Consider the following 72089-nt stretch of genomic DNA (forward strand, 5'->3'; position numbering starts at 1 on the left):
TCTGGACTGCAGATAGTGCCCTCCTTCAGAGCTACACAAGCCCACATGACCCCAGCTTCTATGTACATGTGTCTGTGTGTCTGTACTTTCATCATTCCCTCATCATCCCTGTCAGGTCAATCTCTGAAGTTATGAAAAGTTTGGCATATTACTGGCATCACCAGGGCTTTTGGAAGGCTCCAGAGTCCCAGCACCCCTAATGTCATTGCACTATGACCTTACTTTCATGTTCATCCCAGTATTTTTGATGTTTGCTGTTGCATGATGTAACATAGACATGTTTAGAGTTGTCAATCTCCCTATTCTTGAATGTACATTCCTTGAATATCAGGATTAGCGTAAAATTTTGATTTATCTCAGTCTTCCCTTCCATTGGAGAGACACAAGCTGAAACAGATTTCATGGTTTATAGGTCCAAGGGCATACAGAAGGCCACACATGGCAGTTACAGAGTACATGAAAAGAGAAAATGACCCACGAGCCAAAGTTACACACATATTCCTGTGGCCTCCTCTGTTTATATGGACTCATAATTCTTCACACTGTCAAGGTTGTAATGGGCTGTACTTTTCCAGAAATGAAAACTGAGGCTCAAAGATGGGATAGCACTTTCCAAAAGTGCCACAACTCCTGAGTGGCATAAGGACCAGAGAGTTATAGATCAGTCCAATCCTAGAGCAAGCCATTTACTATTCAGCTGTCTTCCATGAAGGTTCTCAGAGCAGAAATGAACACCTGCACTTTGATGACAATCTGAGCCCTGGAGTTCTTAGTTCCAAGACACATTCTTGACAGATATAATCACTATTCTATTTCCCAGGGGTCATAGCTCTATATCGGCTCATCTCTGTAGACTATTCCTTACACTAAGGGCACAAAATCCCCCATCACAGACTCTAGTACTGTGCTTGTATGAGAAATACATATGTGAGGATAAAAAGGGTATGTAAGGGGCAAGGGAGGAAATGAAAAGATGATATTATCACAGAGCCCATGATTATAATCACCTTTCCAACTTGGTATGGGAGTAATATGGAAACTGAGAAAGTCTAGCCTTGGTCTTCAACTTGTATAGCTCCCCTTTGTTCTATGATTTCATGTGTGAATAGACAGGACAAGATTTTCTATAAAGCTCCAAATAGGGATGGCAGCATCCATCCCACAGAATTAAACATCTCAGCCTAGCCAGGTAATATCATTGGCATGAAAATGGAGTTCCATGAAAACCAACTCCAGGAAGCCAACACACATAGGACTCAGGTCAACAGCTAATTTTGGCTACAAAGAGGGCATGTGATAGTCTCAAGACTGTCACTAAGATTCATATGTCTAGAAGCCAATTACAGATCTTCAATGGACTTCAGCTTATTTATCTATAAAAAAGGATATGCCAGAATCTTGTTCAAGGATTTGTGTAGATTAAATCAGGTCATGAATAAAATGACCTGGATGGTATCTGACTGATAAGAAGTAGTCCTTCCTGGATAAGTTCTTTTCTTTCTTCTTTTTTCTTTTATTCTTCTCTCATACATTATATCCTGAGTACAGTTTGCTCTCCCCTCACTCTTCCCAATCACTCTTCCATCTCCCTTCCCCCTAAAGATCTACTCCTCAGTTTCCATTAAGAAAATAAAAAGAGTGCATCTCCCAGGGATATCCACCACACATGGCCTAACAAGATACAATAAGACTAGTCACAAACCCTCATACCAAGGTTGGATGAGGCAAACCAGTAGGAGGAAAAGGGTCTCAAACACAGGCATAAGAGTCAGAGACACCCTCTCATTTCTATTGTTGGTAGTCCCACAAGAATATAAGGTATATACAGAGGGTCTAGTTCAGACCCATAAGGGTCTGTGTTTGTCATTCTATGCTCATAGATCAGTGTCTAACACAATTGTCATCAGAGGGGCATCAATGCAGTAACTAATGGGAGCAGATGAAGAGATCGATAGCCAAACACTGGATAGAGCAAGGGGAACCCCAAAGAAGAGAGTGAGGAAGGATTGAAGGAGCCAGAGGGGTCTAGGATACCACAAGACCACAGCCCATAGAATCAAGTAAGTTTCTTCTTTTTAAAGATTTATTTTATTATTTAGTGTGTGTGTGTGTGTGTGTGTGTGTGTGTGTGTGTGTGTGTGTGTTGTCATAGATGCCTTCAGGGTGACAGATCCCCTGAATCTGGAGTTACAGGCAGGTGTGAGCCACTTGATATGCGCACTAAAATCCAAAATCTAGTTCCCTGGAAGACCAACAAGTGCATTTAACCACTAAGCCATCTGTCCAGCAAGTAAAATCTTTAATCACGTCATCAAAGTGCCTTTGTCATAGAATATAATAGATGTCCAGTTGTGGTGATTAGAGCGTGGACGTTGGTAAGGGTGAGTCATTATTTGTCCCACCACACCCACACAAGCTAAAAGCCAATATCACCATTTAGTTTTAAAGGTAGAATAATAATAATAATAATAATAATAATAATAATAATAATAATAATAATAATAATAATAATAATAATAATAATAATAATAATAATAATAATAATAATAATAATAATAATAATAATAATAATAATAATAATAATAATAATAATAATAATAATAATAATAATGTCATGAAAAAATAAGAAACTGCCTGAAGGTCACATACATGGATGTGTAAGATCAAAGATGAAAGCAAAAGCTGACTGAATCATGTTTTCTGAGACTACAAACTGAGATATTCAGTATGTGTTGCATATAAATCCAAAAGCTTAGCCTAAAGGAACTTCAGAATTCATATTCCCTCTGATGTCATGTGCGTCTCTGCTCAGGGACCAGAGTCAAGGCATAGTTCTAGCTATGGTAAGCCTTTTTTCTCTGGTTGTTAGGTGAAGAGTAAAGAAGTCACAGAGCCCTGAAAGGATGCAAGACAACGTAAGAAGTGAGTATTTTGTAAACAAGATTTTTTTAAAAAAAAGAACAGAACAAGCTCTGCTTCTTTATCTACAACCTCAGAATAATAAATACAAACCCTGCTTCAGATCCAGAAATAGTCCCTATTGGGCTCTTCCCTGGCAGCCCAACCATCAAAATCAATGACAATCATGTTGGCGTTTTGCTAATTGAACCAAACAGGAGGTAACTGGTCTTGAAAAATTCTATAATGAAGTAATTAGTTACTCCATCAGTAAACGGAAATAATAATCACAGATTGTAAAAGCTGAAAATAAACTTCCTGATTATAAATGAGGGACCTGCAGCCCAACAGTGTCTGAACCAATTGGCACAGCTATTGCAGCCAGAGTGGGGTGCCCAGCAGGTCTCCCAGATGCTGGTTTGGGATTCCATCCAGGACCACCAACCCCTGGAAGTTTGAGTATCAAATGCTAGTCCTTTTTCCTAAAACCTGGAGCAAAAAGGATGAAATGGAGAGCAGGAGGGCATGCCTGACTGTCTTGGCTCCAGCTGAAGACTATGAAGAATGAAGTAGCTAGACTTCTGATCTGAGTCTGCATCTGCACACCATTTGTTGGGATCACCATGTTACCTACCTTCTGAGAGCCAGTCTTACTGGATAATGGCTAAATAGCATTTGTAAACTTTGTGAGATGACAAAAATAAATTATATACAATGAAATTAACTAATTACTATTATTGACAACATCTGAATGACTCTTTTCTTTTTTGTTTTTCTTTCTCTCCATTTTTATTTAAATTAAAAACAAGATTATTTTATATGTCAATCCCAGTTCCCTCTGCCACCGCTCCTCCCCTGCCCAGCCCCCAACTAACACCCTACCTATCCCATACCCTTTCTGCTCCCCAACGAGGGTGAGACCTTCCAGAGGAAGTCTTCATAGTCTGTCATATCCTTTGGTGTGGGGCCTAGGTCCATTCTATGTGTCTATGTTCAGGGAGTATCCCTCTATGTGGAATGAGCTCCCAAAGTCTATTCCTATGCTAGGGATAAGTACTGATCTACTACAAAAGGCCCCATAGATTTCCAAGGTCTCCTCACTGACACCCATGTTAATGGGGTCTGGATCAGTCCCATGCTGGTTTCCCAGCTATCAGTCTGGGAACCAAGAGCTCCCCTTGTTCAGGTAAGCTGTTTCTGTGGGTTGCACCATCCTGGTCTTGACCCTTTTGTTCATCACTCCTCCTTCTCTGCAACTGGATTTTAGTTCAATTCAGTGTTTAGTTGTGTGTGTCTTCTTCCACTTCCACCAGCTGCTGGGTGAAGGCTCTAGAATGGCATATAAGGCAGTCATCAATCTCATTATCAGGGGAGGGCATTTAAGTTAGCCTCTCCTCTTTTGCTTAGATTGTTAGTTGGTGTCTTCTTTGTAGATCTACAGACATTTCCCTAGCACCTGTTTTCTCTGTAAACCTATAATGGCTCCCTATTATAGAATCTCTTATCTTGCTCTCCTCTATTCTTCCCCCAAACTTGAACTTCCTGCTCCCTCATGTCCTTCTCGCCCCTCCTCTTCTCCCCTTTTCATTGTCTTAGCTCCCTCTCCCCTCCACAAAAGGAGATCAAGGGGATACAAATTGGAAAGGAAGAAGTCAAGCTTTCATTGTTTGCAGATGATATGATAGTCTACATAAGTAACCCTAAAAACTCTACCAGGGAAATCCTACAGCTGATAAACACCTTCAGCAAAGTGGCAGGATACTTAACTCAAGAAAATCAGTAGCCCTACTATATACAGATAATAAATGGACTGAGAAAGAAATCAGAGAAACAACACCCTTTACAATTGCCACAAACAACATAAAAATACCTTGGAATAACACTAACCAAAAAAGTGAAAGACCTGTATCATAAGAATTTTGAGTCTTTAAAGAAAGAAATAAAAGAAGATACCAGAAAATGGAAGGATCTCCCATGACTCTTTTTCACTTGCTCAACTTTTGTAAGAAAATAATATCCCCTATTATATAACAATAACAAAACTATAATATGGTCTAAATTTAGGTCTCAATTGCTTCCCTCACCTGTTGCAGGTATCCAACTGTTCCATTTCTTTCCTCAGCCATGGAAATTCATTTATGAATACACATATGAGCCAACCTCAGCCAACAAGCAGACCTATCTGACACCTTTGCAAGAACTACTGAGAAGTACACCCCTTTGAAACACAGAATCTCTACACCACATTGGCCTTGACTCTTGGTTTCATGGGAGGAAAGGTAAATTTGAAAGCAAATCTATTCCAAGGCAACCAAAGTTTGGTTAAGCCAAGACAAAAAAATAGACAGAGTTGGGAACAAAAGAAGAAAGAAAACAGGTGGGGCAGTGGTAGCACATGCCTTTAATCCCAGCACTCGGGAGGCAGAGGCAGGTGGATCTTTGTGAGATGGACACCAGCTTGATCTACATGAGCTAGTTCCAGGACAACCTCCAAAGCCACAGAGAAACCATATCTCAATAAAGAAAGAAAGAAAGGAAGGAAGGAAGAAGAGGGAGAGATGGAGAAAGAAAGGGAGAAGGTTGAAAGGGCAAGAGAGAGAGAGAAAGAAACTAGATGGTAGAGAATCCTTACAGCACCAATCATTTGGATGGTTCTACCTGAATTTGCTCCAACTCAACTGATCCAATAGGTTCTCAAGTTTTGGAGACAATTTGTATATAGTCACTCACAGCTTCAACTGATAACAAAATTGGTACCCATCTTGGTAAGCTTCATGTGGCAACTGCTAAAACGTGAACCTTCACTATCCTGAGGTGAGAGATGAAGCAGTGAGTTGGGGAGCACAATTCAGACCCCATGAAAAGTTTGAAAATCCTTGTATCAATGTGAATTCTATCTCATTCCATCACTACATGTTAAACATATGATGAGGTGTTCACAGTTTCCCACTTGGCCCAGTGAAGACACTTTGCACTAGCTCAGTTTCAGGCTGTAGATGTTGTGTGTTATTCATGAATTTTCTTAATTTTTCACCCCATCCCTTTCTTATGTAAAGGATGTTATAATCAACATCAATAAGCTGGGAACAGTGAATAAACATACTAAAATTCAAACAGCCAAAAATGACTAAATCCTTACTATATTTTGATCAAGAAAAACTGAACTTCAGTATCACTTTTATAACTATTTCTACAGGTTATATATTTTGTGCACATTTTCCGTAACAGCATCCCATCCTACTGAAAGTATGCAATTCATGTGTCTCTTTGGGAATGGACACAAATGATGAAGAGATCATTGAAAGTGGACCAGAGCTTCTAAGCTTATTATTGGATTTTGGTGAGAAACATGTTTATTCCCAAGTGAAGGCACATTAGTTAAAAATCTTCTTAGGGGCCAGGGAGTGCTGGCACATACCTTTAATCCCAACATTCAGGAGGCAAAGGCAGGTGGATCTATGACTTTGAGGCCTAGTCTACAAAGTGAGTTCCAGGACATCCAAGGCTACAAAGAGAAACACTATCTTGGAAAACAAAACAAAACAAAACAAAAGTCAGCAACAAAAAAATCCTCATAAGGTATTTGCTCCCATCATTTACTCATTAGACCCTGGAAATTTATTTCTATCCCTCCATCCCCACCCTGTTGACCCAGCACCGATAGCAAGTAACATTATAAAAGCAGAAATTCTCTGTTTAGATGGGAATAAGAGACAGATGGAGACACTTTAAAAAAAATAAATTAGTGCAGCCTGTGTGTGAGGGATCTACTCATGTACTAAACAACCAGTTCTTTTCCCTGGAAAGCTGACATTCTGTATGGGGGAGCTTACATATCAACCCATCCATCAGTCAGGAATCTATCATAAATGAGGTTAGTAAGTTGTTAAGAAAAAGCATGAAGTGTGTAACCGCATGAGAGAGATGGTAAAGATAACTAGAATGTTCAGGGACACCCATCTTTCTGGAGGTGATATCAAAGCAGAACCACAGGCAATATAAGACAAACCATGTAGTGTACATGGGAAGGCCTTTTCATATATGTTCAGTCAAATGTGGAGGATCTGAGTCAAGAGAAGGACTCTTTGAGTGAGTAAGCGACAGGAACCAACGGGACAGAAGAAAATAAAAAGGAGATAAAGGACAGGTTCAAGAGTAGGCCCTGTTGTAACAATAAGTCTTTCCTCTAAGCCACCTGAGTCCTGCTGCCACATGGGCACTTTCTACCAGGCCACCCAAGTTCTGCCCACCACCATGTTAAAGTTCCAAGTAACACACAAAGATTTATATTAGGTACAATGCTAATTGGCCAATGACTAGGATTTCTCATCTGCTAGTTCAGTCTTAATTATCATAAATGTATATATTTTATAAGACTTATCGGATGCCAGCGGCAAGCGTCCTGTCTTCCTGGGCTCACATGGTGACTTTCTCCTACCTTTCCCAGAATCCTCCTTGACTCCTAGTCCCACCTATCTTGTTTTCCCATTGGCCAACAGTACTTTATTTATCAACCAATAAGACAATCATATGCACAGAAGGACCTCCCTCATCATCTCCTCTTTTTCTGTCTAAATAAAAAGAAGGGTAACTTATCTTTTATAATAACTGAAGAAAAGTATAACAATAACTGTCTGTCTTCAACTCTATCAAAGACCACAGAAGGATAATATATAAATTCTAGAATTGACACTACCTGGATATTCACCTAAAGTTCCTCTGGTCACCCAAAGATGTTGGGATATCCATCTTCAGCCTATAGGCCACAGTGTGTCTGGCACACTTCTCCATTTCAGCAGGAACCCTTCAGTACTGTCTTGTTTTGTAAGTAGAGGACACTGTCGCCACACCTGCTAGAGGCTGGTTCCTGAGGTAGGAAAGGTTTAAGAGTGAGGGGCAGTATGTGGGCTTCCCTTCTTCCATTTCATCTTTGGCTTTCTGTACTTACTGCTGCCCCATCAACTGGCTAGGTCGCTCTGTAAGTAAGGTTTTTCCCTAATGAATTCCCTTGTATTGTTACCTGGCTCCTTATTGGTAATTCCCACAATAGTACAGCAGTCACTTTCTAGTGGGTCCTGTATGTCCAGTTTATATAGCAACAAATAATCCAGGCAAGAGCAGTTTCTTGCCCAAATGGCTAATCTTGCTATGTTGAAGGCAAACTCCATAACGAGTTTCTTCCATGCCGATCCTCCTTTTTGACTTAATTTGTGTGCCTGGAGCAGTTGTTTCTCACTGTCAAGAAAAACGCTGGCTTCTTGATATAATATATAATAAGAGAAAATATGGAGACTGTCTTTTGTATTTTCTTGGCTCTTTCTCTCAAGGTGTACACCCTCTCATAATTGTTTATTTCCCCATGGTTGCCTTTCCCGGTATGCATACATATACAAGCAAACATTTCTCTGCTAACACTTATGTTTGAGTCCCACACAGCCAATGAAAACCCACCTGACAGTGAGCCCTGGACACTCCGGAAAAAAATGGACCACACCTCCTCAGCTACTCCATATCCAACTTGCTCCATTTCAACTGATGCTCCAGCCAGAGCTTCGGGTGCAGGTACTGATTCCAATCAACACAAGAACTTCAATCAAGTTGAGGACTTCAACCTATATCTTCAATCAAGTAAATCCCACCTAACATGGACTGGAGACAATCCATTCCAGACTTTCACTATACTAACATTTTCTTCCTACAGGACTTCCTGCTGAAATGTGACAACTTGGAGAATGCTACACTCCCTTTCCCCCATTGTTGTCACTAAGGATAATGTACACCTAGTTAAGGATAGTTTCCTATTGTTTATGGTTGGGATTGGAAGGAGGTGTTCAGGCTTAGACACCTCTTTCATACAACTTTTGGCTTTAGTTATATAGACATAGTTAGGATGTGACATAGCAGATTATTGTATCTTCTTGTGTTTCACCTTTATGACTGTGAATTTTGGATACTTTACGCTGTTAAGTTTTAATCCTCTTTTAGACTAAAAAGGGAATTGTAGGGGTCACCCTGACACACCTCCTGACATATTGCAATCTCTTCTAGGTGAGAGCAAAGATGATTTAAGTAGAGTGGATTATCTGATTTAGAATTTAAAAGGATTACTCTTAGTTAACATGAAGAATAAACTATAATAGGCAAGGACTGAAGACAGGACCAACTTAGAGTGATGGCAAGGAATTGAAGTGGAATAAACATGGCTGTGCTAAGAAGCAGCCATTTCTAAGTGTGGTGAACACAAAGCAGGGAAGAGTTGTTGAACCACCAAAGACACAAAGGCAGCCTTGGATCACAAATGAAAATACATTTGTTAACAACATCTGCATGATTGGAAAGGACCATGGACCCAACCTCCATCTTCCCTGAAAGTTGGTCCATAACTTCTGCTAAAGTCATTTTAGAGCTAGCACAATGGCTCATTGAATAAAGCCTTACTACACAAAACTAAAGACCGGGATTCAGATCCTCAGAATCATGTAATCTCAGAGCCCATAATCCAACACTCAGGAGGCAGACAGGGAATCCCTTGGGCCTGCTGACTACTTAGAATAGCTGTAATTTTTGTACCATGGGTGCAGTGACAGACTATGTTCCATTTAAATAAAAATGGTGCAAGATCCAGACATCAACTTTGGACCTACATATATACCCACACACATGTGCAACCACAAACATGCAAATAGGCATGCAAGAATGTACACACACACACACACACACACACACACACACACACACACACCATGAGTTACTTGGTAAATTAAAATAAAGTTGATTCTTTTAAATATCTACACTGGGGCTGGAAAGATGGTTCAGAGGTTGATAGCACTTGCCGCAATTGTAATGGGACCCTGATCATTTCCCAGGACCTGCATGACCAGTTCCATGAAATCTGACTCCTCTTCTGTCCTCTAAAAGCAGCAGGCATGTACATGCTGCACATTAATACATGCAAACAAAAACTCATATACAATAGATAGATGAAAGACAGATAAATAGATACAAGGATAGATGATAGATAGACAGATAGATAGATAGATAGATAGATAGATAGATAGATAGATAGATAGACAGGTAGATGACAGACAAATAAGCAAATAAGTTAATCTGAAACATCCACAGTGGATGGCTTTTCTGAAATAGAATTGGTGAATAAGAAATCTCACAATGAGTGGTCTTTCAAAATGTGCCTCTCTCAACATTTCAGATGAGCTGTGCATTTCTTGCTATCTGTTTCTGAATTCTTATCAACCAGTTCTTTCTGCCCTGCCTAGTTTATATTAAGGAAGGTTGAAATAACTTAAATAACACAATAATCTGCTAGGTGAGAATATAAATTGTGGAATATGAAAATAATATTAATATTAAACTCCGTAAAGCTCTCTGAGAAAATCTTAGGTGCAAGCAATAGTTTCAATAGGTTATGAAGTAGATTATGACTGCTCTTTTCAATTTTTCTTTAGTGAATTTTTGTTGCCTGTTAATAAGAAAAATAAAAGAAATGTAATACAATGCAATATATTTGTTTCCTCCACTATTATTATTAATGAATACAGACTCAAATCATTCCCTGGAATTCATTTTTTGTTTGTTTGTTTGTTAGGTTTTTTTTCCCCCTCTGTATTATTTTGGAGCCTGTCCTGGTACTCACTCTGTAGACAAGGCTGGCCTTGAACTCACAGAGATCTGCTTGCCTCTGCCTCTTGAGTGCTGGGATTAAAGGTATGCACCACCAACGCCTGGTGAAACTCATTTTTTTAAAAGTGCTACTATTTCTGAAGGAAAAAATGCTAAAATGTATTAATATTTACCAAATTTCATAGAAAATGTGGAGATGGAGAACTAATAGTAATTTATCTTCATCGTGAGCAAATTTATTATTGGCTGTTTTTGATCAAGTTTTCATCCATACACTAGTAATGGAGCAAACCATTCTGTAAATGAGAGCACAGGTAGTTGTTATGTTTTTATTTTAAAAAAAAGGAAAAGAGAAAGCTTTAAGATGAGACATGTTAACTAGTTTATTATACGGACCCGGCAGAGTAGGGAGACTAAGAGAGAAGAGGAACAGGGGTAATGGCTGACCGCCATGGCTGGTCACCATAGAGGCAGAGAGAGTGCATAGGTGAGAGAGCCAAGAAGAAACAGAGTAGGAGAGTAGAGAAAAAGCAGAGAGAGAAGTTGGAGTTTTTAAAAGGGAAGACTGTGCATGAGCACTGAGGTTCCACGAATGTCCAGAGTCATCATGGGTGACATGGAGATGACGTAGCACATTTTCTTGTGCATGCCCTGAGTATTGTCAGGGGGAAGGGTCTGTCTCTTAAAGAGGTAGAGCCGATCAGCATCAAAGCCTGAACCTTTCAGTAGTCAGTCCCAAGTTTTTATAAAACACTATTTGTCATCTTCCTTTTGACTGAGGGAAATGCATGTGAAATGCATACATCATTTTCTCCCTCAAGTGGTATGATCATGAGAGTTCTTTCCACATGGATTCATTGCTTGCAGAAACAAAAAACTGTGTCACCTAATCACAGTGTTGTCAGGGGTAGCTGGAAGCAAGTGCTAATTGCCATCATTCTTTCAAATTGTTCTTGAACAACTTCAAATTCCCATTGGCATCTTCCAGCTTCCAGTCTGGGTGCCTACTACTTCTCACTGAGCTCCTGGTTCCTGTGGGGACATCTTATGTGTGATTCAGGAACCTCATGAGCTCAGTGTGTTCTAAGAAGTGATTCAGATAGTTAATGCCTGCTCACCACTACTCCATACCCAGGGAAATATTCAGCAATCCCCTCAGGGATGTGATGCAGCCCTTTGGTCCAAACAGCACTCCTATCACTGATCTTTTGTTTTTATTATTTTCTATTTTTTTATTATTTTTTATTTTATTAGTTCAAATTAGGAACAAGCTTGCTTCAGATGTCAATCCCTTCTCCCTCTCCTTCCCTTCCCCCCAACATCCCACCTGCCCCTAGCCATCCCCCCTCCACTCCCCAGGCAGGGTAAGGCCCTCAAAAGGGGCTCCCCAAAGTCTACCACATCATCCTGAGCCAGGCGTAGGCCCTTGCCCATGTGTCCAGGTCAAGACAGCATCCATTCATATGGGATGAGCTCTCAAAATCCCTTCTTTATTTTTAAGACCTTACATATTTAATACAATCACCACACTTTTAAATGAGTCTTTCTCAGAGTATTTGAAGTAAGTGCTTGGTCACCAGTGAGATATACAGCATGCATGGCTCACGCTTTCTTCATTTAACACATTCCAGTGCAACCAAAAACACTCTAAAAAAATCTATGAATTGTATATATTCCTCTCCATATGCCTGTGATAAAACCTCTTGCAGAGTGCTGCTTAGGGAACAATGGTGGATGTGGAAACTGCTACCTCAACCAGCAGTATATGTACAATCAGTCTGACTCAAGGATATACACATATTCTGATTTGTTTTAATGTAGAAAGAAAAGTAAATTGCAGCAATAGAATAAAATATTCATGTTTTCACATAGTCCTGTAAATGGAGCAGGCTGAGCTACATCTGGGTGGTGGTGATAAGGCTTTGGTTGTCACAATACATGAAGTTCATATTATTCTATGTTATATTAAAGGGGGACAGAAACTATAAAATCCAAAAGTCTACTCAACTTTTGTTATTCAACTGTTGAGAACCCTGATACTAATCATTATTCAATGGGAAGTGTTATGATAAATCTTTCGGCCAAAAGCCGCCTGAGCCCCACTGCCACGTGTGAGCTTTACCCAGTCGCCCACCTGAGTTAGGGCCCAAATGAATACAAAGAAACTTGTATTAGGTTCAAAGCTGCTTAGCCAATGACTAGGACTTTTCATCTGCTAGCTCAGTCTTAACTATCATAAATCTATATATGTTATAGGACTTATCTTATCCGACGCCTTATTGGCATCCCTCCTTGCCAGTGGATCACATTGTGCTGCTGGAGGAACAAGGGGAAAAAAAGGATGCTTCCTGTTTCTCCTTCTTTAAATATGAGTCTCCTTGATATGTACTTCCTGCATGGATCACTACTTCTCTACTACATTTCCCAGAATCCTCTTTGACTCATAGTCCCATCTAATTTGCTGCCTCAGTGGCCAAACAGTATTTTATTCAACAATCAATATGATAAACATACACAGAACATTCCCCATCAGGGAAGCAAAATGAGGGGAAGGCAGGGGGAGAAAAGCTTGGTCAATACTTTGCAAGGGCAAGCCCTTGGCCCAATGGTGCTAATTGACTTAGGTTTACTTTAAAGCCTTATCTTTTTTCTTATGCATATAAATGTAAATTTTGTAAGATTTAACCTAACACATTTTCAGCTAAGCAGCCCGCTAATTTCTTCCCCTCATAAAGTGTATTTACTGTTAGTTCAAGAAACAAAACTTGACCAACAAAAGTATGGTGATTTGAATGAGAAGTATCCCTGTATGTTCATGATTTGAATCCTTGTTCTTCTATTTGTGTTGCTGTTTAGGGAGGCTATGGAACCCTTAGGAGGTACAGTCCTGGTGGAAGAAGAATGTCCCTGAGAATAGGCTTTGGGAGTTTATAGACTTGCCCTACTTCCTTGTCACATTTGCAGATTCAAATTAAATCAGCGAGTTTCCTGTTTCTTCTGCCTCCTGTCATGTCTCTCCCACCATTATGGACTCTAACCCTCTAGAATCATAAGCCAAAAGATATATGTTACCTTTGTTCATAGTTTTATTGTAGCAATAGAAAAGTAACAGATTGAAAAAAAAAAAAGATAGGGAAAAGAACAGAGGAATGTTATCTTCTGGGCATGGCCTAGTGTGTGTTAAAAAGACCTCAAGGCTCCTACAGCTGCCTGAAATGGTCTATGGAAGACTGAGATGGTCAGCAAGGTCTTTCCCTCCTGGCTGAACTATTGACTACTGAGGGATTTTTGGGAGGTGAGGCCATTGTTGCCATAATGTGTGCCAACTGAGGTAGGTACCCTAAGTTCTAGGAGATAGTTATAAATCTATGGTCACACTGATAATCCTAGTCAGACTCAGGACTTCTTAAATAAAACAAAACAAAACACCCACAAAGAGTCATGGGAAGATGAGTTAATTGGTCAGGAGACCGATTCCTGAACATAACACCAGTAGTACAGACACTGATATCAACAATTGATAAATGGGACTTCCTGAAACCGAGAAGCTTCTGTAAAGCAAAGGACACAGTCAACAAGACAAAACGGCAGCCCACAGACTGGGAAAAGATATTCAACAACCCCACATCTGACAGAGAGCTGGTCTCCATCAAATATACAAAGAACTCAAGAAGCTAGTCTCCAAAACACCAAACAATCCAATTAAAAAGTGGGGTACAGAACCAAATAGACAGCTCTCAATAGAGGAATCTAAAATGGCTGAAAGACACATAAGAAAGTGTTCAACATCCTTAGCCATCAGGGAAATGCAAATCAAAACAACTGTGAGATACCATCTTACTCCTGTCAGAATGGCCAAAATCAAAAACACCAATGACAGTTTATGCTGAAGAGGATGTGGAGAATGGGGACACTTCTACACTGCTGGTGAGAGTGCCAACTTGAACAGCCACTTTGGAAATCACTATGGTGACTCCTCAAGAAAATGGGAATTAGTCTATCACAAGATCCAGCAATTCCACTCCTAGGCATATACCCAAAAGAAGCACATTCATACAACAAGTACATCTGTTCAACGATGTTCACAGCAGCACTATTTGTCATAAGCCAGAAACTGGAAGCAGCCTAGCCCTTTACCAAAGAATGAATAGAGAAAATGTGGTACATTTACACAATGGAGTATTACTCAGCGGGGAAAAAAAACAATGGAAACTTGAAATTTGCAGGCAAATGGATGGAACTAGAAGAAACCATTCTGAGCGAGGTAACCCAGTCACAAAAAGACAAACATGATATGTACTAGCTTATATGTGGATTTTAGACATAGAGTAAAGGATTACCAGCCTACAATGCACACTGCCAGAGAAACAAGGAAACAAGGAGGACCCTAAAAGAGACAAACATTGTCCCCTAGAGAAGTGGAAAGGGTCATGATGCCCTGAGCAAATTGAGATCATGGGAAGAGGGGGGAGGGAGCTATGAGAATGAGAAGGGAAGAAGAGGAAGGATGCAGAGGTCATGAGGAAGCAGAAAGGTTGAGTCAGATGAAGAATAGAAGAAAGGGTATGTGATAGGTAGGGTTTTAGTTGGGGGGGTAGTAGGGGAGAACTGGAGGGGGAAGGGAACTGGGATTGTCATGTAAATCAATCTTGTTTCTAATTCAAATAAAAAATGATTAAAAAAGAAAGTAAATGGATAATAGAGTGGGGGGGAGAGTATCAGGGAGGTTTTAACAATCAAAATCCTAAACTGTCAGCAGATCCCCAAAATGACAAGTGTTGGATTTTCCCACAGAGTACTCTCTTATTAATCCTTCATCCTTGTGTGATGATCTCCTACTATGGTCTATGTCTTCTGTCCTGAACCTTCACTGACACTACTTACACCTTCCCAAAGCTGCCAATGCTTACTCAGAAATAATCCTAATAGCAAGTCATTGGAAATTCATATTTAATCATTTGTTTGTGGAGTGAGGCTGTGGGATAAGACTGAAGGCAGTCTTACTTATTTTTATAATCATGCAGTTGATTAGAGATTCCCACTAATTGTGGTTAGGAAAAATATTTATGGAATGAATGGATAAATGGATTTTTCACAAGTTGTTTAAATAGCACAGTATTTTAGGTGATTGGTGAGACTGAATGAAGAGCAGAGGCTCTTGGTCATATTAGTAACTATTGTTGAATTTTTTTTATTTTTTTTTCTTTTTATTATTATTATTGTTGTTAATTCAAGTTAGGGAACAGGCTTGCTTCACATGTAATTCCCCTCTCCCTCTCCCTCTCCCTCCCCTCACCCCCATTCCTTCTCCCCCACCTCCAACCTACCTCCCACCCCATCCACCCACCACTCCCCAGGCAGGGTAGGGCCCCCAACCGGGGCTCCACCAAGTCCACCAAATCTTCATGTGCTAGGCCTAGGCCCCTTCCCATGTGTCCAGAGACAGAGCGCATCCCTTCAAGTGGGATGGGCTCTCGAAGTCCCACACACACACCAGGGCAAAACGCCAGTCCACCTCCGGAGGCTCCCAGGAGTGCTGGGGCCTCCCCATTGGCATCCATGATCAAGGGGCTGGATCAGTCCCATACTGGCCTCCCAAAGAGCATCTGGGATCGATATGCTTTCCCTTTTTCAGGCCAACTGTTTCTGTGGGTTTCTCCAACCTGGTACAGACCCCTTCGTTCTTCATTCCTCCCTCTCTTCAACTAGGTTCCAGATTTCAGCTCAGTGTATTTCTGTGGATGTCTGTCTCTGCTTCCATCAGCCACTGGATGAGGACTCTAGGATAGCATAGAGAGTAGTCATCAATCTCATTCTAGGGGAAGGGCTTCTAGGCCATCCTCTCCTCCACTGCCTGGACTGTCAGATCGTGTCATCCTTGTAGGTCTCTGGAGTCTTCCTAGTTCCAGATCTCTTCTCGGACCTATAGTGGCTCCCTCTGATATGGTATCTCTCATCCTGCTCTCTCTCCTCTATTCTTCCCCCAACTCAATATATCTGCCCCTCCATTTCCTCTCCTCTACTCTTCTTCTTATGCTCTTATTGTGGCAGCACCCACTTCCCTACCCTCATGCTCTCAATTAGCTCGGGAGTTCATGCCACTTCCCATTCCTGGGGTCCATTTATCCCTCAGAGTCATTCATGATTTCTAGTTTATTTGGGGAAGAGGATTATAGGCTGGTAAACCTTTGCTCTATGTCTAAAAATCATATATGAGTGAGTACATACCATGTTTGTCTTTTTGTGATTGGGTTACCTCACTCAGGATGGTTTCTTCTAGTTCCATCCATTTGCCTGCGAATTTCAAGATTCCATTGCATTTTTCTGCTGAGTAGTACTCCATTGTATAAATGCACCACATTTTCTCTTTCCATTCTTCAGTTGAGGGGCATCTAGGTTGGTTCCAGGTTCTGGCTATTACAAACAATGCTGCTATGAACATGGTTGAACATATGTCCTTGTTGTATGGACATGCAGTATTTGGGTATATACCCAAGAGAGGAATGGCTGGATCTTGAGGTAGATTGATTCCCATTTTTCTGAGCAACCGCCATACTGATTTCCAAAGTGGTCTTACAAGTTCACACTCCCACCAGCAATGGAGGAGTGTTCCTTCTTCTCCGCAACCTCTCCAGCATAGGTTGTCATTGGTATTTTTTATTTTAGCCATTCTGACAGGTGTGAGGTGGTATCTCAGAGTTGTTTTGAGTTGCATTTCTCTGATGGCCAAGGATTTTGAGCACTTTCTTAAGTGTCTTTCAGCCATTTCAGATTCCTCTGTTGAAAAATCTCTGTTTAGTTCTGCACCCCACTTTTTAATTTCATTGTATGGTGTTTTGGTGGCTAGCTTCTTGAGCTCCTTGTATATTTTGGAAATCAGTCCTCTGTCAGATGTGGGGCTGGTGAAGATCTTTTCCCATTCTGTGGGTGGTCGTTTTGTCTTACTGACTGTGTCCTTTGCCTTACAGAAGCTTCTCAGTTTCAGGAGGTCCCATTTATTGATTGCAGACCTCAGTGTCTGTGCTTCTGGCATGATGTTCAGGAATCGTTCTCCTGTGCCAATTTGTTCAAGGGTTATTCCCACTTTCTCTTCTAGAAGATTCAGTGTGGCTGGGTTTATGGAGAGATCTTTGATCCATTTGCACTTAAGTTTTGTGCATGGTGACAGGTATGGATCAATCTGCAATTTTCTGCATGTCCGAATCCAATTGTGCCAGCACCATTTGTTGAAGATGCTATCTTTTTTCCATTGTATGGATTTAGCACCTTTGTCAAAAATAAGGTGTTCGTAGGTGTGTGGGTTAATATCTGGGTCTTCAATTCGATTCCATTGGTCTATCTGTCTATTCTTGTGCCAATACCAAGCTGTTTTCAGAACTATGGCTCTATAGTAGAGCTTGAAGTCAGGGATGGTGATGCCTCCAGAAGATCTTTTATTGTAAAGAGTTGTTTTGGCTATCCTGGGTTTTTTATTTTTCCATATAAAGTTGAGTATTGTTCTTTCAATGTCTGTGAAAAACTGTGTTGGGATTTTGATGGGGATTGCCTTGAATCTGTAGATTGCTTTTGGTAGGATTGCCATTTTTACTATGTTAATTCTGCCTATCCAAGAGCATGGGAGATCTTTCCACTTTCTGGTATCTTCTTTAATTTCTTTCTTTAAAGTCTCAAAGTTCTTATTGTACAGGTCTTTCACTTTTTTGGTTAGTGTTACCCCCAGATATTTTATGTTGCTTGTGGATATTGTGAAAGGTGATGTTTCCATGATTTCTTTCTCATTGAGTTTATCATCTGTATACAGTAGGGCTACAGATTTTTTTGAGTTAATTTTGTATCCTGCTACCTTGCTGAAGGTGTTTATCAGCTGTAGGAGTTTCCTGGTAGAGTTTTTCGGGTCACTTATGTAGACTATCATGTCATCTGCAAATAGTGAAAGTTTGACTTCGTCCTTTCCAATTTGTATCCCTTTGATCCCCTGTTCTTGTCTTATTGCTCTAGCTAGAACTTCAAGTACAATATTGAAGAGGTATGGAGAGAGTGGACATCCTTGTCTTGTTCCTGATTTTAGAGGAAAAGCTTCGAGTTTCTCTCCATTTAGTTTGATGTTGGCTATTGGTTTGGTGTATATTGCATTTATCATGTTTAGATATGTTCCTGTTATTCCTGTTCTCTCCAAGATCTTTATCATGAAGGGATGTTGGATTTTGTCAAAGGCTTTTTCAGCATCTAGTGAGATGATCATGTGGTTTTTCTTTTTCAGTTTGTTTATATGGTGGATTACATTGATGGTTTTTCGTATGTTGAACCATCCTTGCATCCCTGGGATGAAGCCTACTTGATCGTGGTGGATGATTTTTCTGATATGTTCTTGGATTCGATTAGCCAATATTTTATTGAGTATTTTAGCATCAATGTTCATGAGGGATATCGGTCTGTAGTTCTCTTTCTTAGTCTTATCTTTGTGTGGCTTGGGTATCAAAGTGATTGTAGCCTCGTAGAAAGAGTTTGGCAATATCCCATCTGCTTCTATTGTGCGGAACAGTTTGAGGAGTACTGGTATCAGCTCTTGTTTGAATTTCTGGTAGAATTCTGCAGTGAAGCCATCTGGTCCTGGGCTTTTTTTGGTTGGGAGGCTTTTGATGACTGCTTCTATTTCATTAGGGGTTATGGGTCGATTTAAACTGTTTATCTGATCTTGATTTAATTTTGGTAAGTGATATTTATCCAGGAAACTGTCCATTTCCATTAGATTTTCGAATTTTGTGGAGTACAGATTTTCAAAGTATGACCTAAAGATTCTCTGGATTTCCACAGTGTCCGTTGTTATATCCCCCTTTCGTTTCTGATTTTGTTAATTAGTGTGCTCTCTCTCTGCCTTTTGGTTAGTTTGGCTAGAGGTTTGTCTATCTTGTTGATCTTCTCAAAGAACCAACTCTTTGTTTCATTGATTCTTTGTAATGTTTTCCTAGTTTCTACTTTATTGATTTCAGCTCTCAGGTTGATTATTTCCTGGCGTCTACTCCTCCTTGGTGAGTTTGCTTCTTTTTGCTCTAGTGCTTTCAGTTGTTCTGTCAGTTCTCTAATGTGACTTTTCTCTAGTTTCTTCATGTGGGCACTTAGTGCTATGAACTTCCCTCTTAGCACTGCTTTCAGAGTGTCCCATAAGTTTGGGTATGTTGTGTCTGCATTCTCATTAGATTCTAGGAAGTCTTTAATTTGTTTTTTTTTATTTCTTCCTCAACCCAGGAATGGTGCAATTGGGTGTTATTCATTTTCCAAAAGTTTGCAGGTTTTCTGCCATTTGTATTGTTGCTGAATTCTAGCTTTAATGCATGGTGGTCTGATAAGATACAGGGGGTTATTTCAATTCTTTTGTAACTATGGAGGTTTGCTTTGTTGCCTACTATGTGGTCAATTTTAGAGAAGGTGCCATGTGGTGCTGAGAAGAAGGTATATTCTTTTGAGTTTGGATGGAATGCTCTATAGATATCCGTTAACCCCAGTTGGGTCATAACTTCTTTCAGGTCCTTTGTTTCTTTGTTAAGTTTCTGTCTGGTGGTCCTGTCTAGTGACGTAAGGGGGGTGTTGAAGTCTCCTACTATAAGTGTGTGTGGTTTTATGTGTGGTTTGAGCTTTAGTAATGTTTATTTCACAAATGTGGGTGCCTTCGTATTTGGAGCATAGATGTTCAGGATTGAGATTTCATCTTGATTGACTTTTCCTGTGATGAGTATGAAATGCCCTTCTTCATCTCTTTGGATTGATTTTAGTTTAAAGTTCAATTTGTTAGATATTAGGATTGCTACACCGGCTTGTTTCTTGAGGCCATTTGATTGGAAAATCTTTTCCCATCCTTTTACTCTGAGGTATCGCCTGTCTTTGAAGTTGAGGTGTGTTTCTTGTAAACAGCAGAAGGATGGATTCTGTCTTTGTATCCATTCTGTTAGCCTATATCTTTTTATGGGTAAGTTAAGACCATTGACATTTAGGGATATTAATGTCCATTGTTCGTTGGTTCTTGTTTGTTTTGGATTTATTGTTGGTGGTGTCATTGTGTGTGGATTTTGCCCTCCTGCTTCTTTTTGTGTTTGGCAAAATTAGATTATCTATTGCCTGTGTTTTTGTGCATGTAGTTATGTTCCTTGGGTTGGAGTTTTCCTTCCAGAACCTTCTGTAGTGCTGGATTTGTGGATATGTATTGTTTAAATCTGTTTTTGTCATGGAATATCTTGTTTTCTCCATCTATAATGATTGAAAGTTTTGCTGGGTACAGTAGTCTGGGTTGACATCCATGCTCCCTTAGTGCTTGTAGGGTATCTATCCAAGACCTTCTGGCTTTCAGAGTTTCCATTGAGAAGTCAGGTGTGATTCTAATTGGTTTGCCTTTATATGTTACTTGGCCTTTTTCCTTTGCAGCTCTTAATATTTTCTCTTTATTCTGTAGATTTGGAGTTTTGATTATTATGTGTCAGGGGGACTTCTTTTTGTGGTCCAGTCTGTTTGGTGTCCTATAAGCTTCTTGTACTTTCATAGGCATATCTTTCTGTAGGTTGGGGAAGTTTTCTTCTATGATTTTGTTGAATATGTTTTCTGTACCTTTGAGCAGTGTTTCTTCACCTTCTTCTACACCTATTATTCTTAGGTTTGGTCTTTTTGTGGTGTCCCATATTTCCTGGATATTTTGTGTTAAGGATTTGTTGTACTTGAGGTTTTCTTTGGTTGATGAATGTATATCCTCTAGCGAGTCTTCAATAGCTGAGAGTCTCTCTTCTGTCTCTTGGATTCTATTAGTTATACTCATGTCTTTAGATCCTGATCGTTTATCCAGTCTTTCCATTTCCAGCATCGCCTCATTCTGTGTTTTCTAATTCAGCTTTCATGCTTTGAACTGTTTCAAGAGCTTCCTTCACTTGTTTGGTTGTTTTATCTTGGGTTTCTTTAGCTTCTTTAAGAGATTTGTTTATTTCTTGAATTTTTTGGTTTGTCTTTTCCTCCATTTCGTGTAATTTTTTGCTTGCTTTTTCTTCTATTTCTTTAAGGGATTTTCTTGTTTCCTCTTTGAAGGTCTCTATCATCTTGCTGAGATAATTTTTGAGGTCCATCTCTTCTTCATGCACTATGTTGGGCTTTTCAGGTCTTGCTGGAGTGGAGTCCCTAGATTCTGGTGGTGTCATATTGGTCTTTCTGTTGTTGAGCGAGTTCTTATTCTGTCTTCTTCCCATATCTTTTTCCAGTGAGTGAAGGTAGGATCTCTCTATCTTCTCTTGTTACTCTGTGGTGTGTGTGGGCCAGGAATTCAATGTCCAAAGCTCTGGATGTTCTTGCCTCTCCTCGTAGTCTCCTCACTCTGAAGGAGTTAGGCCTCCATGGGGATCGGGTGTGTGGGGGCGGGACAGGAAGTAAGAGTGGGGTGTTTCCAAGCTCTGGGGGTTCCTCACTGCCTGGGCAGGTCTACCCCAAGCAGGAGCAGGCCCAGGGAGATTGGGATGGATGGGGCTTTGATAGGGAGTTGGGTAAGAGCAGTGGATCACTCACCTCCTGGCGGATCGGTCGCTGGGAATGGAAGAGTGCCTGTACCCAGATTCAGGGAGCTCCTCCCTGCCTGGGCATGTTTGTTTCAAGCAGGGACAAGCCTGGAGGGATCTGGGTGAATGACGCTTAGGACAATAATTGGGTAAAAGCAGGGGGTCGCTCACCTGGTCTGTGATGAGTCAGCAGAAAGGGAAGGAAGTGTAGCCTGTACCCTATTGTTGAATTTTAATAGTCTGAGTTTTTATTATGGTGTCTGTATACAAAAGGAATACATACATACTTAGTATACATAAATGGGCACATTTATCTTTCTTTCAAAATGACTTATTGAATTTTTCTGTGCTGCTTACCATTCTTATTTCCCACCTTGACTTAGCTTTAAGCCAAGCAGTTTCCTAATCATTTTATATCTTTTCATCTGTATGCACCTGTGCATCTTTCCATGATTTTTCTCATTTCAAGTCCCCTTTTTTGGCTAAATTTCATCAGACTTATTTCTCCTAGCATCTAGGCTTAATTCTAATAGAACATCCCCTCTTCTCTGCAGAGCTCCTTGAACTTGGTGTCCTATTAATTTTCTCATTATATATCCCATTTTAGGATAGTATCCAGGAAAAACACAAGTCAAAGGGGAAATTGGCAAAAATAAATAAAAGAATGAATGGAGAGAGGTGGAAATATAAGTGGCTAGGTGAAATATTCATGAATAAAATGAATATGAAGAGAAGGGAATGGATATGCCCCTGGGAGGTAAAGGTATGCAACCAGCCTCATCTCAGCTAAATCTCCAAGATGGTATTGACAATACAAGAAGTAAGAATCAGAATGGGCTTTGACTCATTCTTCTAGGTCTACGAAGGACTGTGTGACTGAGATATAGAGCACCCATATGACAAGATCGACAGCAGATACTACTCTGTAAGCACAACCTTCTCTTTGATAAAAACCCATATAATGCAAACTTCTCCAAAACTCAGTGCTTTGGAAGCTTCCTGTAATTAAAATTGTCCACAGGTGAATATCTTCCCCAGTGACACACATCACATCTCTCAAATGTCAACACTGGGACTTTGCCAATTCTAAAATAGTTTCAACTTTGCAGACTATGTTACTCCTTTGGAGAGGAAAATAGGAGAAGCGAGCCTTAAAGGCAGTTCTTTTAGGAACCAATCTTTATGTTTCTCTTGGTTCCTGGATGTTGTTTCCACTGGGCATTTTAACAGAAGGGATTAGTATTAGAAATTAGTGAAATAAGTTCTAAATAACTGAAAAAAAATAACTTTAAGAGGGGTCATAGAAAAGTGAATGAGACAGCAAGGTGCATGAGGCAGCTGTGGGATGAGAAGGTTGAAATGCACTGGGGTGGGGGTGGCTATAGAAACATTGTAAGCAGGCAGACAAGCCAGCCCCTCTGTCCTACAATCCTTCAAGCCTTTTTTTCTTTTAGTACATTTCACTGGTGGACCCCAACAGCTGGCAAAGTAGAAACATGTGCAGATCCAGTCCCAGCTCTAGCAGGAAGATACAGATGGTGGAGTCGGTGCTGAGAGACTGAGTCAGTGGCTTTAAGAGAGATAAATACAGGAATATTGTTTCCTAAAACTTCAGATGCTTGCAGTAGAATAACAAAATATTCTTTAATAACACTGAGATCCAGCAGAAGAGCAGCTGAATAAGCAAAATGCAAATGGGAGACCAGGAAGGAAAGTTAATTTTCTCTCTTTACAATGTCTTTCAGAGCCAGTAGAAAGAGACTCAAGTGGAAGATACCAGATTTCAGAAAATTAAAATGTTCTTATGACATAGACTAAGTATGTACATAAAAAAAATCTGCCAGAAGAGAGTGGGGTTGGAATGGGGGAGATTTGTTCTTTTCCTACTGAGACTGAGCCAATTTATACTCAGTAGGAAGACAAATAGCATACTAGTTGAAAGTAGGGCATCTGACTAAGGGAAACCTACTACAAATCCTGTTGTTACCCTGTTACCTTGAATGGTGCACTTCATATCCTTGATTTATATTTCCTAGTTATTACAATTAAGACACAAAATTGCATCTACTGCTTGTCATTTAGGATCATTTTAAGGAAGAGATACATACAATAAGTTGTTGGAATGTTACTCTGGTATTTTGAAAGAAAATGGCCCCCAAAGAGAGTAGCACTGTTAGGAGGTGTGGCCTTGTTGGAGTAGGTGGGATCTTTTTAGAAGAAGTATGTCGTTGTGGATGCAGGCTTTAAGGTCTCTTATATGTTCAAGCCATGCCCAGCAAGTCAGTCCATTTTCTGTTGTTTCTATAACATGATGTTGCCAGCTCCCTGTTTGCCTGCATGTAGGCATGCTCCCTGTCATGATGGAAATGGACTGAACCTCTAAAACTGTAAGTTAAATGTTTTTCCTTTATAAGAGTTGCATAGTCATGGTATCTTTTCACAACAAAAAATAACCCCAAATAAGACAGAAGTTGGTACCAGGGCCTGGGGTATTGCTGTGATATGATAGATCATGTTTTTGTTTAGAATAATATGGACTTTGGGAGTTTGGGTTAGGAAAGAAGTGGAATGCTTTAAGTTGTGCCTAATGGCCCATAAGAGTAGGAGCATGGAAGACAATGGTGCTGGGTGAGATTTGAACTGTAGGGGCTTGGTTCAAGAGGTTTCAGAGGAGAAGAATGTTAGTATGTGACCTGGGGACCAGTGTTGTGATATTTTGGTGAATAACGAGGCTAACTTTTTGCCCTAATCAAAAAAGAATGCCTAAGGCTAAAGTGAAGAATTTTGGATTAATTCTGATGGTAGAGGAAATCTCAAAACAGCCTAGTATAAACTCTGTCTTGTGGTTATTAGTGTTAACTCTGATGAAGATGTATAATGAAAAGGAGCAAGCTGAACAAATAAAAATGCAGAATGTACAGATTGAGAAAGGGGGCACCAGGAAGTGGAACAGAGATAAATCCTCTAATCCTGTGTTCAAGGAGATAAAACTAAGAAATGGAATGAAGGAATGGTGACCTCAGGGCAAGATCCCACCCATCTAAGTTTCCAACTTGTGAAAAGGAATTAAAGAAAGCTTAGAACAGGGTATAGTGGTACAAACCTTTATCGAAGCACTCTGGAGACAGAGGTTGGCAGATGTCTGGGTTTGAGGCCAGCTTGTTCTACAGAGCAAGTTCAAAGACAGCCAAGCTTAGACAGTGAAGGTAACCATTGAAAACAGAAATCTTGTGAAAATACAATTGAACCAGGGGACCATGTTCTATCCCCAGCAAGCAGCAGAACTTGACAGCTTAAGCCACATGGTTCTGGCTTTAGAGTCAAGGAAAGCCACTGCGACCAGGCATGTGTCAGGGGTGTCCCTGATTGGAAGCATATAATGATCATTTTTATAGCTATGAAGGTAAAGCCTGGATTGCTTTGGAGACCTGTATTGGAGATGTCTGAGACATAGGATACCTGAAGAGGAATATTGCTAACAGAGAGAGGAACCAGCCCAAGAGAAAGAAGTGTGCTGCAGTCAACAAAGCTGAAATAAGTTGGAGATCTGAAGAGCATTTTCACATCAGACATGGAGATTCCGAGTTTGGAGTTTGCCCAGCTGGTTTTCAGCCTTGCTTTGGTCCAGTATTTCCTCACTATGCTTCCTTCCCTGTGTTTTGGAATGGTATTATATATCATGTGCCATTATGTGATGGAAGTATGTGGTCTTCTGTTTGGGTTTTTGTTTTTTACTTTGATTTTATAGGGGATTACAGTTAAGAGATTTCATGAATCTCAGAAGAGACTTTGAAGTTTGGACTTAAAACATTGTTGAGACTGTGATAGCTTATGGAACTTTTGAGGTTGAACTGAATGCATTTTTGCATTGTGATATGGCTACAAAGCTTTAGGGGTCAGGAAGTGGAGTGTGGTGGTTTGAAATAAAATGCCCCCCAAAGGAGTGGCATTATGGAGAAATGTGGCCCTGTTGAAGTAGGAGTGGCCTTGTTAAAGTAGGTATGGTCTTGTTGGAGGAAGTGTGTCACTGTGGGGCAGGCTTTGAGGTCTCTTTTACATAAGCTTCCCTCAATATGACACTCATACTTACTGTTTCCTGCATAGCAAAATGTAGCCACTACCATGTTTGCCTGCACACCTTCATGCTCCCCACCATGGCAATGAAGAACAAAACCTCTGAAACTGTAAACTATCACCACAATTAAATGTTTTCCTTTATAAGAGCCGCCATAGTCATGGTGTCTCTTTACAACAGAAACACTAAGACAGTTACTAATCACACACAGTCAGTATCTGTGGTTACCAATACCAGGGACCAGTTTTACCCCATTCTACCACCCACCATCCCTTTCTACATTTTCTCCAACAATTACGATATTGGCTGTATATTATGATTTGAATATGGAATGTCCTCCATAGGCTCATGTATTTGAACATTTGGGCCGCAGCTGCTGGCACTGTTTGGGAAGGTTATAGAACCTTTAGTAGGTTGAACTTCACTGGAGAAAGCGCAACACAGAGGGTAGGCATTAAGAATCTATATCACAGACCCACTCCCTGCCCATCATCTGTTCCTGAGTGGGGATGCAAGGTAGACACATTGTCTCCCTTTCCTGCAACTATATCTCCCTTACCTGATGCCATGTCTTCAATGCTTTAATGGACTATGTCCCCCATGGAACTGCAAGACTGCAAAAACCTTTTCTTCTTTAAGCTTATGTGAAAGTGTTTTATTATGTAACAAGAAAGTGACTAAGACACATTCATGAAAGGCCATGTGTCATGGAAATTTCTCAAACAAAGGAAGTTAAATTATTTCCTGTTTTCTACATATGGATTTGGGAGTCCCATCTGTCACTCAGTCTTTCTCCTGAGAAGAGAACAGTCTAGTGTCCTCTCAGTACCATAAAATGATATTTTCTACTTAAGCCCTGAGTCAAGATCTCTTGGTAACTTCTGCAAAATAGTCCTAGTACAAGTCAAGCCAAAGTCAGAAAAATAAAAAATTTAGATAAAATTATTTTCTTTATGCAATAGCTGGAAGAAAATTAAATTCTATTAATGTACTGGCTGGTTTTGTGTGTCAACTTGACACAAGCTGGAGTCATCAGAGATGAAAGAGCCTCAGTTGAGGAAATGTCCCCATGAAATCCAGTTTTAAGTCATTTTCTCAATTAGTGATCAATGAGGAAAGACTCATCACCATCCCTGGACTGGTGGTCCTGTGTTCTATAAGAAAGCAGGGTGAGCAAACCAGGGGAAGCAAGTCAGTAAGTAGCACCCTTCCATGGTCTCTGCATCAGCTCCTGCCTCCAGGATCCTGTCCTGTTTGAGATTCTGTCCTGACTTCCTTCAGTGATGAACAGCAATGTGGAAATGTAAGCCAAATAAACCCTTTCCTCCCCAACTTGCATTTTGGTCATAGTGTTTCATCACAGCAAAAATAAAACAAAACAAAAATAAATAAATAAAAATAAAAAATAAAAAAGCTCCAAACAAAACAAAAAACCCTGACTACAACAATTGAAATATGTAATAGTAAATTACTATCATAAAAAAGTTGTATGAAACCAAACTAGGATTCAGAAATGGGGTGGGGGAGGTTTGCATGGAGAGAATGAGATAGTAGGGCAGAATAAGGTAAGGGAAAATATCACTAACATTAAGAATATTCTTTAAAAAACACAATGGAAATTACTATCCCATGAGTTCTACAAATTGTATATTTTATAAAAAAAAAACCTTAAATTTTGAAAATAAGATTGATAGAAAGCAAAAATAAGTTGGCCACCTGTCACTGGAACATAGAAACTATCATGGAATCATAACAAATCCAAATGACAAAATGAAAAGTCAGCACCACTGACTCAATCACATTGTCAAAATCAAGCTATAGTTCACAACACTGGATTCTTCCCATAAGTTATGTTACCATTTTATTTTCTTCTTTTTATCCACATGCTCCTTCTTTGTAGGTGTGATATTTTTACTATAGCTGTTGCAAATGGTTATACATGGCCAGTGTTTAAAATGCTTTATGTTTTCTCAGAAACCTAGTGATGCTCTCAAAGCATACTCAGATTTTATGACCAAGCAAATACACCTCCAGAGGTAGGCACTGCTCCACATCACAGCTGTGCTCCTCCATCCTAATCTAAACAACAATTACAATAGAGGGCTCATGCATCAAAGCACATTTTCCCTTCCTACAAATCACACATGGTTGGAAGAATCATAATTTCTAAAGGATCAGTTTTGAAAAAGAAAAGATGGTGAAACAGGAATAGCCTTGAGATAAAATTTAAGTTCCATGTTTATTCAAAGTTAAGGTTTTCTCAATTTGACTTTTTTTCCTTTTTACTGTCTTTTTATTTTTTTGTTTTTTGTTTTTGCAGTTCACTTCAATTTTTTATTGTAGTACCCATCAGCAGTGACATCTTCAGCTCATGACTCAGTTTTGCAATGATTTCATCAGTTGGGTATCACACTCATATCAGAAGAAGGATTTTTTTGGTTCCCCCTCTTGCTGATAGGAAACTGGCAGGGGTATTGAGCGATTTCTTGAACAAGGTCATTCAACTAGCAAGAGAAAGAAACTGGGAAGGGAGCCCAGACTGGTCCAATGCCAAAGCTCAGACCTTTTTTTCAGAAATCCCTATTATCACCAGGTCTTCATTTTCATCTCCTTGTCAGCCTCAGGAAATCTCTTGGAAAATCTGCCATGCTTAGCAAAGATTTCTTAGTTTTCATTCCACAGACACAAAACACAGAAGTTCCTGCTGAGTCTTTTCTGCACCTAGAGTTCTTATGGCTGGCTAAGCAGCAATAGAGCATCCCATATATAGAAGCACTTTTGGCTGAGGGCCTGTGCACTCTCTTGTGGATGTGGATATGGGGGGTTATGGGACTCTTCCACCTATACTGTTCAGTCCTACTGAAAGGGATAGTAGGATACAAAATAGTACCTATAGTTTTGGATCAGGTTCCCAGTGGGTAACACTACAGGGAAAAGGGAAAAAGGAAATGACAGAGGTAGTAGATAGGCAGAAAGAACCAAGAGTCCCACAGAGAACACTAGTAACATGCAATGGCTGTGAAACCCACTCACACTTCAGGTGACCTCCCAAAGACTCTTGTGATAATAAGTGAAAAGGAATAATATGAAATGAAAAGCCACAAGCTGTAAAATGGTATGTACAAATAAATGCCCAATAATCTGCCAGACACAAAGGTGCTTTACCGTGACCCATATTATTTATTCTGCTACATTGCACACCTTTATATGGCTATTCAGGCAAATTCTACTAATCTTTGAAGCAATGCTGCCTCCCATGTCTAAAATTATTAATTTGTGTTAGAACCTTTGCTAAGCCACATTCCACTATCCCCTCATTTAATCCACATGACACCTTTTTACAGGTGAGCAATATTAAGCTCAGAGAAGTAAAATAGTAACTTCAAGGTTGCAAAGCATAGCCTTCTTATCATAACTTGTCACATCAAAAAAACCAAGATTGCTGTCTGGATGAAATGAGGAAGAAGAAAAGTCTATTGGGGAAAAATCCAACATCCAGCAAATAGCAGATCTCCACTATGTCATGAAGCAAAAACACCAATGTGGTTTTAAGATCTTGATTCATAAGCCATGCTTTATAATTAAATATACTTGTTATGCCAACTTCTTCTGGATGGCATAACTGCCTCTGAAAACTAATAATAATAATAATAATAATAATAATAATAATAAGAAGAAGAAGAAGAAGAAGAAGAAGAAGAAGAAGAAGAAGAAGAAGAAGAATCTGTCTGATAGTGCCACTGTAGGTTGTAGGTTATGCATTTAGATATTCAGATTTCTACTATGGCCTTCATAATCTCTGCCTTCTGGTGTCACATCATATATGACCCCTTCCTCCTTAGTGTGATAGATATCTGACCTGCTTCAAATATGTATGCCAAGAACTCCAGTGACTTTTATTAAAAAATACTTTGTTTTAGCAAAGCAGAGCAGGGGTAGGTGGAGGAGTCTCCTGTTGACCCACAAGAAGTAAATAGCCATGCAATCAACTGCTCATGAATAGGACCAGGAGTACAGGCAGGCCTAGAGCTAAGGAAAGGTGACCTCCTTTTGGTGTTTAGTGATAAGCCAGGAGCTTCAGTTACACAGCCACAGGAAGTAATGCAAATGCACCTGAAAGCAAATGCTTTCCTGGGTAAACCTCCAAGAGATAACACAATGCCGCTGACAAGCTGATTTAAGCATAGTGAGCCCTTGACCAACACAGACCTTCATCCACAGGAACTGACAGGTAACAATGTTCTCTGCTGTAAGCTGGCGAGTTGTAGTAACTGGAAATGTAGCAGAAAATGACTGTTACATGCATGCAAGGCACTGACACAGATTTTTTTTTTGGCAAGGGTCTTCAAAAATATTTGTTATGCCATATAAATATACAGACATAAAAATGAACATTTACCTAACACTCTAGCACTAATGACTGATACAGTTACTGGATGGATGTTTTTCTATAGAGTTAGGAAGGTGTTTTTTAAGTATTAGTAGTTAATATTTCCTGTTGGTGTGTAGTTACAGATCAATATAGTTCTCAGAAATTCAACCATGCTGCGACCTAGAATTCAACCATGCACCTAGATTATTTAAAGCCAAATAAGAATGGAATCTGTGTAGTGTATAAATCAGAAATTCATGTTGTATGATAAGCCATAATATTTTTAGACTTTCCTCATGTTACTAAATTAAATCACAGTTTTAGCAGATTGAATAGAAGAAGCAAACGTTCCATTTAACAGCCATGATACAGATATACACATGCTTTTTAAAAAAAACAACCCATTTTAACAGCTGGTTGGAATTCAGCCTGAGATAGATTCATAAACATGAATTTTATAACCTGCTTAGTGAGTTATTAAGCCAGGATTGAGCCTGGCTTTAATGTATCAGTCATTCCAGGAATTCAAAGAAAATGCCTTCAGAATGGATATGGCTCCTGCATGTAGGTCATTGATGAAAGTGTGGGGATGGCCCCTTCAAGTTACAAACATAGAGAATTGGACAGCAAGACTATACTCACACTAGCAGAAGGACTGAGTGACAAACCAAAAGGAGGCCTGTGTCTTGCCACAGAGTTCTTCTTGGCTACAGTATGGAGTGAAGGTCCTACCTGCTCAATTGTCCCTTTCAAAACTCAGCCTTGTGGTCTGCTTTGCTTGTTTGTTTGTTTGTTTGTTTGTTTGTTTGTTTGAATCAACCATAAAGAAAAAAGTCTTTTTAAACCATTGCACCCAATCTTTCAGTAAGGAAGTCATTGGGTCCCTGACTGATACCAGTAAGAGTTAATACAAAGAAACCTAACAAAGTATAGTGACTTAGAAAATGTGTACACTCAGAAGGTGGATCTGATACTCATGGTGTGTGCAGTTGTTACATAGCTTTGACTTTGTTCTGTCATAATGATGTAGGATTCAACATCATGAAGGCTATGTTCAATATGGAATTAGCTCCAAAAGATTAATGATGCCTGTGGTTCTGAAGGGCTTTGAAAATAGCAAAAAGGTCTAGAAATGGGCTTTAACCACTGCAGTGAGCACTTAAAATCCCAGTCAATGCAATGAAGAAGAGCCTGTCTAACTACCTAATTATCATCCAGCAGTTTTCAGATTTGCCTTCCACTCATGCTGATATTTTTCTCTGCTAAACTACTACCAACAAAGAACCACTACATCAGAGTACACTCTCAAAATCAGCCTTCTCAGAAAATTACTGAGATGGAACAATAGATAACCCCACAACTGATGTCAAGGTTTTTCTATGTGCTAGTCTTCAGTACTTACAGCCAGCTCTATACATTTATTAGTCTTTCATTTACTTCTGTCTTTAGTATAATTGTTTTTAATCTTCTGTTGTAAGTCCCAAGAAAAAGCAAACAAACAAAATAAAACTATTATACTAATTCCAAAGCCTATTTGCCTATATAACAACAGACATGTGAAAGAATAACCACAGGACTAGGGACTCTTGCCACTGTCTGAAGGCAAAGTGGCTTGCCTAATGATGACCATGATAAGCAGCTCTGGGTGCATATTTCATAGACTTAAAACCTTGTTCTGCCACCCATCCTCTATTTATCATCCTAAGCAAGTTGCTCTCTATCACCCACAATAGTAGAATAACAGTAGCAAGTAAGTCACAAGACTATTAAGAAAGTGACATGGGTGAAGAGCTTCAAACAGTAGCTGACATTTGGTTAGCATTCAATAAATGCTAGCTCTCTTTATTACAAAGGGCACCAAGCATTTCAATCCAGATTTTCCATCTCTTTCCATAACATGAGCATTAACTTTTCCTACATATTTTAAAGAGACATCTAATAAAATATCTCATATCTGATGACTTTGAAGGGAGTCATTTGAAAGTTGTCATAACTGTTTTAGTTACTTTTCTCCTTGTTATGACCAAAGACCTGACAAGAAGCAACTTTTGGAATATTTTATTTTGGCTCACAAATCTAAGGAAATACTCCATCACAGTGAAGACTACACAAACATGAAACACTTACCACATTGTATCCTAAATCAGGAAGCAGAGAGAGGTGAATGCTGATGTTTAGCTAGCTTTCTTCTTACTCAATCTAGGACTTTGACTATGGAATGATGAAGCATGCATTCAGGGTGTGTTTTCCCATGTTAATAGTCCAATGTAGACACCCCCTTACATACATGCCAAAAGCTTGTTTCTTGAACTGTATTTCGTCTCATTGATAATAAACTTAGATTGTTATCGTATATTTAGAGGATTAATTGACCAATTTTTAATACTGAGTTGTGTAGTACATATTGATTTTCTTATTCAGCTCACTCTCCTCATTACCAAGGTGAAATGTGTTTGCTTCTTTACAATGCCCTGTGACAGTTTCTTTCCAATCCAGTTACTCTTGCCTGGATCTTGGTCCAGACTGCCTGGGTTTTACTCTACTTCTCTCTGCTTGCTTTACAATATCTCTGTGAAGTATTAAAAAAGCATTTACTCACTGTGTCTCAGTGTTATTAGCTGAAAAGTACAGAGAATCTTTGGATTCAACCCTGTATGTTGTTGGGCTCACCTAGCATTGGCATAGGGAAGGTTCCCATGAATTCTCACCACTATTGGTACCCTGGAGTCACAGAGCAGTTTCTCTGTCTATAGCTTTTCAGTAAAGATTTGTTGAATTTATGTTCTAGCAGCAACAGGAGTAAACAGTTAGAAATAGATGGATGCAATGTGGAGTGCAAGGCACACAGTATGCAAGGAAGCTGAAATATGTGTGGACCTAGCCTCGTAAGCCCAACCAAGATGTCAAAGCACTCCCGATTCCATAGTTTACTTGACAACAAAAGCCAATAAGCCACCTTAATTTGGAAAATTCCACTCATGTGCCTACTCTCTCCATGGTACACATACCCAGTGGCATTTATACCAGCCATGAGTCCCAAATAGTGACGAGAAAGAAGGGAATGGAAAAGAAAGGTAGAGAGAATGTTGGAAATCTAAACCAAATTGCTTATTGATGGAAAGTCCCCTCTAAGTCCCTATAATTTTTTATTTTGGTTCCATAGAGTATGTGCCAAGAGGGCAAAAAGAACAGATTAAACCCTCCTATCAGATCTGGTAAACAGCTAAGCCAAGGAGCTTATGAGAGGGATTAGCTTGCCTGCAATGTGCACGTTTTAATACACAGGATGCCAGTGAGAAACAGGGACCCTCCTCAAAGGCACTGCCTTTCACTGCCCTGGGAAGGGGTAGGTCTAAAAGAAAAAAATTAATCCTTGAACAGAAATTTTGTCTCCAAGAAGTTACAAGACATTCCTTCTGCCTGGAATAGAAGGAGGCCTTGGAATAGAAGGAAGCCTACTGTCAACTTCACTCATGAGGTTACCGTTTGTAAACAGGAGAAAGTTTTGCAACATTCTCAAGGCAAATAGTGACCCGGATATGTGTGTTTTCTACAAGTTTTACAATGCTCTTTGGCCTTAGGCACCTTGTCCACAGCCCTGAGCTGTTTCTTCATAACATGTAATATTAACATTTTAGGAAACACTTGCTGGAAGTCTCAGTATTTCTTCCATTTTACCATCAGCCTTCACTGTAATCAAAACATTTCTCCAGATAATTTTAGTTCTAAAATTCACAGTGTATCAGTATGTGCCCTGAAGCATCTGTGTTTATTACAATCATCTAAACAGGCATATTTAGTGATGAGAAAAATCCTAGTCCCTAGTAATTGGATTCTACATCTTGAGCCCTGCGGTCTGATCTGAGAGATAGTGAGAGAATTTTAAGCACTTCAGAAGAGGACAGGAGATGGTCTAATCACCTGACCCCTCTGCAGGGTTCCGTCATGTTGCAGTTTTTTGTATATCATAGTGATCCTTCAGCATAGAAAGAACTACATAAATATAGGTAGTTAGTGACCACTATAACATAGCAGACGTACAGATGCTGTGATGAGGATGCTCAAATTTTTCACTCCCTCAAGGAATTTGTGTACAGTGAGGGTGTGGGCAAGGGAGCTAATGACCACAGTCATTATGATCAAAGGTGGTGAAAGAGGCTTGATGAAGTCTCCTGGGAAAGTATCTATCCCTTCTGTCTCTTCTGAAACCAATAGGAAAGCACCATGGAGAAGGATTACCCCTGAGAGGAATCTCGTGGCCTGGCAAGAAGAGACCCCAGGGAAAATGAAGGAGAAGTGTGATGGTAGCCACTGGACATTGCAGGCACACAGACTTAACTGTGTCGCTGCTATAAGTCTTTAGTTCAAGCACAATACTTAAGGGCATCTCAGCACCAGAGCAGACTTTCTTGTGTCTTCATACTACCCTGAAGAGTAGCAGAGACTTGGGATAGAAATATTCTGTTCCGTACTCCCCACATCCTTTTCCATGTCCCTATTTTAAGGGGACACACTGGAAAGACTGGCCTTCCCTTCAGATTTCAGATTCGTTTACCACCCTTTGAACTCTCCATGTTTATGCTTAAAGAAAGTTGTTACTTCTTCAGGATCTTTGAATCCTTGACCATAAGAGAGTAGGCATGCACGAAGTCAGCAGTAATGATACAGAGGAAGGCCTGCTGGGTTTCTTTGGGAAGAAACTTCTCTAAATGGTTTGTGAACATCTATGCAAGAAAACACTGGGATCCAGAAAGTCAAAGGCAGCCCTCTGCCAAGTACTTTTCCCATTAAGTTTTAAACATGTATGTCTTTTAAAAGGAAATGCAATCCATATGTTTCCAATACGCTTGCATTTAATATATCCAAAATGCTATGTAATAATTTCTGCCACTCACAAAGTGCTGTATAGCCTAGATTTTCTTTTCTTGCTCTTTCTCTTGAAATAGAATTTGTAAGTTTGTTCTATGGTAGACAGAAAATGAAATAGGTGGAGAAAAACATTTCTTTTTGTTTGACAAAATGACAAAAGATCCTCTCCCTCAACGAAGTCTTCTTTCATGGCCCTCAGCTGACCATGTGGCATTCACACCTACTGTATTAACTGGAAGGATAACTTCATATCTTCCCTGACCAAGGTCAACCCCTGTGTACAACCCTCATTCTGGGATCATCATCTACTTGTCTTCACTGTGACTTTGCAAATGCATGACTCAAAGGGAAAATGATGGGGTAGAGATTTGATATATCTATTCTGCCCTCTGGTCCTTTGCCATAATTCACACAAAAATGCAGATTGCAAATTCAACCTTCTGAAGGACTAACAGTTTCTAATACCATGTTTTAACAGAAAAAATGAAATAGGCAAGCTCAGCTCAAATAAGAAATATTAAGCCTAATGTATATAAAATATTGTTTAAAAATAATTGATATAAAATAATAACATTTTACATTCAATTATTTGTATGAACTCTTTGAAATTTGGGGTTTTTTCAAATTGGCACATTTTAGCAATATCTTAAGGTTTCAAATGTATATAAGGTAATTATACATTGTTCTAGAAGGTTCCATGCTTTGAGCAGATGACTCCACAATGACCCTGCTGTGAACATGAACACTATCATTTAGATAAGATTTACATGTGTCCATAAAAAGTTTGCATGTTTGCAACTTGATCCTCAGTATGATGACTCTGAGAACTCACAAAACATTTAAGAGGGGATACTCAGTGGTTGAAGTAATTAGGTGAGATGCCTCTGGAAATAATTCAAATAGAGAGTAGAGGCATTGTAATAAATAAGTAAGACTGTCTTCTCTACATTTCCTGACTTGCTGTCTCACTACAGAATCTCTGCCTCTTGAATACACTGTTACTATGAAGACATCTTTCATGATGTAATGTTACTTGAAGTCTCATCTACCGCTAGCTGGTGTCAGTGCCGGGGTCTCAGATCTCTAAAGCTGTTTTGAAATAAACTCTTCTTTACAAGTTATCCAGCACCAAATGTTTTGTTACAGCAACAGAAAATAGATTATGCATACATACAGAGACATTAGGAACTAAACCCAAATTTGTCATGTGATCTAAGCCTATGAAGAGCCATATAATTCAATATGGAACAGCAAATATTACAAGTCTCTTTCATACTTATACAAAGATAATTTTTAATGCAACATCATGTATGCCAGTATGCTGTCTAAATACCATAGGTGATTAGAAGTTGTTCTGGATAGTTTATATCAACTTGACACAAACTGGAATCATCAAAGAAGCAGGAGCCTCAATTGAGAAAATGCCACCATAAGATCAGGCTGCAACACTGTAGGGCATTTTCTTAATTAGTAATCAATGGGAGAGGGCCCAGCCCATTGTGAGTGGTGTCATCTCTGGGCTGATAGTCCTAGGTTCTATAACAAAGCAGACTGAGCAAGCCAGAGGAAGCAAGCCAGTAGGCAGCACCCATCCATGGCCCCTGCATCAGCTCATACCTCCAGGTCCCTGCCTTGCATAATTAAGCTCTTGCCCTTACTAATTTTAATAATGAACTGTGAATGAAATAAACTCTTCCCTCCATAAGTTGCCTTGGCTATGTTGTTTCATCACAGCACTAGTAAACCTAACTAAAACAGACAATGTTACTGTTTGGTTTTCTATAACCTGAGCCCTTGAGTGAGTTCTTTGGGTCTTTATAGGCAAAGATTCATCCCTTCAAGAGATGATGCTGTTATTGGTTAAGTTATCTGGCTAGGTTCTCTCAGGAGACTTGTCTGGATGATTCAAAGTACCCCTTGCTGGGTCTTTGGCATTTAATCCCCACTTCTTCCCATTTTCTATTGGCCCCATGGTAGCTACTGTGACCCATAGTGTGCTGTCTCTACCTGTGTGAACTTAGCGATGACACAGGCAATTTATTTTCTTGTCCTTTTGGGAAGGATTGATACCTCAGTGCACATGGACTATTATGAATCCTTTTAAACCCTACCATACAGTGCAATTACCAGAGAAAATTCTTGAATAAACATCCTCTCCTTGCTTTGTGCTCCCTCACTTCCCAGGTTAGATATGATACTCCATCCTCTAAAACTACACATTTCCCTTGCCTGGAAAGCTGGCTAACAATAGTACCCTCCACATTACAAATTGAGAATGTTAGGATATGTTTCAGGAAACCAGGAAAGATAAATCACTGTTGTTTTAAAGCTTTTCTATGGAAATGAAAAAAAATACATCGCTTTAGTCTAGTATTCCTCCTATCTCCCTGCAATGTCTGTTACTGTCAGAGATCCTGCAGTGGGCTGAATGTGGGACCCAAAGGAGTTGTGTGTTATGGCTTTCCATTTATTCATCCATTCTTGCTGCACTAGAAGAAATTAAGTTTTCTACTCTCCCCTTGCATACCATTAAGTATACCTATTGCCTGTCTTTTTTAACCCAATTTATGGATGCCACTTAAATTTATTTGCTTTGCATTCCATTGTTTATATTTTAATACCTAAATACCTTCCAATGCTTGGCTTTTAAAATATTATCTGTCTCTGACCTGTATAATAACAATAAAACCTAACTTGACACTTCTAGGAATAATTTTATATTTTAAGCAGTAGTTTGCCTCCCCTCTTGAAATATTGAAACCCAGTGTTTCCATGTGTAACTAGACAATTTTACTTTTTCTGTTTTGTTTTCTTCTGTTTCTCTGAGATAGGATTTCTCTGTAGCTTTGGTTTCTCTGTAGCTGGAACTCTTTCTATAGACCAAGCTGTCATTGAATTCACAGAGATCCTCCTGACTCTGCTTCCCTAGTTCTGGGACTAAAGGCATGCACCACCAGCACATGGCTTGTATAAATGCAATTTTAATAGAAAGAACGTATATTGTTTTATTATTTCAAAACTACTGTCCCTAGCATACTGTCAATAAATATTAGTTCCTATAATTTCTTATTCCTGTTACCTACCTGTCTGCCTGTTTCCAGTGTCTTTTTAGGCATAGAAATCTTTTTTTTTTCCTCTAGCTCACCTGCAGCATACTAAATCACCTTTCTCAGGCACCTCAAACTTTTCCAGAATGCCAGAAAGCATGACAAGAAGGGACCATTCCTCTTTTTTTCCTTTTGGGAACTCCAACCTCGATTTCTAAGACTCCTATGACCCATCATATATGACTTCCAAGGCTCATTCTACAGGTAGATTCTGTGCCCTCTCCTCCTTCTGCTGTCCTAACTCCATTATCTTAGAACTTTGGGCTGCTGTCATTGCTGAACTCTGCCTTTAACTTTGCAGATTGACTCACCACCTTCCTCTCCTTTGGCCATTGCAACCCATCTCCTGAGGACCTGCATCAACTCCATGTTCTGTAGGTAGAGTACTCACCCACCCTTCTCTGGCTTTTAAGTCAGCCAACCCAGGACCTTCTTGTTTCCCTTTAGCACTCCATTCCTATTATCTGAAGACCTGCACCAAGAACCGGCTCACTCAACAAGGAGAGAGAACCCTCACTTCCACGTACCTCTTATATTCTACCCTTGCCCTGTGAAGATCTGTGTGGAGCATCTGCTCACTCCACAGGTAGCTGCTTCACCTATTCCCTTCCTAGCACCCTAGCCCCATTGCATCAGGATGCCATGTACTGATTAACTACTATCTTCTAGGTCAGAGGCCACCCATCACCCTGCCCACTGTTACTCAAACATCTGTGTGCAAGAGTCCTTATGGAGCCTGTGCAAGCCCTCCCATTTGGAGGTCATACCTCTGCAATCCTGATCACCCTATCCCTATTCACTTTATCACTACCTAACTGGAGTTCCACAGAGCAGAGACCACTGCCATATAGGTGACCGTTCAAACTTCTGTACCTGGTACAGAACACCTATATGCTCCCTAGTTTAAAGACCACAGTCTACCAACTCCATGCCACACATTGCTTCTAACTCACACAGAACAACTACTGCTGAGGTTAGAGTCCACAGATGAACCTCAATACTGTGATTGTGAGTGACTTCAAACATGACTTTATCCAATGGACCAGTTACCCAGACAAAATATAAACAGTAAAGTTAAATGACATTTTACAACAAATAGACATAACAGATAACCCCAGAATTGTCTATCCCAACACTACAGAGTACACATTATTCTCTGCAGCCCACGGAACTGTCTACAAAACTAGATCACTTGTCAGGAAATGAAACAAATCACAATACAGGGAAATTGAAATAAATCCTTTGTATTCTACTTAACCACAACCTAACAAAGCTTGAAATTAATAGGAAGAAAAAACAAAACCCTCCAAAAACATACAAACTCATACAGAATAAACAATACATTCTTGGAAGATGAATGAATCATTTAAAAAAAGAAAAATTTTTAAAAATTCATAGAAATAAATGAAAATGAAAACATATCATAGCCAAATCTCTGGGATAAAATGAAAGTAGTCATAAGAGAGAACTTTAGAGATCTAACAGTATAAATTAAAACTCAGAGAAAGCTCAAATAAATAGCTTAATACTGCATTTTAGGAGTATGGAAAAATAAAACAAGAATGAATGAAATCCAAAAGTATGTGAAGAAATAATTAAAACAAGAGAAGAAATTAGTGAAGTAAAATAAACAAAATTATACAAATAATCAAGATAAACAAGATTGGCAAACCCTAATCTAAAAAAAAAGAGAGACAAGACTCAAAACAGTAACATTAGAGACCATATGAAGATATGAAACAGACAACCAATGCTTCTCAACCCATTCCATAATAAATAGAAGAAACACTCCCAGACTCCTTTTATGAAACTGGTATCACTCTAATATGAAAACCAGGTAAATACAGAGGCAAAAGAAGAAGCCCAAAACCAATGTCCCTGGTGAACACCATATTAGTTGAGGTTTCTATTGCTGTGATGAAACACTACACCAAAAATAATCAAGAAAGGAAAAGGGTTTGTTTCATTTACTCTTCCATGTTGCAGTTCATGAAGACATGACTCCACTTAACTTCCCCTGAATATAAGAAAGCCTCAGATGCAGTAGGAAAGGATGAAGCAAAGATCCACAAAGTAAGTATACAAAAAGTGTGTGGTATGATCCTTCTTGGTTTGGTACTATTCAGAAATGTTTGAGTTCTCTACTGAATACAATCTGCTGCTGAGGCTTCTCAAACATTAAACCAATACCAGGGGAATATACTGTGTATTGAGAATTCATCCATAACCCATTCTAACTGCCTTGGGAAACTGAAATTTGCTCCAATTAAAGGTCTTTTGTCTATTCATTAAGTTGAGTTTTTTAAATCTAAATGAGAGATTGTGATTTTCTTCTGTATAGTTAATGTAAATCTTCTGTTAACTAGAGAATAAAAGGAAAGAAAGGGGGAGGGGAAAGGAATGCAGGACAGAAAAGGGAGGGAGGGAGGGAGGGAGAGAGGGAGATATTCATGTTATCTGTCCCTGCTGCAAGGCAACCCATTAGTCACTATCCCACTGCCCTGTGGGTCAAAGTGTTCTCATTGCCACTCTGGCCAAATTTCACACATGATAATTATGTACATATGGCTTTGAAACCAGTCATTTTATTTGATGTTAGAGAAGTCATGTCCTGGGAAGATCTCCCATGTCTTTACTGGCATACAGAGGACATACACTATTTAAGTTTTTCAGAGTCTTTCTTTCCAAAAACATTTCTCAGTGCCTTAGTAAAGGAGTTACTCCCAATAATACATGAAAATATAGTTCAGATTCTTTTAAACATGGAATGCATTTAAAGGACTAAAGGATATAGACAAACACAAAATAAATTTTATTGTATAATAAACAACTTCTATAATCTCAAACATTCAGTCTTAGGCATAGCATATCACAGAGGCTGCATGACATCAGAAAGGGTTTGTCTCACACCAGTGACCCCAGCACAAAACATTCTGTTCTACTCATTTGTGGTCTGTGGGTACTCTTGTGATTGCATTGTGTACTTAGAGAGACATATAAAGAAAAAATCATTATCCTGCCAACTCAGAAGAACTTTGAACTTGATGGAGTCTTGCATTCTTTTCATGTATAGACTGTATCTCCTTAAAATGATAGTCAGTTGAAGTTTGGATCTGTTTTGTGACTTTATCTGAGTGTAGTTAATCTGTTGAGGTGTTTCAGTGACATATAACACAAGAAAATGGCAGATGTATCCCACCACCGCCATACTTGATTAGTGACAAGTGCAAATTTGCTCATTTATTATCATTTCCCCATCACTGCAGGTTCCTAAGAGAACATGTGACTTCTGAGTGAATATACAAAGGTGCACACACACACACACACACACACACACAAAGAGAGAGAGAGAGAGACAGAGAGAGAGAGAGAGAGAGAGAGAGAGAGAGAGAAAGAGAAAGAGAAAGAGAAGCTAATTAATGAGTTCTAACACTTTTCTATGATCTCTCCCCCAGCTCTCCCCCTGCAACATTGAGACTGATATATCAGAAGCACCCAGGTAACAAATCTTGGCTGACTGTCAGGCTGGACAAACTCTAGTAAGAAATACAACTGTTTAAAAAAAGAAATGTCCTTTTAAAAGCTCAACACCAAACATTTCAGTATCTAAGACATCTTTGTAACTCTACTTGTCACTACAACTGCAACTCAACAGTCACTTCTAAATTGCAACATCTGTCACATGAAGCTGATTCTATTAGACAGCTAGTAGGACAAAAGTTACAACCACTATGAAAACTATGACTCAGAAGCCTCAGATCTGAGGATAATTAAACTCACAGCTAAAATGGTGCAGGAGTAAATATTTAAGTTTAATTTACTATTGTATGTAGTACAGGACTGATTACTTTCCCCCAACATGTTAGTCTTTGATATAATTTCCTTTTCTTGTGAGTTAAATTTACTTGATTATCAAAGTTTTTAAATGGAAGTTCCAAATATTTTTGTGTGATTTTTTTGTCTAATATAAAGAACTTTCAATAAAGTTGTAATGATTTTTGTTTGTTTGTTTGTTTGTTTGTTTCGCTTCTGCCAAATGCTTGGAGTCTAATGAGCTTAGGCTGTATTTTAAAAATAAAATTTCATGTCAGTAACAGAGAAAGCCAGATGTTCTTATGCCAAAAGATGCCATTAACAAGGTGATCTAGTTTGGTTTCTATTTCTGTGGTAAAGGCCATGATCAGAGCAACTTGGGAAGGAAAGGGTTTATTTCATCTTATTGTTTCCAGTCCATCATGAAGGGAAGTCAGGGTAGGAACCTGGAGGCAGGAACTGAAACAGAAGCCATGAAAGACTGTGCTTACTGGCTTGCCCTCTCTGGCTTGATCCACCAGCTTTCTTCTATCACCCAGGATTGCCTTGATGCAGGCTCCACACATCTGCTCGGGTCAAAGTTGTCAGTGTATTAGAGGTAGCTCAGAGTCCAAAGCATGCCTTTTGATTCTCAGGGAGAATCACCCCACAAACGCAGCAGTCAAGCACCTTCCTTGTTCCCAACACCTGATAATCCTACAAAATAAATTCTGATCTTCACCAACAATATGGTTTGAGTTTGAAGTGCCCCATAGGTTCATGTGTTGAATACTTGGTCTCCAGCTGTTTGGGGACATTGCTGAACCTTTAGGATGTAGAGACCTACTGGACAGAGTTTGCTAGTGGGGTAAGAATTTGAGGGGTTTTGTGGCTGGCCCCGCTTTATGTTCTCTGCTTCCCCAGAAGCAGAAATGTGGTAGGCTGGCCTTGAGTGCCTGCTACCATGCCTTCCTTGCAGCAATGGAAAGTAGCTCTCTGGAACTGTCAGTTTCCTCCTCTAAGTTGCTTTTTGTTAGAGTATTCTATGACAACAGCAGAAAAATAACAAATACAACCAATAAGGGGCAAAACGTCCTCCTGAAAAGTCAGGGATCACACAGACACGGGTCATACAGCTCCTGGGAGCATTCACTCCAGTCCTCAAGAGGTTCAGTAATAAAGAAGCATCCCAAGGGCTATCTGAACCAGACAGCATAGCAAACACTGAAGGCACAACAGACACAGAAGCAGGGACACTGAAAGACCCACAATGCTGATGCTCAAGGAAGACCTGGGCATTGCTGCATCCTCTGCATTGAGAGCAGTGTTGTTGATATTGTTGACTATCAGCACCTAACCAAATGATGAGTCTGATGAGAAAGAATATCAAAAGCCCATGTATGAATGGCCTCAGCTACTGTCACACCTTCAGGGGTCAGACCTCTCCCAATTCCTCTGGGTTTCATGAGATCTAGCATTGACTTGCTCAAGAAAATTCAAGGCATATGTCTGTGTCTTGAAAACAAAGAATCCCGTACAATGTACCAGTGAGGAATTCCATTCTGTTGATTTGTCCTGGCACTGACTTTCATAAAACAGTCAGAGAACTCTGGGGATAATTAGGTTAAAAGTACTGGGTTCAGGCGTCTATTTACATCTTTTTTATCATATGACTCTTGCAAAGTTATTCCACCTTCCTGTTAATTTTTTTTACTAGACTTAAATATTTGTGTGTGCACATTCTTATTCACACATACACCACAGCATATGGACAGGAGTTGGAGGACAGCTTGTAGGAGTCATTTGTCTTCTTCTGCCTTGTAGGGCCTGAGGATCAAACTCAGCTAGTCAGGGTTGGCAGCAAACATCTTCGCATTCTGAACCACCTCCTTGGTCCCTACCTTCAACCTGTTTAAAATGGCAAACCCTCACATACTGCATCCCTCCCTAACATCCATGCCACTGCGTTTTTTTGTTTTTGTTTGTTGTTGTTGTTGTTGTTCATTCATTTTATTAGTGGACCTTCCCAGTAGAATGCAGGCTCCATATAAAAATGACTACATAGGCCCTGTCTGTAGTATAAAAGAATATAATAGTTTTCATGGCAATTGCTGAATGTGTCTGTTGATTTGATTATAACTTGTCAGTAGCAGCCCCCTGAGAGTCCATGTACCCTGTGAATTCATGAAGACTGTATTAGGAAATATTAGGTTAAAATTTGAATATCATGGAAAGAATAATGATAGGGAACATTTTAACCATCATGTTACTTTTATAACTCATACATCTACTATGTCATTAAAAAGAGAAATTGGTCTTGCTTAAAATTTCTGCTTATTACTGCTTTTCACTATTTTCTTGAGTTGTCAATGTCTTCCTTGATCAAGATTTTAAAAGTACAATTTTTTGAATAAGCAAAGCAAAATAAATAGTGAAAGAAAAGTATCTTTGGTGTAGGACTATCATCAATTTAGTTGATGTTTTCAAACCATACATTACAAACTTAAAATTAGTCAGAGCCCAAGATATGAACATGTTGCATACATAAATAGCTTAAAGTGTGTTTAATGCATGCTGTCTCCTCCTTTCATCCATCTAAATGAGGATAAGCTATTTCCAACCCCAGAAATAAGCATTCTAAGTAGTGCTGACTCTGCTTAAGAAACAAGGATGTGTTTGTGCATTTTAAGCCCAGAGTTTTCAAACATCTTATTGTCAGCCTGACTGTTAATTTTGAAAGGTTCAATGGATATGTAGGATTTTGAAGATCCCAGTAAGTTCCCATTTAGTCAGTGTTTACAGCAAGACTCAAAAAGTTGGCAGTCATATGAAGCTCAACATGAAGCCGAATCTTTACGACAGATACCACATCTATGATTCTTAGCGAAGACAACCAAAGTTCTTAGGATGAGTTGTTGGTGATGAGGGAGGCTCAGTGAACAAGGGAGCTTGCTTTGCACATACAAGGGTCTGGGTTTGACCCTTTAAACACAAGTTTAAAAGAAAAGCCAGCCCAAGGTTCAGAAAATAAAAAGACTGCAGTATGCTAAGCACAAAAGGGAATAGATACACCACACTCCCTCCTCCTAAGGCTGGTGATAACTGAGGAAGAAGGGATCAAAGGAATGGAAGAGCCAAAGGTGATGGTTGACTACAAGGAAACAATATTCTTGACACAACTGAGCAGCAATCCATGTGAATTCTCACTGGATGTGACAGTATGTTCAGTAGCTGTGTAAGTCAGAGCAAGTCAAAATTTTAGCATCTAGAAGGCAGGTGGGGCATTCACCATGGAACCATTGGCAATTGTTAGCTTCTGGAAGAGGTGCAGTCAATTTTCTCTAGAACTGTATCCCTAATAAGCCAATCACACTCCAGTAGAAGAACACACACGAAAGAATATTTGGAAAGCACAAACTGAACATGATTGGTATGGTGGTTTGATTGAAAAATGTTCTTCACAGCCTTAGGCATTTAGATAACTGGTCCCCAAGAGTGGGCTTTGAGAACTAAGGCCTCACTTTATTGGTAGTTCAGTGTCTCTGCTTTGCACTTTCAGATCAAGATTTGTTTGTTTTATTTGTAAAGGTGTTTTGCCTCTAGGCATGCAGATATGCCATTGTGTGCAGTGCCCTCAGACTCCAGGAGAGGGCTCCAAATCCCTTGGAACTGGCGTTGTGAGCTACTAAGTAGGTACTGGAAACTAAACCCAGTCCTCTAGAAGAGCAGATAACAATCTTAACCCTTGGGCCATCTCCCCAGTCCCTGGATTTTAAACACAACAGCAAAAACTGTTCTTTACATGCAACTACTTCAGACTCAGATGCTATCTTGGTTAATTTGTATATACTATCTTGATTAATTTGTTCTTTCAAAAATCTCACAGTCTTGTAAAGATTATTTTTAGGGCAGGGAGACTACAGCCCAAAAACTTAATAGATATTATCAAGCAAAGTGAGCTTCCATTCCAAATTAAGCAAACCATTAAACTTCTGTCGCTAAAGGAAACAAAGGTTTGGATTTGAGGTTTTGTTTTAGTTTTATATAAATAAATAAAAAATCTTTCTCAACTGAATCCAGAGAACTCTCCATAATGTTCTTCCTCCATGTGATGACTGGCACTCCAAACTTACTGTTGTAATTAGCCCATGCTGTACTCTAGTTACTCCGTATTGTGTAAAATAGTGATTGTCTAGGCTGAGTCTTGTCCTAGGAAACTCTATTTTACAAGCAACTTTTGACTCCATTTTGAAGAAGGAGGAGGAGGAGAGGGGGAGGAGGAGGAGGAGAAAGAGGAGGAGGAGGATTATAGCATCTGGATGGACCAGAGACTAAACCATCTATCAGACACCATCCTGTTCATGGCACTAGAGAGGCAACCACTGTATAAGTTAACGTGATAAGTTGAGACTTTGGGGGCACGTGCACATATTAATATCTTATCAGGGAAATCAGGCCCAGGAACTGTGGCTATCCATAGGGAAAAGACCCAGGCTTACTTAAGCCATATGAGGAGAATATGGAGTATCAAAGATCCTATTCAAGTCTTTTGATTCATTCCATGTTCCATTTTACCATTTCAGGTGACAACTATATTTTAATAGTAGGAAACTCTGAATGTATCTGAAATATTTAAAACCACTAACCAACAGTAAGGAAGGATAAACACTTAAATATAGAACAAGTGAGCAGCTCCTTCCCACCTTAAATTATACTCTACTGTCCATGACTCCAAGATAGAAATCTAATAATCCAAATAATCAGTGTTAGCTTGTATCAGTTAATGTATATCACATGCACTTAAAAAATTATGTGCATAGTTTGTTTCCTTTAATTCTCACAGGAGCCCAGTGAATTAAGCAGTTCTGTGCTGGTACTTATATGAGATAAGTTGTACTAACAGAACCAAGTAATCTAAGTTCACACTGTGAGCTGCAACTGTGAACAGATGAAGAAATATTCTTCACCTTCATTTTCTTGTCAGATTGCTTTTCCTAGGGCCCTTTATATACAGCATAGACTCTACTTACATATAGTCATGTGTAGTAGGAATTACAATGTATAATGAATCAGAAATAAAGCAAAGCACTGATTGGATCCAGAAAAGCAGACACTGAAACTTAATGCTTTGGGTAAGTGTAAGACATTACAGCTGTTCAAACTAATTTGAACCCTTGCAGAAAGAATGAGAGAGTCAAGAAGCAAAGGTTTGTGGAACTTTGTCAGACAAGCAAAATGGGAGCATTCAGCACCCTATAAGGTAAGAACTCAGCCACAGAATTCAGGCAGTTTCTTGTCCTTGTCTATTATTAGCAGCGTTGCTGAAGTTCTATCTTAGCTACAACAGTGTCTGAAAGATCACAGAATCTTCCTTTCTCTGGCTAGTTTTCCTACAGGGGAGAAACAACATAGTTTTTGGATAAATTGCAAGTGGTTTTTCACAATATAACAACTTTGTCTATTTGTAATAGCCAGAAACTGGAAGCAGCATAGATTCCCCTCAGCCGAAGAATGGATAGAGAAAATGTGGTACATTTACACAATGGAGTACTACTCATCGGGGAAAAAAAAACAAAAAAACAAAAAAACAATGGAATCTTGAAATTTGCAGGAAAATGGATGGATCTAGAATAAACCATCCTGAGCGAGGTAACCCAATCGAAAAAAGACAGACATGGTATGTGCCCACTCATATGCGGATTTTAGACATAGAGTAAGGATTACCAGCCTACAATCCACACTGCCAAAGAAGCTAATAAACATGGAGGTCCCTAAGAGAGACATACATGGTCCCCTGGAGAAAGGGAGAGGTTCAAGAACTGCTGAGCAAATTGGGAGCACAGGAAGAGGGGGGAGGGAGCTAGGAGAATGAGAAGGGGAGAGGAAGAGGGATGCCTAGGACATGAGGGAACAGAAAATATGAGTCAGGGGAAGAATACACGATAACAAGAAAGGAGATATAATAGAGGGAGACATTTTTGGTTTACAGAGAAATCAGGCACTAGGGAAATGTCTAGAGATCTACAAAGATGACACCAGCTAATTATCTCAGCAATGGAGGAGAGGGCATACCTTAAATGCCCTCCCCTGATTATGAGATTGATGACTGACTTATATGCCTTTATCCAGCAGCTGGTGGAAGTTGAAGCAGACACCCATAACTAATCACTGATCTGAACTGGAACCCAGATGCAGAGAAGGACCAGTGAAGAACAGAGAGGTCCAGACCACGTTGGTGAAACACACAGAAACAGCTGACCTGAACATCCGGGAAATCTTGCTCCCCAGTCTGATAGTTGGAATACCAGCATGGGACTGATACAGATCCAAGGAACATGGGTTTCTGTGAGGAAACCTCAGAAATCTATGGGACCTCCTGTAGAAGCCCAGTATTTATCCCTAGCATAGGTGTGGACTTTGGGAGCCCAGTCCATATAGAGGAATACTCCCTGAACCAAGAGACACGGGAGTGGGCATAGGCCCTACCCCAAAGGAAATGAAAGACTCTGATGACACCCTATGGAAGGCCTCACCATCCAGGGGGAGCAGAAAAGCTATGTGACAGATAAGGTTTTAGTTGGGGGGGGCTGGTAGGGGAGGAAGGGTGGGAAAAGGGAAATGGGATTGTCATGTAAAACAATCCTGTTTCTAATTCAAATAAAAAAAAGTTGGAAAAAAAACAACTTTGTGTTAGCAAATAAGCACCAATCATGTGCCTTCTGTTGCTAGTTCATTATACTAAGATTTCTGAGATTATAAGAGATTCCATATTTCAAGACCCAATAGCATTAGATATAGTAATAAAAAAATCACTGGTCATACAGGAAAAGACTATGCTTGTTACTCATGGTTGGCATCATGAACAAGTCAGTTAATCTCAGTGAAACTCACGTGTGTGTGTGTGTGTGTGTGTGTGTGTGTGTGTGTGTGTGTGTGTGTGTGTGTGGTGAATATATGAATATAAATGGTGATGTGAATACCTGAAAGCACAATAAAGATCAACTAATGTTGTCCATGGGAAACAGAGAGCACCTAAGATCCCCTCACTCTCTCTCACCTCAATATCTTTGTCATGAGCGTGCTGCCCCACTCCGTGCCCTTTTACAAGGCTAACTGTCCAAGAAGCTGCATACATGTCTCTAAGCCCTACAAATGGACTCCAGAAGGATAAGGATAATGTCTTGACATGCAATGTTGCATGCCCAGGGCATACTGAAAATGAGATTTCAGAGCTTGTGAGTCCAGAAAATAAAATTATTACAAAGAAAATATTCATCCTTCCCCTATAACGAGAATGTTGACTACCTTAAATGCCATCCTAGAGCCTTCATCCAGTAGCTGATGGAAGCAGAAGCAGAGATCCACAGCTAAACACTGAGCCAAACTCCTGGAATCCAGTTTTAAAGAGGAAGGGTTGACAGACAAAGGGGTCAAGACCAACCTGGGAAAACCCACAGAAACAACGGACCTGAGCAAGTGGGAACTCATGGACCCCAGTCTGACAGCTGGGGAAACAACACAGGACCAAACCAGGCCTCTTAAATGTGGGTGTCAACACTGGGCAGTCTATGGGACCTCTAGTAGTGGAACCAGGATGTATCCCTAGGGCACCAATGGACTTCTGGAGCCCATTTCCCATGGAGGGATACTCACTTAGCCTAGAAACACAGGGCAGGGCCTAAGCCCTGCCACAAATGACTGGACAGATTTTTGGTGATCCCTCATGGAAGGCCTCGTTCTCCCTGGGGAGTGGATGGGGGATGGGATGGGAGGTTGGTGGGGACATGGGAGGATGGGAAGGAGAGGGAACTGGGATTGATAAGTAAAATAAGATTGCTTCTAATTTAAATAAAATTTATAGACATAAAAGATGGCAAAAAAGAAAATATTCCAAAACTGAAATTTTTTTAAAAATGTTCTCTTAGATGCATTAAAAGGTTAATGAAAAGTAATCATATATAAAATTTAAATGCCAAAGGAAACTTCAGAAAGTGAAGCAGAGCATGGAGTTGCCTTTAGCTAAGACTGCTCAATGAATTCCCCTGGTCTTGAGCCCCATCGAACAAGAAGACAGGTCTAGTCTGGTGGGAGATTCCTACATCTAATTTTGGAACTCCAAAGTATTATTTTCTTAGCTTAATGGTGCACTAACCCTCAAACAACTATAAGGTGTGACCATGCCTCAAAACTCTGCACTGCATGGAAGAGAAGAAAATTTCCCAACCTCCTTAACTATAATTGGGCTTTAGTGAGTTTTATTCCACATCTTAGTAGCTGGGTGGTCTGAAAATCCCTTACTGAACCTTTGCATTAAAGTATCACAGATTGGCAGAAAAAAAAATCTTGTTTAGAGGAACACAGTTTTAGAACAGGCGTCCAGTGATTATTCATATCAGAAATAAGAGAATAGAGTGCATGTCTCCTTCCATCTGATGTTGCTGGAGGTCCATAGAATACTAAGTCACCAGAAAGACCATATTGGTGGTGCATGCCTTTAATCCCAGCACTCGGGAGGCAGAGGCAGGTGGATCTCTGTGAGTTCCAGGCCATCCTGGTCTCCAGAGCGAGTACCAGGGTAGGTGCCAAAGCTACACAGAGAAACCCTGTCTCGAAAAATCAAAATAATAATAATAGTAACAATAATAATAATAATAAAATAAAACAATGAGAGAATCAAACTCTCACTGTTCACAGATGATATGATTGTGAATACAGCAAAACCAAAATCCACAAATTGATCATTAGACTTACCATGGTGTCAGAGGTTCTTAATATAAACTTATACTAAAATGAGCAAACAATAAAGTTGAATTAAAAAGAGAAACAATTGATAATGGCATGAAACACCAAGTATTTATACATAATCCTAGCAGCCATCAGAAGGGTTTTATTGGTAACCTTCTAAAACCATTTGGAAAAACATTTAAAGTGCAAAATTTCATAAGTGCTATTTTATTCATAAGACTTAATATTGCTGTCATGAGAAGAAAGAGAGGTGAGAAAAATGGGGCCCACACATTCATAGAAACCTGATTTATGACATTGAAGATCAGTGGCAAAAGGTAAACAATGTCATACTCTTAAACCAATTGGTCACTAATGCAAAAAAATGAAATTTGACCACTATCCATATCATAAAGAGAGAAAATCCAGGATAAAGTGAAAGGCAAGACTGTAAAGGGGAAACAATACAGGGGAATTCCAGAATCTCTTTTCAACATCTGGGTAGGCAAGAGGTTCAAAACAAGAAATAGTATGTGCAAACTGTAAACATAGAAAATTATCTTTTATCATAATATTAAACAAAGAGAGTGTCCCAGCTGCTTAGAAAACCATTACTCTATTCCAGACATTGAGTAAGCACTATATATACATTATCTCATTTAGTCTTCTCATGTCTTATTCCCACCACAAAGAGGTGAAGACTTGGCACAGAAAACACATTGCATTGTTTCACAAGTGTTGATGTGGTTTCTTCTGCTCCCTCAAGTTTGCCAAGCCCTGTCTGTCAGCATCCCATGCAGAATCTAGACATTCAAAATGCACACAAAGAAATTCAGGCAAATAAGGAACGCTGAGAGTGGGAGAAATAGTCTTCCCCAGGGAAGGGCACACCAACTGATTATCCAATACCAAATTGTCATCCCTGAAAACACATATGCAGGTAACACATACAGACTGAGCAGGTTTCATGTATGTATTTTGGAATATGTGTGTGTATACATAAGCATGTAACAACAAATGATGAAAAGTAGAGGTCATGAATTTAAAAGAAAGCATAGAAAGTATATGGAAAGGTTTAGACAAAGAAACGGGAAAGAGAAAATCATATAATTATAATCTAAAACAATGAAAGAATATTTTTAAAATGCCCTCAGTGGTCAATGAGATAATCAAATTATTCCTTTGGCCAAGAAATTTCAACAATCCATTTAATGACTTTCAAAGATGATGTTTGAGAATTAGAACCCTGTTAGTTGGCTCTGATAATTAATGAAAATCAACAGATAAGTTGTTAATCACTGAGAATACTATAAATACAGTAATTCAGGACAAGGAAGCCAAGACTATACAGACATTGCCTTCCTATTTTCTCGCAGGGTAATTAAAAACACAATAAGCTGTTTGGGAAGGGGCAGAGGAAGCCATCAAGGACAGAGAAGTCCCTCGGTGACACAGGGTCTTCATCTATAAACATCCATTGTGCTTTCACATCCAAATACCTGCTCTGCATATTTCATTTATTTCTCTAATGAATGAGAAAAGTGAGGTGCAGGCTTGTTTTCTAATACAAGGAGGACATCCATCTAGAAAGGGCAACATCTGCATTTGAATCCAGTTTGTCTGTGTTTAAAACCATTTTAATCTGATAGATCTATCAAGGAAACCAGTTTAATCTGATGGAGCTACCAGAAAGAAATCACCTTAGTCAATGCTGTATCTGTCAGGTAAGATGTTCCACTGGTGTAATGGTATAAGGTACATTTATTCTTGACTCACTTCTCTCTTATTCTCATCATTTTGTTGTCTTGATTGGGCCTGAGGCATGCCCAACAAGAGGGATGTCATGCCTGGACAATAAAATAGTTTCAAAACTCAAGCTATGAAAGTCATAGGCACAAGAGAACTTACTGATGTTGTTTTGCTTAGTAGTCCTATTGTGAAAATGCTTTTTAAATATTCTTGTTTGTATCCATAGGTTTGTAGTGTTCTCAACCTTGGTCAGAAAGGCTCTTTGTTGGAATTTCTAAGGTTAATAAAGATTGTAAATGTTAAATGTGCTGAGAAGAAACAACAGTGTGTATTCTGCCATAGAGACAACATGCACACACACACACACACACACACACACACACACACACACACACACACACACACACACACACTCAGGGATCCCTAGGAAAGAGGAACAGTAAGAACAGAAAGCCAAAGGATGAAAAGTTCCATGAAATACTGTTCTTGTGACAAGATGTGGCTTGTATACATGAACTCACAGAAGTTTTGGTTATCAGCACAAGATCTTCACAAGCCTGTTTTTAAAAAATAGCATATAGGGGTTAGGCGGTTCATGGCTCTATCCTAAGCTGAGGAACTATAGGCAGTTGATGGCTACTGGGGGAATAAGAGTCACTTTTATTTGGGGAGTAGCCATTTGTAGGCTTCCCATATGCAAGTGGGTGGCTTCAGACCCATGTGCACATGGGCAGTGCTAATTTGTCTCAGCATGTTACAATGAAAAGAACATGAAGTTAGGAGTGAAATGTATGGGAGGTTAGAGGGGAGAAATCCCTGAGACAATTCAAGGGAGAGAATGGGGGAGTGGATACAATCAAGATATATTATATATATATATATATTATATATATATATATATATATATGTGTGTGTGTGTGTGTGTGTGTGTGTGTGTGTGTGTGTGTGTGTGTGTGTGTGTGTGTGTGTGTATGCATTAATTTAAAAAAATATTTCAAAAAGAAGAAAGAATCCACACTATATCCATCTTTCCAGAGGGTGCATTGCAGAGGGCACTGTAATATCCTTATCAGCTGTGGCATCAAACAAACTCACATTTAAGATCTGGAAATCTTATGTCCCACCTTTGTAATTTTCATCTGGACAAATGTAGTGATGATAATAACAATACTAGCCTCAAAATGTTGTTGCAGCGACTGTAAGAACACTAACAGTACAATGTTTGCTCCCTAGTCATAAGGAAACAAGGTATGCACTATTACTGTACACACTTCCTTTCTCTGGGTAAAAGAGTAGTGAATCAGGCTTGGCTTCTCCACTAAATAGCTGAGAGGCCTTGGCAAACTGGTTCTCCCCATCTAGGGCTCCATTTCCTCGGGGTCTCAATGGCAGTAAGTCAGGTAGCGTTAGGAAGGGCAGAGCCACAAGACTTGAATGATAGGTAGCAACCATCTTCTATGATCCTAAGAAGCAGAGAGTGGGGAAGACAAATGTCATTCTTCTATCCTCTCAAACAACAGGAATGTACACCCTTGCCACCCAACTCGCTAGGATCTGGGAAGGATTAATAGATGTTATACACCATGTTCTGTGCAAAGCTATTACTGCCTTACAGGGAAAACTCCCACTGTTGCCAGCAAACAAGACTGATGAGTTGATGAGGTGTGAATATTTTCCATGTAACAGTATGTAAACACTGCTCTTTTCATCCAAGTCCTCACTCAGCACACACACCCTTATGCATTTATATGAGCCCATTTTCTTCATGGCTATGGATATTCTGTGCTTGCCCTTTCCAAGAGTTCTAAGAATGTGCTGACCAGAGAGCCCTTGCTGAACCTCTAAGCTGATTTCTGAGGCGCACCACATTCTTTGCAAGAATGTTACTAGGCAAATTCACATTTTGTGCCAATGTATACACCTTCCCTCTAGCCAATATGAATTGCATCATTTGAGGCCAGGGGCAAAAGAGGCCACTGTGGGATAAGAACTAGTGATCAAGAGGCATATTTACTAAGACATAAAAATAGAAAAAAAAATCCTGACTCAAGTCATGTCTCTTCCACACTTGCTTAGTGAGTAAAAAAAAATTCTAAGTATTCATGACAATGAATTTTCAATAAACAGTTCCATCATCCATTCATTGACTCAGCGAGGGTTTGCTGGGTGGTAGATGCCATATACCATGCCATATGAGGATGCAAACATAAATATGGTTTAGCTCTAGTCTTCGTGTCATCTGTCATTCCTGAATGACCAGACGAATGAAGCTATGGCAGTTCAGAGGTAAGTATATGACATATAGCTTTTCTTTCCCTCTGTTCATCTGACCATTCCTTTACAAAGTCTGGTGATGACATAGTTTGTCCACTTTTCCCTTTAAGAATCCCTTTTTGATTTTGTTTCCAGATTCCCACTTACTGCTGGGTACAACTCAGACTCCAGGGCCATGACTCTCAGAGGCCCTGTTGCTGTCTTCCTGAATGGGCTTGGATGGATGAGGGCCAGGGCTTGTTCTAATGCCTCCAAGCAGCCCTGCAGGGAACTGCAGCATGGCTGCACAAAGCTTCTGGTGGGATGACCTTCGTGGGGTGAAATATATAAATCTATGTGATAAAAGTAATAAATCCTCCCCCCATCAACCCGTTTACAGCCTCAATCCAACCAGTTCATGACCAGTGAAATAGCCCTAATACCAATAACTCATCATGGATCATGGTTTGTAATTTTACTAATACAAAGAGTGTATTCTTCTCCTTCATCGAGGAAAGATTTATTCTTCCTGAAGAGGCAGTTATCTTTCTAAAAGTTAGGTCACATTCTGCAGGAGTTTCTTTTTTTTTTTTTTTTTTTTTCTGAGACAGGGTTTCTCTGTAGCTTTTGGAGGCTGTCCTAGAACACCCAATACTTCCATTAACATTTCAAACACAGACTCTACATGGAAGTATTAAGATGTTGGCTTCTTTCAATATTTCTTCTACCCCTCCCCTCTTAGTCTCCTAATGGGGACTATATAGCCTTCTTTCTATATGAACCAGCTGCCTTTAATACCTACAATTCATCTCCTACATATCTTCACATGCTGGCACTTTTTGTTATATTTCAGCTCAAATACACCCATTTCTGTAACTATAAATTATCTCACACTACACTAGCAAAATACCCACCTTAACTTCTTGAATGGTTGCTATTGTGACCTGAAATAACATGTATCTCTCTTTGCATTTGGATTTGTACATCATACCCACCAAGTTCCTGAGCCCCAGTAGGAAAAGCATCTTCTTCCCTTATTTACTCTATCCCAATAGGTAAAATAACTGCCTTCCAAATGACAGAGATTCAATAGATAAATAGATAACTGGCCTGATAGGACAAAGGAAAAGTGTATGAATTTAACTGTTGACATTTTGTTGACTAACCACCAATCCACAGCCTGCCATTCCACTAAGAATTCCATCTTCTTTCAACATCCAGTACTGACCCAAAGCCTTTAACCACAGGGAAGAGCCAAGCATAGAATACGTATCACTCACTCTTTCCCCAGGCACCCAGTATACTTAGCAATGTACAGCTGTATGCTTCTCAACTCTGTCTTTTATGCAAACCATTCAATAAAGTACTATGAGGTAGGCTGTGGCTCCTAACATTTATCATAATAGCTCAATCCCCTCAAATTCTTTTCCCCTAAGAAAAATGCAGAAATGTCCCTAACTGTGATATAACTATTTGTGTCTTATTAGTATTTATATGTTGAAAGCACAGTCTCAATGTGTAGATTTAGAAAGTATAGCCTTTAGTATTATGAGATCAAGAAGGTGGAGTCCCCATAAATTGGATTAGTATTTTTATTAGATATGCCTGGGAGACCCTGTGCACCTTCCCCATATAAGGGCTTGCAAAAAGTGAGTAACTTTCCAGACAGAGTTAGAATGGCAAGATTCCAAAGCCAAGCAAGAGTGTACAAAGGCCTGAGAATCCATGGAACTTCAAACAACTGCAATGTAAGGAGGCCTCATGGAGGGAAGTTAGTATAGGATAAGCATGCTGGGAAGAGCTGCAGCCACTCATTCATGATCATGGACATCCCAATGTTTACAGATATGAGAACTGCCTGTTATTTATAACCATATTGTGTATGGTATTATGGTAGTTTGAATGAGATGTTCCACCATACACTTGGCATTTGAACACCTAGTTAGTTAGTGTTTATGGAGGTTCAGGAGGTATGACTTCCTGGAGTAAGTTTGTCACTGGGGTGGGTTTTGAGAGCTTAATGCCACAGTCTTCTTACAGTTTACTCTGTGATTCATGCTTATGGAGAAAGATGTGAGCTCTCAGCTTCCTGCTCCAGTCACCATGTCTCTGCTCTGTCTTTAAGGACTCCACCCATCTGGAACACTAACCCAAAAATGAGCTCTTTCTTTTATAAGTTACCTTGGTTGTGGTGTTTTGAAAGAAAATGGCCCCCAAAGGGAGTGGCACTATTAGGAGATGTGGCTTTGCTGCAGAAGGTATGGCCTTGTTGGAGGAAGTGTGTCACTGTGGGGATAGGCTTTGAGGGCTCACATATGTTCAAGCCATACCCAGTGTCACAGACCACTTCCTATTGTCTGCAAGCCAAGGATGTAGGACATTTGGCTACAGCTACAGCCTTGATGATAATGGACTAGACCCTAAAAATGTAAGCCACCCCAATTAAATATTTTTCCTTTGTAAGAATTGCCATGGTCATGGAGTCTCTTCACAGCAATAGAAATCCTACTAAGACACTTGGTCATAGTGTTTTATCACAGCAACAGAAAAGTACAATCCAAGTAGATGAAGATACTCCTTCATTCCTGATACTCATGAGTAGAGAAAAACAACAAGCTTCCACACTTCCAGGAATGTATACACCTTTGCAAGCAAGAGGCCATCTTAAGCTATACTAAGCAAAGAAACATGTTCTTTGACAGCAGTGGCACACTTGCTATTGCTCACACTGGCCAGGGGCTGCTCTAAAATTAGAACTCCAAACTGATTGTCCTGTGTCTTTAATGATTTATGAGCAGCAAAGGTCACTATAAAACTCCTCTTCACCAACTGGCCATTAAGTACTAGTAATGTAGACTTGAAATTTATTTTCCTTTCTTTCTCTTGTTCCACTCTTTGACTCATGCTGCTTCTTTCTTTATCCTCCTGAGATCTGTTGACACAGATGTTGTCTGCCTACCTTAGGGGGAGGGCTTGTTTTTCCAGGAAGAAGTTGTTCTCCCAGATGTAGGTAACTGGCCAAGCAAGTGTCTGGGCTATCTGGGATAGAAACCACTCACAATTCCAGGGTGACACCTGAGTGTAGCAGAAATGGGAGGAGATTTTTTTTTTCCAGATAGCCAATACTGAAGCCATCCCTAAATACTGAGTTGGGCTTCCAGGGAAGAAAAGTTGAATAAAATTTCAGAGAGAAGCAACATGGGCATAAATCCAGCAAACAAACAAAAAAAAAAATGCAATGTCCTGAGAACTCAGGGAACTTCATACAACTGTGGTGAAAGTAGGGCTCAGCCTCCCAGAAGGGTAGTAGAGACATGTGATGAATTAAGAGGAGTCCCTGTGGATAGAAATTTGATGAGCAACAACAATCAGTCTGAACACTACTCTAAAAGCAAAAATAACCAAGTAGAACATTTTATAGAGAAAGGAAAGGAGCCTGGATTTTAGCAGTCAAGCTGGGTTAGACAAAGCCTGCCCCTCCCCTGTGGTGGGAGTGCCTGGCCTGGTTTGTTTTCTTCCCTGGCCTCTCCTTGAGCACTGAGTCACTGCTAGGTACCAGGATTTCTAAGAACAGCAACCACAAACCATTACCTGAGAAACAGGCTTGGGTGTCTTGCTTTGCTTTGCTTTCACAGTGGAAGAGACTTAATTGAAGTTCCAGTAATTAAAACAAGCAAATGCTCCTTGTGTAATGGGTTATTAATTAGCCCACCTGTGCTTGGGATGTCTTGTTTAAGGAGATCTTGATATTTAAAGGGGATCTGTGATGTCAGAGGTATTCTTCTTCTGCCTCACGCATGACTGTCGATCCTTAACCAAAATAAATTGAAGTTCACTGGCTAGTATTTAGATGATAAGCCTGACATTTTCGTTTTTAGACTATTAATCATTTGCTGTATGCCAGTTCATGTTTGAAAAAGTAGTCCTTATATTATAGGTTACCTTCATCTTTCCTCCAATACTTCTAAAAGTGTTGATTGAACTAACACCTTTTCTAAACAATGCTAATGTTTCCAAACCACTGTTTACTTGCAGTTTCCTGCTTATATTTTCACAGATTTAAAAGAAGATTTTTTTGTAAAACTGGGGAAAAAACAATGTCACCCATCATCAGAGAAGCTTCCTCCTGCAGTAGAGGGAAGCAAATACAGAGACCCACAGCTGTTGGTAGGGTAATGAACTGCTCCCTAATTAAATTCTAGATCTGCTCTACATGAGGGAATTCATTAATAGTACGGTAAAACTAATCCAAATCCCATAGCTGAAGAGGTCTTTAGCCCTATGGGGGACTTAATACTATTGCTTAGCTAAATTGTCTCTCATCAAACCACCTTTTACCTATCTGTATTGTACCAAATAGGCAATGCCTACTCTCAGCCTTATTCAGAGACGCTTCTCCTTGAAATGAATAAAGATAAATGAAAAAATATATATATATAGGTTCATACAGAGAACAAAGGTAATTGAGGACTTAACTCTGAATAAGACATGTATCCCACCCCTCGAAAGGCTTGGGGAGCACTGTATAAAAGGAGTCAGAAAGAATTCACAAGATGGAAGATAGGGAGAAGGTCTTAGAAATGCCATCTTCTAACTGTAAGACCCCCCAGAAAGCTCAGGCTTCTAGGATCTTAGCCCAGGACCGAAACCACCCCAATCAGCAGGCCGAGTCAAAAGTGTGATGCAAACTGCATGAGGCTTTATTGTAGTTGTTTAACAAGCTAACCCCATGTTAGCTTGGGTCTTTCATCCATCCACCATGGTGGATGGCTACAAAAGACAGTTAGAAGCGGCTGCATAGAGATCTTATAGGGCAGCGTAAGGGGAGTGTCTAGGGGTACGCACAGGCTCAGGATTGGTGTGCCTCCAGGCTTGGAGGGTTTGCCCTGTGTTGATTGGTCAACTGGTTGTTATGGCCCATAGGCCCTCCCAGGGTGGTTGCTATGCTCTGCGAGTCATTGCTGTGCACTTGTCCATAAAGCACACCCAGAGCCATAAAGCATAGCACCACTAGCTAACTTCTGATTGGTTCCTTGCCACGAGGCAGGCATCTGACCTCTAGTGACCAAGGCAAGGTCAGAAAAGCACGTGTTAATGTCATGGCTGCGGAAAAGGGCAGGCATCTGACCTTAGTGACCAAGACAAGGTCAGGCAAGTGCGTGTTCGGCTGTTATGGATGCCGAAATGGGGAGCTGGTACCTTCACTAACCACTGCATTGGCAATCATGAACTCATAGCAGTTTTGTCTACTAGCATCCAGCCCATGCAAACAAGTCCTCCTCTTACTCTGCTATGAATAATGGAGAGGATCATGGGGACTTAAGACTTATTGTAACTAACAGGTTCTGAGAGAAGAGGCGTTGAATACAGTTATGTAAGCCCAGTGGGCTCCAGTAGATATTTCCAAACCCAGGTTTGATTAGATGGCCCTGTTTAAACTCTGAGGAAGACAAATTTTAAAAAGTAATGAATAGGGAAGAGATTTGAAAGGGTGGGAAACTGGTGGGGGTTGGAGAAAAAGAAAAGAAGATGAAGTGAAGATGAGCAATCAGAATTCATTAGATACAGGTGTGAAATGTCAGAGTATGAAATTTATTAATAAAAGAAGATGTATATAATATTAGTGACACATATAGTTAACAGTCATAGAAGATAATATAAAATAGTCATATAAGGTAATTATAATTATGATGGTAATAATAATAATTGGTGTGATTTATTATGTTCTCAAAAAAGACCATGTAGTATGTTATTCCATTTCTATATTTTCCAGATAAAATTAATTCCATTTTTATTCTCAACCTGATATATTAGAACACAAAGGTTGAAGGACACAAAGTATATTGTCTAAGTTGTGCCAAAAGTTAAAAGATAAAGGCTAAATTTAATCATAGAAATATTTTGGTTCATAGCTATTATCAGAAGAATGGAACATGTATCCATTTCATAAATACCCACACTCTGTTTATACCAGTAAATAAGATACTCATTCTTCATGTTGCCTTTAAGAAGCTCATGTTTTCGCCGGGCGTTGGTGGCGCACGCCTTTAGTCCCAGCACTTGGGAGGCAGAGGCAGGTGGATCGCTGTGAGTTCAGAGGCCAGCCTGGTCTGCAGAGCGAGTGCCAGGATAGGCTCCAAAGCTACACAGAGAAACCCTGTCTTGGAAACTCCACCCCCCAAAAAAGAAGAAGCTCATGCTCATGTTTTCTATCCCAGTGAAGGGCATAGAAAAGTAAAACAAAAATGCACAATTATTTTGATCAATCTTCTAGTTTAAAAAATCACAAGTGTGAAATTAGATATCTGACAAATAAATATGATTATGTACATACCACTACCCTCAGTACACCATTTCCATTACCCACAAAAGCAACTTCACAGCCCCCTTAACTCAGCCACTCCCTACTCCATACCCACTCTTAACAACCAGGAATCTGAGTTCTGTCACCTTCATACCCTGCCAACTGAGGAGCAGTTTTATATAAACAAGAGTTGTACAATGCATTGAAGTTTTTCTTTGCACAGAGGTTCTGAGAGCTTCCACGGCATTTCATAGTCCACAATATCTTCATTTATGAACACTGTGGCAGGATTTGTTTCTCCATAAGCAGCTGATACACTTTTGGGTTGTTTCCAGTTTCCAGTTATTTTGAACAAAGCTGCTAGAAATAGACAAATTATAGTATGGGCATATGTTTTCATTTATCTTGGGAAAATTCCTGCAAATAACCTTGTTGCTGCTTTGAAAAGTATATATTTTACACAAAATGCTACTCTATTTTCCAAAGTGACTATTCATTTCTGAGTTTCCCACAGCATTCTAATCTCTGCACATCTCTGAGATCTGTCAGCTAAAACTTTCCCCAGATTCTCAATCTTCTCTATGTTCCAGTGGCTTTCTTTCTTTAACTGAGGACCAAATCCAGGGAATGCCATTTGCTTCCAGTGTGTTTTTCAGACTAAGTCTTCTCAAGTCTCACCCTAACGATGCAGCTCTTTCTAAAACTTGGGCCACCAAGTAACCCTTTGTCTAATGCATGTGTGTTGTCCTTACCCAGCACTCCCCTGACTGTAGCATCTATATCCTTGTCTTTCTATCATTATTCCTTCCACAATACATTTCTTTTCTTTCTATAAACGATTTGAGTCAGGGACAGTTCTAGATACTGGTTCATAGAAACAGACAAAAGGAAAAGAAATGCACTAAGATGGTGACAATTGGCCAAAGTGACAGGAGTCAAAGCACATCATAAATGTGTGTTCAGAAAGAGAATCCCAGGCAGAATCATCATACAGTTGTAAATTCCCAACTATTCAAGAAGGCAAGTGTGGTAGCTGGTCTTATGTCAATTTGACACAAGCTAGAGTTCTGTGAAAGGAAGGAACCTCAATAGAGAAATTGGCTTCATAAGATCCACCAAAGTAAATGCATTGTTCCTACACATAAGGAATAGGATATGGCTAGTGTAAAACCTTACCCGTCTTGTATTAAACTTATGATCATGAACTTTCGCCTGCCACACAACCCTTTCACCCTGTTTACCAACCTTAGCTTCTTTCTTCAATGAACATATTTTCTCACTTTGGGGGGAATATCATTTTTATAACTTCCTGGAGATTTTTTTTTCACAAACACTAACTCCAGATCTCAATGATTGAAGGATTTTTTTTTTTTTTTATTAAAGGAAGTGTGTTTTCACATTCCCAACCTTTCTGAAAGCAAGTCTACTATCCTGCATTCAGCTGTCTGAACATTTTGGCTTGCCTCTTTTTAAAACTGTTCTGGGTTTTTTGTTGTTGTTTGTTTGAGACAGGGTGAAAAACTGTCCTGACTGTCTTGGAACTTTGTTGTGACCCGGCTTGTCTCAGCTTTAGCCCACGACAGCCATGAGGTTCAGCCTGAGTGGGGGTGTGTGGACCTGGAAGCTCCCAGCAACCCAAAGGTGATAAAGATCAAACACAGGCATCTTGTCATCTTCAGAGAGCTCTCAGTTCCATGTTGTAGAACTAGAGTGATTTCTTTATTAGCCATCTTTTCTGGTGTTTCTTAACCATCCTGCCATGACCACAAGGAAACCATCCCTCTTTGTTCTCCTCTCTCCTCTGTCACTCGCCCCTCTCTCCTAACCTTCCATCCTCACAAGTTACTCATACACCTCTTGCTCCTCCGCCCAGGAGAGGGCCTATTCAGATGCTTAGGCACATACAGATGCAAATAAGAGGCATATTACCCTGAGACCATGTTAAACAATAGTAGCCTTACTGGCATTAACAATACAATGCTGAGGCCGAAGCTTTCCCATGCTCCATGTTTAGTGAGACCAAAGGGAGGATCTCAAAATATTCCATAGCAGAAATACTTTGGTCCCCCACAGAACTTGCTCTGTAGACCAGGCTGTCCTTGAACTCACAGAGATCTACCTGCTTCTGCCTCCCAGGTGTTGGGATCAAAGGTGTGCACCACCTCACCCAGACAGCTTGCCTCTTCTTAAGTAGATGAGCATCCCTGTTCCCATCTGCCTCAGTCTATTTTTTCTGCTATAGCAGAATGCATAAGATCTCATCATAGAAGTTCTATAGAAGCCCAAGAGCAGCATGGCACTGACCTCTGGCAAAGGCCTGCATGGTGTGAGGTCATAGGAACACAGGAGACAAAGAGGATGGGGATAGGTGAATGTATAACTTCCAACAGAGACTGTCTCACTATAGCTGCTGCAAACCTGTGATAATGCAGTATTCCATCCATAAGAGTGGAGCCCTGTGACCTGACCACCGTTTGAAGGTCTCACCTCTTGATACTATTACAATGGAAATTTGACTTCACAGTGAGTCTTGCAGAGAACATTGGAACCAGGGCACTGGAGACACTTCTTTGACCAGAATCCTACCTGTTCTCATCGCTTGCTAAAGAATATTTCTTCTGCAATATTATTTTCTCTCACTACTTAAGTCTTTATAATTCCCTATCTCTTAGACTTTTCCCAACAGCACTCAAATGCATCCTAATAAATCCACCATAAGATGCTTCCACTTGTCCCTTGTCACCATGCAGTTACTGCCTCATTTCTTTTTTCCCTTAAAAAATGCATTTCCTCAACATCAAAATTCTAGATTCAAACTTTTCTTTTTGTTTTGCCCATTTTAGAAAAGAAAATGCAAATCAAAACATTCTCTCCATCTTGCCACTAAAAATACTTCTTCAAAGTCATTAACAAACTCCATCTAGTCAACTTTAGTGCCCAGTTATCTTTCTCGTAACTTATTAATTATACAAAAGCTCCATGGCATTTGAAAGCATTTTTCCTTCTTAAATTTTAAACAGGGTCTTACTCTACAGCTTTAGCTGGCCTGAAGCTTGCCTTGTAGCTCAAGCTGCTTTTGTTCCTCAAGTATGATGATTATAGGCATGAGCTACCACACCCAACTAATCACTTCTTTTTTGAGGTTTCTTGGCACCACCTTTTCCTAACTCCTCTGTTACAACAGGGCTGGTTTCTCAGTCTTTTTGAAGCATCTTCTTAAAAGCTCCTGACACAGAATTGCCTGGCCTCCTCTTCCCACTCTCCTGGGAAACTGTACCCAGCCCCAGTGATAACAACAACATCCATGTACAGTGTTTCACAGAGCACCAGGAGGCCTAAGCTGGATATATAATAGGCATCTCATTCTGAACATAGTGCTAACAAACTCCTGATAGTCAAACACTATTATCCTTATGCCCCAGTCCACTCAAAGCTACTCAATTACTTTATTAGTTTGCTGGTGAAAGTAATGCAAAATACTACCAACTGTGAAGATTAAACAAAATACATTTTCTCATGATTCTTGAGCCTAGGCATCTAAGATCAAGATGTTGGCAAGTTAGTTCCTTCTGGAGCGTCTCTGAAGGCCTTCAGGTGGCTGCTATCTCTCTGGTCTTTACATGATTACACCTTAGTACACACATTCAAACAGCATCTTTCCAGGCCTTTTGAAAAAAAAAAAAAAGAAACTTCACTTTGACTTTAGTACCCATTATTGGAAGAGCTTTTCTCCCCGAATCCTGAATTACTACTGTCAGAATGTAGCATGTGGATTTGGAGACAGAATACAAAATTGCAATTGGCTCTCAACAAAAAACTTTAGTTCTCACCCCAATTCCAGTTTTTCTATGTGTGATTATTAAATGACGATATAGTTTCAATAATATATGAAATATAAGACCACATAACATAGCCACAAACACAAATTGATCATAAGCTAGGTTCTTGTATGCTGTGTACTTTTGATGCCAGAGTCTTCCTCTAACCTGCATCTATACTTAAACATAGTAAAACATAGTGACAAAAAGAAGAGAATTAATTTCTTCAATAGCTTCCCAGTGCTCTCAGAATGCATTTCCCATTCTCCCTCCATGGCCTACATGATCTAATGTCTGTCCCTCTCAGCCTAGTATTACTAAGTTGCTCTTTGATTGCTAAACTCTGTGATGCTCACTTTCTTACTGGTCTTTATTTTTTTCAGATTTTTTTTTATTTGAATTAGAAACAAGATTATTTTACATAATCCCAGTTCCCTTCTCCCTCCATTCATCCCCTACTACCACCAACCCCAACTAAAACCCTACCTATCACATATCCTTTCAGCTCCCCTTGGATGGTGAGGTCTTCCATAGGGTGTCATCAGTCTATTGTATCCTTTGGGATAGGGCCTAGGCCCACCCACATGTGTCTTGGCTCAGGGAGTATTCCTCTATATGGAATGGGCTCCCAAAGTCCACACCTATGCTAGGGATAAGTACTGAACTTCTACAGGAGGTCCTGTACATTTCCGAGGTTTCCTCACTGAAACCCATGATCCTGGGGTCTGGATCAGTCCCATGCTGGTATTCCAGCTATCAGTCTGGGGAGCAAGAGTTCCCTGATGTTCAGGTCAGCTGTTTCTGTGGGTTTCACCAGCCTGGTCTGAACCCCTTTGCTCATCACTCTTCCTTCTCTGCATCTGGGTTCCAGTTCAGTTCGGTGATTAATTGTGGGTGTCTGCTTCTACTTCCACCAGCTACTATGAGGGCTATCAGGTGGCATATAAGTCAGTCATCAATCTCGTTATCCGGGAAGGGCATTTAAGGTAGCCTCTCCACTGTTTCTTAGATTGTTAACTGGTGTCATCTTTGTAGATCTCCAGACATCAGACATTTCCCTAATGCCTGATTTCTCTGTAAACCTAAAATGTCTCCCTCTATTATGGTATCTCCATTCTTGTTATCATCTATTCTTCCCCTGACTCAACCTTTCTGCTCACAAGTTGCAATCACACTCCACATAATGAGGATTCATTCAACAGTTAGCTCCATATTCGATATTTATCCCATAAGATTGTAAGGGTAGAAAAGTGCTGATTAATCTACATTGCCAGTTTGACATGATTTATAATCCCCTAATAGATAAAGGGGAAGAACCACCCTGAGTGTAGGTGGTACCATCTCCTAGGCTATGGTCCCACAGTAAATAAAAAGAGGCCAGAGGAGCAGCAGCATTCCTCCCTCTGCTTCCTGACTGTTGGTGTAATGTTATCAGCTACCTTAAACTTGTCTAGCCACAGCTAGAGCTCTTGTCACCACCAACCCTTCTGCATAATAAGCTGCTCTCTCAAAATATGAGCCACAATACATTCTCCCTTCCTTAAGTTGCTTTAGTTATGTATGCTGTCACAGCAATGAGAAAAGTAACTAACATCTGCAGTGACATCATGGTTGTCATATTATGTTGTGGGTTTTGGTGACGCTGGTGATGGTCACTGATTCATGGCTGTGTATGTATCACTGTTGTGGGATATTTGTACACTGTGTAAAAATGTATTGCTGTGACTTGTGTAATAAAAGCTGAATGGCCAATAGCTAGGCAGGACTTCTAGAGACAGAGAGGACTCTGAGAAGAAGAAAGGCAGAGTTGCCACCAGCCAGACATGGTGGAAGTAGCATGAACAGTATAGTACAGAAAGATGACGTAAACACATGAGACAGAATGTAGATTAAAATAAATGGAATAATTTAAGTTATAGGAGCTACTGGGACAAATGTAAACTAAGACTGAGCTTTCACAATTAATGGTAAGTCTCCATGCCATTATTTGGGAGCTGCAGTGCAGAGAAACACTTGTTACTTGTCACACTAATCTGTTTGTTGTCGTTACACATTCACACTGCTCCTTTCTCCTCTTCTAATGATGTCAGTTCTATTGAATACAGAAAGCATCATAGCCCAATTTGACTTCATCACAATTATATTTGTAGTACCAATATTTTTAATTATGGTTACATTCTAAGGTACTGGATATTGAGACTTCCTTTGGGGGAGGATCATAACCCAATCCATTTTCTGTGATATTGGGAGACTAGCAAGAGAAGGGAACATAAGTCCCTTGGCATATTTTATCTCTTCAAAGTATCCAGAAGGACAGATGCATCCAAAATGCTCCAATGCTCAAGATGGGGAGTAAATTTAATATGGATTCATTGACAATGAAGCATTACAAAGGATTTTACAACCTTCACCAATCAAAAGTCAGCAACAGCTGGCTTCCCCCCAGTGCCAAGTCAGCTTTCCTAAACTTTTTATGGCTGGCTTTTCAGTGGCTGTTGATGCTTTCAGAATATTAAGTAGTGTTTAGTCACTTTCTCAGGGAGGGCTTCTCATTGTGGTTTCTAAAAATGTGCTGAATGTGTTTTCAAGGAGGAAAAGTGCCAGAGGGCCTTTGGTGGAGCAGGCTGAGCCTTGTAATAAAAAACAGATTGCAGGGATTCCTGCTTCTGACTGCAACAGCCAGCAAAGGTCCCAACCACCAGCTGACAATTAGCTTGGGCAAAATCACCATCTGATGAAACTTGTACTGGACTCTTCCAGTTCTGTCAAATCCTTGACTATCCGTGGGACTGGATTCGTTGGTATGGTAAGGTGTAGTGAGAGATCTTACTAGGTACCTGTGGCATTGACCATGCCCATTTGTGTGTGGTCACAGGTGCGCACCTGAGCATATGGGACTTTGGTCTGGGGACAGGGACAGGCTTGCTCTCCCTGGGTTCAGGTCAGTCGATCTCAGAGAGCAGCTGAGATTGGATGCTCGGAGTGCTGGACCTGGGTTATAGGTTTCTCATGTAAGTGATGTCTCTCCAATAAAATTAACCTACATCATCCCTCTCCAGTGTATTGTAATTTGCACTACCACATTCAGGAGACCAATCTTCCCAAACTTGTGGTCTAGAAACCATGAAAGTCCTGCCATGGACTCAGATGGCCAATAAAAAAACACATTCTCAAGAACAATGCTATGAACCAAGGATGAACTTTGGGCCTTCCCTCCTTGTGTCCCCTGGAAGACCTCGTGAGCTCTCACATATACTATAATGATAAAGTTCATAGCAGAATCTGACCCAGACTCAAATGAAAAGGTATGCATATTGGATGGATTCAGGGCTAGCCTATGGAAAATCAGCAGGACAGAATAAGATGATGTCCATGGAAGGAAGCAATGAGGACCTGAAGTGCTCAAGAAAGGAAAAGCTATTATGATTGCAATCTCATGATGGTCAGATCAGGATCCATGGGTCTACAGTCAAGATTTTGATCTTTGTGTCATCTTCTCTCTTAAGAAAAACAAATTACAAATAGGAGACAGTTCTTCCAATATAAGAAAGCTGCTCCCAAAAGCAGAGAGATGGGGTAGTATGCTGAACAACTAGAAGCAGCAGTCCCCTTAACTAAGCTGGGTTCAAAGAGCCAAGAACTTGATACTCACCATCTCCCAAAGGTAGGTACCACAGTCCATTTACCCAGGATAGGACCAAGAAAACTAACTATATATGGTCAGAAATGCTCTAGATATGACTCATGTATCAAACCGTGGACAATACAAGCCAGATGGAGAAACAACCTAAGGGGAAAGATAGACTGTACATGAATTTCAGAAAGAAAGACTGAAGATCAAGGACAAGGGCTACTGATGTCCCTTTCATCTTACCTAAAGCTAGCCATCTGATACAAAACCCAAAGGCCAGTGCCCTCTGATACAACTCTTAGAGAAGAAAGAATAATTCTCCGTGGCCCTCTGTAGTAGATGATTTCTACTCTGAGAGCACTTTCCAACCTCTATACATCTTGTAGAAAGAGTCACCCCCCCTCCCCAAACTTGCTACATGAGATAGACAGGTGTGTATACCAAAGAGTCTTCAACAAAGATCAGGATTCCTGGAGTAGGTAAATATTCATGTTGTTTTCACAAGTGCTGACAATATGAACTGAGAGGATGGCCTGGTAGCCAAAGGGAGATCTGTGAGCTCTGACAGTTAAGATATCACACAAAGAATATTCCAGAGGCAAAAAAGCATAGCAAGAACTCCGTATTTGCTAAACTGAGCAAGTGGGAGCTCACTGACTCCAGACTGACAGCTGAGAAACCTGCATAAGACTGAAGTAGGCCACCTGAACTTAGGTGTCAGTTGGGGGCTTGGGCAGTCTATGGGGATGCCGGCAGTGAAAGCAGTATTTATCTCTAGTGCATGAACTGCCTTTTTGGGAGTCCATTCCTGATGGAGGGACACCTTACTCAGCCTAGATACAAGGGGGAGGGCCTAGGTACTGCCCCAAATGATGTGACAGACTTTGATGATTCCCCATGGGAGGCCTCAACCTCTCTGATGAATAAATGCAGGGTGGGGTGGGGAGATGGTGGGGGGGGATGAGAGGATGAGGACTGAAGGGAAAGAGATTTGGGGTTGGTATGTAAAATAAGATTGTTTTAAAAATTTTAAAAACGTGAAAAAAGAATGCTGTGTTTACTCAGGGAAGTACAGAACTTTCCAAGACATGAAAGGTACAAAATTCTTTCAAATTAATCATAAATGTAACTTTTCTAGATGATGAAGTTCAAATTTCTAAATAGCTACCACCCCAAAATTCACACACAAAATTATAAGATAAATAACAAACATAAAAATAAATGCAACAACTATATGGAGAATTTTTTCATTTTTTATTTAAATTAGAAACAAGATTGTTTCAAATGCCAATCCCAGTTGCCTCTCCCTTCCCTTCTCCCCTGCCCCCCACTAACAACTACCTATCCCATACCCTTTCTGCTCCCCAGATAAGGTGAGGCCTTCCATGGGGGATCTTTGGAGTCTGTCATATCCTTTGGGATAGGGCCTAGGCCCTCCCCCACGTGTCTAGGCTGAGGGAGTATCTCTCTAAGTGGAATGGGCTCCAAAAGTCCATTCCTATGCTAGGGATAAGTACTGATCTACTATAGGAAGACCCATAGATTTCTCAGGCCTCCTCACTGGCACCCACATTTATGGTTTCCCAGCTATCAGTCTTGGGACCATGAGCTCCCCCTTGTTCAGGTAAGCTGTTTCTGTTGGCTTCACCAACCTGGTCTTGACCCCTTTGCACATCACACCTCCCTCTCTGCAACAGGATTCCAATTCAGTTCAGTGTGTAGCTGTGGGTATCTACTTCTACTTCCATCAGCTGCTGGATGAAGGCTCTAGGATGGCATATAAGTTAGTCATCAATCTCATAAGAAGAGGGCATTTAAGGTAGCCTCTCCACTGTTGCTTAGATTGTTAGTTGGGGGTCATCCTTGTACATCTCTGGACATTTCCCTAGTTCCTAATTTATCTTTAAACCTATAATGGCTCCCTCTATTATGGTATCTCTTATCTTGTTCTCCTATATTCTTCCCGTGACTCAACCTTTCTGCTCCCTCATGTCCTCTGCATCCCTCTTCTTCTCTCCTTCTCATTCTCCTAGCTCCCTCCCCCCTCTTCTCGTGCTCCCAATTTGCTCAGGAGATCTTGACCCTTTCCTCTTCTCCAGGGGACCATGTATGTCTCTCTTAGGGTCCTCCTTGTTTACTACCTTCTCTGGCAGAGTAGATTGTAGGCTGGTATTCCTTTACACTATGTCTAAAATGTACATATGAGTGAGTACATACCATGTTTGTCTTTTTGTGATTGGGTTACCTCACTCAGAATGGTTTCTTCTAGTTCCATTCATTTGCCTGCAAATTTCAAGATTCAGTTGTTTTGTTGTTGTTGTTGTTGTTTTGTTTTTTGTTTGTTTTTTTTTTCTGCTGAGCAGTACTCTATTGTATAAATGTACCACATTTTCTCTATCAATTCTTCAGTTGAGGGACATCTAGGTTTCTTCCAGTTTCTGGCTATTTCAAATAATGCTGCTATGAACATGGTTAAACAGATGTCCTTGTTGTATGAATATACATCTTTTGGGTATATGTCTAAGAGGGGAATTGCTGGATCTTGAGGTAGACTGATTCCCATTTTCCTGAGAAACCACCACATTGATTTTCAAAGTGGCTGCACAAGTTTGCATTCCACAAGCAATGGAGGAGGTTCTCCTTTCTCCACATCTCTCCAGCATAAACTAGAATTGGTGTTTTTTACTTTAACCATTCTGACAGGAGTAAGATGGTATGTCAGAGTTGCTTTGGTTTGCATTTCCCAGATGGCTAAGGATGTTGAACACTTTCTTATGTGTCTTTCAGCCATTTTATATTGCTCTATTTAGTTCTGTACACCACTTTTTTTGGTTTTTCGAGACAGGGTTTCTCTGTGTAGCTTTGGAGCCTAGCCTGGCACTCACTCTGTAGAGCAGGCTGGCCTTGAACTCACAGAGATCTGCCTGACTCTGCCTCCTGAGTGCTGGGACTAAAGGCGTGCGCCACCAACACCCAGCCTGTACACCACTTTTTAATGGGAGTATTTGGTGTTTTGGAAACTAGCTTCTTGAGTTCTTTGTAAATTTTGTAGATCAGCCTCTGTCAGATGTGGGGTTGGTGAATCTATATGGAGAATGTTAAGTTGTTACTTTCTAGTGATTTAATTCAGATTAATGGAAGGAACAATAGCATAGACTGTATATATAATTCCCCCCCAAAAAATATTCACTGTATACCTAGTAAGTATTTCTTCAGGAAAAGAAATATAATTTGCTGAGGACATAAAGAGAGGTCTAACCTTACTCATTGATTTAATAAGTGCAAATTAAAACAGCAAGATATTTTCATTTTTCCTATCAGGTTGGCAATTACT

Source organism: Cricetulus griseus (genome assembly GCF_003668045.3).
Source record: "Cricetulus griseus strain 17A/GY chromosome 1 unlocalized genomic scaffold, alternate assembly CriGri-PICRH-1.0 chr1_1, whole genome shotgun sequence".
Classification (NCBI taxonomy): Eukaryota; Metazoa; Chordata; class Mammalia; order Rodentia; family Cricetidae; genus Cricetulus; species Cricetulus griseus.